This window comes from Conger conger, chromosome 11 (genome assembly GCF_963514075.1).
Source record: "Conger conger chromosome 11, fConCon1.1, whole genome shotgun sequence".
NCBI lineage: Eukaryota > Metazoa > Chordata > Actinopteri > Anguilliformes > Congridae > Conger > Conger conger.
Window position 1 is genome coordinate 32,123,250 of NC_083770.1, and position 60,948 is coordinate 32,184,197.

The 60,948-nt window shown below is 44.0% G+C and overlaps 3 protein-coding genes across 7 annotated transcripts in view; 1 reads left to right on the forward strand and 2 right to left on the reverse strand.

Annotated features, from left to right (window-relative positions):
* Positions 1-3,345, forward strand: part of LOC133139950 (stromelysin-3-like) — a 32,358-nt gene extending 29,013 nt beyond the window's left edge. The window contains exons 15-16 of the mRNA XM_061259440.1: positions 1,183-1,273; positions 1,595-3,345. Of these exons, the coding sequence (XP_061115424.1) occupies positions 1,183-1,273; positions 1,595-1,766 (263 nt within the window). The 3' untranslated portion in view covers positions 1,767-3,345. The remainder of the gene's footprint in view (positions 1-1,182; positions 1,274-1,594) is intronic.
* A 253-nt stretch (positions 3,346-3,598) lies between these two features.
* On the reverse strand, positions 3,599-9,594 carry smarcb1a (SWI/SNF related, matrix associated, actin dependent regulator of chromatin, subfamily b, member 1a). Of its 3 annotated transcripts, none has more exons than XM_061261864.1 (9): positions 9,438-9,594; positions 8,417-8,528; positions 8,089-8,197; positions 7,516-7,653; positions 6,956-7,083; positions 6,649-6,815; positions 6,137-6,327; positions 4,496-4,627; positions 3,599-4,258 (listed from the first exon to the last, which is right to left on the reverse strand). In XM_061261864.1, exons 1-9 carry the CDS (start codon positions 9,519-9,521, stop codon positions 4,219-4,221), a joined length of 1,101 nt encoding a protein of 366 aa, XP_061117848.1. In that variant the 5' UTR covers positions 9,522-9,594; the 3' UTR covers positions 3,599-4,218. The 3 variants fall into 3 exon arrangements, with proteins under 3 accessions (XP_061117848.1, XP_061117847.1, XP_061117849.1); XM_061261863.1 differs by having other exon boundaries at positions 8,089-8,218; XM_061261865.1 differs by lacking the exons at positions 3,599-4,258; positions 4,496-4,627 and adding an exon at positions 5,204-5,418 and having other exon boundaries at positions 8,089-8,218.
* A 2,402-nt stretch (positions 9,595-11,996) lies between these two features.
* LOC133140777 (ral guanine nucleotide dissociation stimulator-like) lies at positions 11,997-58,726 on the reverse strand. 3 transcript variants are annotated; one of them, XM_061260978.1, is made up of 18 exons: positions 58,079-58,726; positions 24,588-24,892; positions 24,410-24,484; positions 23,896-24,080; positions 23,394-23,515; positions 22,874-23,089; positions 22,499-22,602; positions 22,273-22,357; positions 20,554-20,631; positions 19,432-19,518; positions 19,109-19,141; positions 18,867-18,988; positions 18,397-18,492; positions 17,699-17,915; positions 16,945-17,019; positions 15,998-16,249; positions 15,564-15,678; positions 11,997-15,409 (listed from the first exon to the last, which is right to left on the reverse strand). In XM_061260978.1, the coding sequence occupies exons 1-18, from the start codon at positions 58,172-58,174 to the stop codon at positions 15,234-15,236; spliced, it is 2,439 nt and encodes an 812-aa protein (XP_061116962.1). In that variant the 5' UTR covers positions 58,175-58,726; the 3' UTR covers positions 11,997-15,233. The 3 variants fall into 3 exon arrangements, with proteins under 3 accessions (XP_061116962.1, XP_061116960.1, XP_061116961.1); XM_061260976.1 differs by lacking the exon at positions 58,079-58,726 and adding an exon at positions 40,305-40,690; XM_061260977.1 differs by lacking the exons at positions 16,945-17,019; positions 58,079-58,726 and adding an exon at positions 40,305-40,690.
* Positions 58,727-60,948: the final 2,222 nt, after the last annotated feature.

Sequence of the window (60,948 nt, forward strand, 5' to 3'; positions counted from 1 at the left end):
TTGCATTTCCTGAATAGACATGAGACTGAAAAGTGAATTGCTGCTTCTCAGTGGAAACTTCTCAAGTGTGATTCAGTACAGCTTTGTCTTTAGACAAGGAATCATATTCAAGATTCTACAATTACCCCAAGATAAATTTCACTAAGACATAACACTGTGTCAGGAATAGAAATAGAAAAAACAATACCCAGTGCACATTGCCAACATCACAATAATCAACATACAGTACTTGTCAGCCCACATCTGACATTTCCTGTTTACCTATAGACGAGTTGGATTTACAGGTCAATAAATGAGTGTTTTAATGTATTTAGCCTGCACCTGGGATACCTATGTCTGCCTGAGGGAAGAGGCTGAGAATGCAAGAGAGGACATGGGAAGGATCTGAAATATTTAATATTTTATATATATATTTAATATATTTTTGTTCGCCTGATTATCATATGTTGCCTAACCCCCGTAACCTTCATGGGCTCATAGTATAGAGGGGGTGCCAGATGTGTTGTCTGACTTGTCAAGCAGGTGGCTCTCAGCATCTGTCTGTTTTAGTGCCATCTGAGTGGAGCTCAAGTGAGTATATCATCACACACCCAGCAATCTTTGTCTTCTTCAGAACCATAAGTACCAGGTTTTCTGACAGTCAGACTGACAGTCCCCATTAGTCCTCTGCCTTCTCTGCATACCCAAAAGGCTTCCCTTTGTTGTGGCACTTGGGTAACTAGCACCCAGCATACATGTAGTACTGATAAAGAAGGAAGAGGGTGGAGATATGGGTCATAAATTCAACATGTAGGTAGACAGGGCTGTCTTTAAGTGATGTACCTGTCACTTACCTGCTTGACAAATTGTGTACTTTGGTAGCTTCAGGAAATGTTTGATGTACTGAGAAATGTTGTCTGCTAACACATTTTTGCTTTATGTCTTGAATGGTCGTAGTGACAATTTCTACCATGAATTAAATTATGTAGCTTGCCTAATGCACAAAGAATATTTTGACAGCCATCATCTACAAAAAAAAAATACCCTTAAGCATACCAAAACTACTGTTTAAAAAAATAATATAGATTTCACAAGCCAGGATATAACTACTTGTCTAAAATGCTTTCTGCCCTACCTAAAACTCATAGAGAATGCAATCATCCTGAACAGCTTACATTTTGATCATTAATTCTTCCCCAACAGGCATCGGTGTGGGGCACATGTACTTCTTTTTAGAAGATATCTTCCCAAACCAGCCAGGAGGGCGGAAGCTGCTGATGACTCCAGGTGTTTTGTAAGTACTGGGGAATTTACCTGTAATCAGGCTAAAGCTGTGATGGCCATCAGACCGCCGCTGGAAAATGACTCGCAATGGTGATAGTGGACAATGGTGGTTTTGGGATTTCTCTGTAAAGCACTACATGAATTTTCAGCAAATTATGAGATGAGATTACCTTCTCCCATCAGCCACACAGTTGATGTATTTCATCTAAATTTTAAAACTTGTAAAAACTATTTACCATTGTTTAATCATTAGTCATTAACATGTCCATTAACATGGTGTTGTTACAAGCTCCTGGACTCATGATGAGAACGGTCCCTCTCTATCTGACAGGAGAGCCCTCTTTGACACCCCGGAGGAAGACCCAGCTTACTCACCGCTCCCTGAGGATCAGGCAGGAGAGTCCTGGCAGGGGGCAAGGGATGAAGAGGAGCACCACCAGGATCAGGACGAGAGACGCGACCACCATCATGAACCCCAGGACCCGGACGCCCACCACCGATAGGATGCTGGTGGCCCAGAAGGTTCTGGGGAGTGTGGACTGTTTGCTTCATCATTGCACATTGTGAGTGGCTTTGAGTGGATGGGGCACCCACTCCACAGCCCAACCACGACTGGCCACGGTCTTGAAGAAATCCCCACAGCACTGCTGTCAAATTAGTTTTTATCGAGGCGGACATTTCCCATATATGAAATGGTATGACTAATGGTATAATACATTGTCCAGGGGACAAACATGGTTTTCCATTTCTTTGTAGGCTTATTTTTGTTGCTGTAACATGGGTGTCTTCTAAATGCTTTTATTATATCACAAATCTACATTTGATGGCTGGCCATTAACTCTTTTTTTTGTGTGTGTGCACGCACCTGTTTCCAACTGCTGCCACATCAGTAGTTCAAAACATATGCACTGTGTTTTCATTGTTTTATTTCCAGATTGGGAGATTGCCTTTCTAAATGATCACTTAATGAAATAAATTGAGCAGTTGGTAACATAGTTGAAACCCAGCATCAGAGCACTTCAATGAGTGTGCAATTGGGATGGCAAACTAGTGATATTATAGAAACCATACATGACACTGGATACTGCACATCCCCTTGGCTGACAGACTTGATCTGTTTGGTTGTAGTTTCCCAACCCTTGTGTTGAAGGCTGAGAAATCAGCTGTCAGGCTGGATTCCCTTCCAGCTGGGCTGTCAGTACAACTGTCAGTTTCATTGAGCTGTTACCTCAATCCTGGGGACTCCCTGTGTATGCTGGTTTCTGTTCCCACTGCAGTTGCAATTTCTTAATTAGGCAAAATGTTGAACAACTTAAATAGCCTATTGATTCACCTAATTTGCCATACATATCTATTTTGACATAATGACTCAAGGTTAATTCTTCAAAACATGAAAAATGCCTCTTTACAGCTTGCTGAAACCAGGATCTGGAGTTCATTATGGGCTTTTCCCCCTGCTGGTAATTTCTAATAAACACAGCAGAACAGCTAGAAAGTGTGATCTTTGAAGTTGCAGCTGAAGTATGGCAAAAATCTATCGGATTGAATACAGAGATGTACTCAGCTCAATCAATTCTAATGAAGAGATAGGATGAATATAACCAGCATGCAACAGTGTGCCCCAGTACTGGAGTGGAGGATGACTTGTATACCGTGTTGCTGCCTAGACTCATTCATAAATGTGCCGACTGCCTGAAATTCTGTTCCCAGGAGAAAATGCGGCGTCAGCACTCCACCCTTGCTGTCTTTGTAGCCAAAGCATCGTTACCAAAATAGAAAGCGCTTACCATGCCAGTGACAAAGGGGGACAAAACGACACGATGAAAGAGTAGAAGAAAGCCTGGGACACGCAGATAAAAAGTTCTGCAGCTTCAGTGTGCAAAAAAAATAAAAATTACCTGCCACCACCACAAATGAGTCAAAGTTGACACTTTGGTTTCGCTGGTTACTTTCTTGAACTAGTCAATTATACTTTGAAATCTGCTAAACAAATTTAGCAATATTAAATGTGTTGTATACTTCATTGATATTTGGCCTTATAGAAAGTTTTCTTGTTTTTGTTTTAAATACTTTTAAAATGCAGCCCCATGTCTTATGTGCTTTGTTCTGAAATCCATTTTTGGGGTAAAAAAGCTTTAACTCCAGTTGTGAGAGCAATATCTTGTACCCATTCTTAGTTCATCACAGTAGTAAACGCACTTCCATGTTGTAACCACCCGACTTTTCAAGCCAGATTTGTAGTAAATTAAAACCTTTCCTAAATGTCTGAAAGATTCAGGCTTAAGGCTTGACTGAAGGGGAACCAGGTGTTTCACATGTATGGATGAGGCAAATATTAATTGTGGACTTTATTATACATTTTAAAAAAGAACAAAGCAATTACTTTTACTAAATATGCACAGGGCACCTATACAAAAAAAACCTGACAGCACAATAGAACAGTAAGTCTTCTACACAGGACTCTTTGCATGGTTGAGTCAAAACTAGGGCACCAATCTGAATGCAGGGCAAGGGGGGGGAGCCACAGATGTTCTATACACAATCCAGATGTTTAGTTCCCCTGTGCCTTCTGATCTCTGTACATGCTCATTCTAGGGAAATTCCACTGCCTTCTGCGTTGACACGTATGAATGCTATGACTTTAATCTTGCATGTTTCAGCTATGAGCATTAAGAGTTAGCTGGTCATCTCATAAGTGCATAGAAGGTCTGTGGGGGTGATTAGCAGTACTGAGGACAGAGGTGATTGAGGTAGCAGGCCTGTTTTTGAGCCCTGCTGGGAGGGACTGCACAGGAAGGCCAGCCCCAGATGCCCAGTGGAATGCCTTGTGTCTTTTTGTTTTTCAGCCAAGTCAGTTTGCAACATTGCAGCAGATCCCAACAGACTAGTTTTATGAATGTCCAAGAACTGCCCAAAACCTGCACTTTCTGAATTTCTCTTGTTTTTTTTGTTTTTTTACCAGGCGGGAGCTGTGTTTGCAAGTCGTCGCATGCGCCTGAAACGTTAAAGCATACAAACATTAAACAACGTCACTCGGGTAACAGCAGAGGTAGACCCTGACTAAATGTATAATATGATTATGGTCATCTTCCATAGTTTCAAACTTTTGCCTGCCATAGTAAGTCTGGGTTCAAAGTTCTAAATATGCTGGTAAAATGTAATTACATTTATTTACCTTTCCAACAATAAATATTATTGGATATTACTAAAATGTTGTCCCCGAATCACCCACCTGGTGTTCCTGTCCTGGTCCCGAATCTTTTTCTCCATCTCTGCGTCTGTCAGCGTCTCCAGTAGGGGACACCACTGGTCAGCGTCGCCTGTGTTTCGAATGGCGATCTCCACAGTGGGAAGGGGGTTCTCACTAGAGACAAACCACCACAGCACACAGTCAGACCAGAACACAAGCAACCCTAATGGTCACATGACATTTTTACAGGCAACCAACCAGGAGAGGAAAAAGAGTGTTAAGTCAGCAAGCTTGTGTTAGCAAGGCAAAAAGCATCAAAACGAATGCTGTATATTCTTAACAAAATAACAAATTATTCATTCAACCAGCTTGTGTTTTCCATCGTATTAGACAATGTAAATACGTCTGTGCACTGGTTTTAACTCTCCCATTTATGTGCTCTACTCTTAAGAGAACTGTTTACATGCCACTGTCTCCAGGATTAATCTGGAAAGTGCATGCAAGGCAAAGCAGTCTCAAAAAAATGTAAAATAAAAGCAAGAACATTTTATGTGTTACAGAATGTTCCAGAAGTTGAATTCCCTTCTGCGTGAACCAGTGGGCAGATTTTAACACAGTAATCCAACTTGGGTAGAGCACAGAATTGAGACTGTCTGAGCAAAGGTTCCAGGAGAACACAGAAAAGCTGTTCATTAGACCAACATATCTCTCAATTCCTCTATAACCCCCCCCCCCCCCCCCACACCCCTGCACAGAGAAACTTTTAGAGTAGAAAATGACTCCATTCTCCTGATTCAGACAAAAACAGAAATGTACACAAACAATTTTTACATTTAGGGACTGGCCCTGCAACATCACATGGAAAAATGTAAAGTACTCAGCTTCCCAGGACATGAAGAGAGAACTCAGGAGGGGTTAAGCTTGGGGTTCAAGAAATGAACAAGTATATTGACCTGAAATCAGACCTATTGGAACAGACAGCAAGGAAAGGAACAATTAGATTCTTGAAAAGGCAAGGCACTGTATTTTTTTAATCAATGAGGAAAAAATAGCATTCATAATCTGCCTTTGCATGGAATGTGAAGAAATAATATTCTGCAAGCGTCACACTCAAATATTAAAATGAAGGGGAGGGGGTGTGGATGGAAATGGCAGAGCACAAAACTGCATAGAACATGCACTTTCCAATCGATGCAAAATGAAAACGAGGGGAAAGAAAAAAACAATATGACTGTGCACCCTTTGAAACTGCAAAGAAATAATGCTTCAATACAGTTAATACATTCTAAAACAGTAAAAAAATAAAAATAAAACAGGAAATAGGAAAATCACTACCACAAGTACGACGTCAGCTCTTGGAGAAAAAACAAGGTTAAATATTTAATTGGGTAAGGGGGTCCTTATCTGCGCATAGTGTAAACAGGATGTAGCTTTAATAAGTGTGTCGGTCGGAACAAAGCTGAAATCCCTGTGTTTGAGAGACCAAGCTGGTGAGTCATGAACGACTATGCTTACTTTGTCTGGACTGCAACCCCTGTGTTCATGGTCTCTGCGCTTTGTGTGCATGCATGCCTGTCCTTAGGGTAAGTCCTACATTTCAGGGGTCATAGTGGTCAAAGGCACTTGAATGGGTGAAAGGTAAAGTTTTTCCAGTGGTATTTTTTTCTTTTTTTTTGTAAATACCTGAAGGCGTACGTCCTCTGGTGCCAGCTGAGCTGCCCACGGATGCTGTAAGCGATTGTAGTGACAAACTCGCCCCCTAGGCCCAGCTCGGAGCACAGCTTCAGGGCAAACTTCTCTGGTGAGTTCTCCTTCTCTGACATGTCCCACTCAAACTGGTCTACCAGGGAGATGTTCCCCACATGGATGTTCAGCTGCAAGGGCAGGTAAGAAAGAGTTGAAGAAAAGTAAGAGCCCCTGCCTCCGCAACTATCATTAATAAACCAGCATTCCATTACATTTTTGCCTGGAAAAGGCTGTTTCTGAAATCAGATACTTGGACAAAATGTTTTTAATGAACTGCAGTTATTGCAAGCCTGCTAAATCAAAAGAGGAACATCGAAGAAACGAACACAGCTTCTAAGCAGAAATGGCTTTTATAATTTCATAATGAACCCAGGTATAAACCTAGGTCTGCTCACCAGTCCATCCTTACATATACATTCTAGAGACGTGGCCTTGGAAGCACAACGCACCTTGATAATGACCCTTTGGTCTGTTTGCTCGTCAAGAATGCTGTCGGTTGGGTAGGACTCAATCTGCTGCCGAATGGCAGAGGCAATGGCAGGGACAAAGGTCAGAGGATTCAGGTCCAGATCATCGCACAGGATCTCCGCAAACATCTCGGGCGTCATGAGCTTCTCTGGAGGGGTGAGAGCACAAGGTCACCGATGGCTAACGACAGACCAGACTCAAACCTGTGAGGTCCAGGCCGTATGACCTTGTGATGCTAAACTGGTGCTGGAGTGGTTCCTAACACAGCTGTGGAGAGTGCAGTGCTACCGTTCATATTCCAGGTGAAGGCGTCCCTGAGCTTTTGTCCATCGATCTCCATGTCCAGGCGGATAGGAACCAGGACCTCGGGCTGGGTGGCATTCTCATGGATCACAGCGGGATCATGGTCATCAAAGCTGCATGTTGGACAGAAATGATCAACCTCTCCACAAAAACATGCATACAAAAATGATATAAAAATAAGTGGTGACTATAACTTAAAAATAACATCTCCGCATTGGGCCAGTTTGTAAAGTGCTCATTTTGTTTTAAAAACAGTTCATTTTGTACAAAAGGGTGACCTAAATAACATGTAATATATTGTGCTGGATTGTTCTCAAGCCCCTAGGACTAATCAGAAAGGGACAGTCCACTACATAACACAGTCATACTGCTGTGTCTGTGTGTGTCCGTGCGTGTCCGTGCGTGTCCGTGCGTGTCCGTGCGTGTCCGTGCGTGTCCGTGCGTGTCCGTGCGTGTCCGTGCGTGTCCGTGTGTGTCTGTGTATACATGCGTATGTGTGCGTGATGTGCCTGTGCGAGCAGGTATGTGTGTGCAGTGCACCTCACCAGAGGGGGAAAGTCCTCTTCTTGTCACGTCCCATTCGGTTGCGGTTGATGGTAGTGGAGCAGGGCACAGCATCCAGATGATGGGAGCTGTTGGGCAGGGTGGGGACCCATTGGCTGTTTCTTTTTGCCTTCTGCTCCCTATGTACAGAACGAGAAGAACAACAACCTGCATCACATCCATATACATTTCAAATGTTTTTCAGGATAGGGCAAGTATTCACTTACTGGAAACAAGAAGTAGACATTCTATACATATATAAATTCAGCTTAATGTATATTTGAAGGTCAGTGTTAGACAACATCTGTACCAAACACAACAGTGCAAACAGCGGAAAGAGGAACTACTGTGCAATGCCCTTTGCCCCCCTAAACCAAAATTATACCACCAGATTTGTTTAAAGGAAAAGGATGGCACAGGACAGGATTAAAACAGGGTTAAATCAGACTGTCAAAACAGGCACTGGGATCTACTTTAACTAACCAGAACCATGTAAACAAGCATGAAGGATAAAAGTAATAGCCTACAATTTGGTCAAATGCAAGGTGCATGTTCAACTGTGTTTGTGGCATTACCTGAGGTAGGCCGGGGGCTCTGTACTGATGGACACGGCTTTGTACTTCTCATCATTCCCTTCAAAGATCTCCTCCACTTCTGACGCCTTCAGAAGTGTCACACTGGTGGCTAAAGTTGTGTAACCATGATCTAACACAAAGAAAACACTGAAGACACTGCTGCCCAAAAGCAGATTATTTGTGGAATATATTTGATTGGTAGCCTATATAACCACTTGAAATTTTACTGCTTACAGTAGTACTTGAAGTTTGCACTAATTGAAACCATGGGATTTTAAGAATCACTTCTGGTACAAAAACAGGTCTCTGACAAAGATTTTACACTCACCGTGAGATGATGCTACAATTTTCTTCCGCTCTTCTACAGAAGCTAATCGCCTGCAAAGTGATGGGTACCTCTTATACAAGGAGCCTCGGAACATGCGCAGGTAGTTGCCAACCTAAAAGTCATAATGGATAAACAATAAACATCAAGGACAGAAATTAGTAGATGAATAGGGACACCAGTTTACCTTTAGCAATTTCCCAAAAGCTGACAAATTTATAAGAATAGTCAAAAAGATATTCAAACATTGTCAAAGCAGAACACTGTCTGTGGCTGTGTTCATACATGGGATACATTGGTATGTTAGGGACCTTGTTTGTTCGTTTAAAAATCTAAAATACGTTAGCTAAATTATTGAGCCCATGAATTATTAATATCAATAAACAAAGTGACTACCATGTGCCCACGTCTGACGTGTATTTGGGATAAATATTTACAGGCTACTTGTCCCACAGCTTATGTTAGTATTTCTCAAACGTTAGCCAATCTTTCCTTATTCAGTCAAGTCAACTGAATAAATGTGGGTAGTAAGCCAGCAAGATAGCGGTGCTTAGGGCCCAATGTAATGACTGGACAACGCACAAAAAGGTTTCAGGGCACGTTTACGTTAACAGAATCAATGTAGTCGCGCGGTAAACTTGAGACTGCTACACCAACACAAAACATTTCATAAACAGCATTACGATTGGGGCCATTTCACATGGCTATTAGCTTTAAGATAAAATAGAATGAAGTACACCCACTACTCAGCTAGTACTGACTAATTTAACGTTATGTTTCTGTAATACCTAACGTTACTGCAATAAATCGCATATCGCACACAATTCACAAGCTAATAGTTATGATGATCACGTCGATAGACAACCGGGAAAATCTATGTGACAACACGACTAGGGTTCATTCAATCAACACGAGAGCACAATGAAGACGGCCAGGAGTAAGTTACGGTTCCTTTTAAGACATAGTTATTCAGACATAGCTAGCAAAAAAAACAGACGTTACTTTCACACAAAAAAGTACAGACCTCTGAGCCAATCATATAAAAATCTCCATCTTCCTCTAGTTGAAATTTCACTGGTTTTTGTCCAAATGTTTTGCTTAACGCCATCTTAGCTGGTATAACAAAGCGTCGTAATGCACATGCGCAACCACAGAGTGGACATGCGCTAAAGGCGAACAGAAAGAGGGCGTATACAATTTACTCCCTTCCTCTCTCAGCCATTTTGAAAAAGGAAGTGAGGCAATGCAGGTGTAAACTGGTTTCCTGCCACTGGAGATGGCAACGTTTTGAAACGGGTTTGATGTGAAACTCGGTTCTTTACCAGATGTCTCACACCAACCAGAAGTTGATCTTCCTAATACGATGGATAAAAAATAATCTATATATCGACTCAGTAAAACAAATATAAATGAATGTGTTTGAAGTCATATAGTATATTATGAAAACTATTTTTTAAATAGAAATTTTGGTCACTCAAAATCGATGACTTGTCCTTACAGCAAACCACATCCTTCACTCTTTCCCATCAATCTACACTCAATAACCCAGAATGACAAAATGAAAACATGTTTTTAGAATTTTTTGCTAATTTATTAAAAATCAAAAACTGAAATCTCTCATTTACATAAGTATTCAGACCCTTTCCTATGTCACTCCAAATTGTGTCCAGGTGCATCCTGTTTGCTTTAATTATCATTGAGATGTGCCTATATATTGGCACCCATGACGAATTGAATTGATTGGACATAGTGGACCATAGGTGATCCCTACAGTGAAGCATGGTGGTGGCAGCATCATGCTATGGGCCTGTAGTGTAGGGGTTCCCATTCGAACCTGGGTTCGATTCCTGCGTCGCGCAAGGATCCCATGATCTCAGGATGGATCCAGGTGTGCAAATTGCTAAAAAAATCTAAAAACATTCACTTTGTCATAGACAGTGTAGTACATACTGTAGATGGGCAACAATGTCAATTTTATCAATCTACAACACAACACAGTGTGCAAAAAGTGACTGGGTCTGAATACTTTCTAAAGCCACACTATGCATACTTGCACCTATAAACACCCATAACATCATTTGGTTACTAAGTCTCCAAATGGCCTTTTTGGAAACCCACCTAGACTTACAGTACATGCAGTAAGAATTCCTGATTTCCTCTATTATTGCATATTTGTCACAATGAATTGTTTCAGATCTTTAGGCAAAATGTGATATTAGACAATGGGAAACAGAGTAAACACAAAACACATTATTATTTCATTTATTTAATGAAAAAAGATATGGACAAAGTGGCTGTGATTAGCCATTGACCTTCCATGGGTTTGCAAAAAGTGTTTTGAAGCACAGGAATTGGTAGTTTTTGGTGCCACCATGTGGTAAAAAATGGAGTCAGAGACTGCGTCGTAGTGAAAAATGGGGACCCTTGTATGGTCATGGAGTCCAGGCTGTGTCTAGGTCATTCACTAAGTACATGAGAAACACTACATTGGTACCACTGTCTGACACTGAAACAGGTGACTGAAAGAGAGCCAGAGCACTGGAGAGCAACATCTCTCAAGAAGACATCATTGTAGCCAGTCAGGATTCCTAAGCATTTAAGTATATTTTCACTGAAAGTCTCTTTGACAATACTGCAAGATTTGCACAATTTATGACAATTCAAAATAGTGGAAAATCCAATGTTGCATTAGACTTTATGGGTTCTTGAGGTAAACTTGTTACACGTGAGGATTTTTGTTTTTGGATGTTTTGTTCGGAAATGTTTTATGCACTTTAGTGATTTTAAAAGGTCTGCAGCTGTTTTACTTGTGATTGTATACATGTGTAATTTGTGTTGTCCTTTTGTATTGTATTGTATTTTATGTTGTAATTTCTACTTGCTCCTCCCTTGGCCAGGGCTCCCTTGTAAAAGAGATAACCATCTCACTGGGACTCACCTGGTTAAATAAAGAAGAAATACAAAGATTTAGTTATATTTTTCATAAAGCCTACCACCTTGTGGTATTGCTCTATAATGACAGCATTTTCTGTGTATTCCTGTTTCACTCCAGAGAAAGCTGCCGGTGTCTCGCTTCACATAATCTTTCACATAAAATTATAATGACCTTGTTTGTCACAATCCTCCTGTCCTCAGAAAGAGGAGATAGGAATACCGTCTTAGAGAAAAGTTTACGAGAGAAAGGATAAGTGGATTAATGATCCAATGCTTTCAAAGTTCCTGTTGATCTGGAGGCTTGGCACACATATGTCATCATCTACCCCTGCATTTCATAAAATAAGTCTGGGGACAATAAAAATGAACTGCATTATGTATCAAATTAAATGGGCATGTCACAGAGACTACTTGTCTAATCCTCTATTGTGAAATGTGCTGGCTTTAATATTTCTTTATGCTTTGCATCTGTTTATGATCAGTGTTTTACATGCTATCCTTCTAATGCAACCTCTTGGTAAATGGTCAGTGATGCTTGACAAACTGACAAAATAAGGGTTGATTTATTATTTGATTGACTGAGCATAGTACTTGAAAAATATGCTGACATTCATTCACAGGGATGTAGAAACAAGATAAGACACATTACTTTACTACATTGTAGGATTTATTAGATGGGTTCATCTCCTGTATCATTAACAATGCTTTGAGGGAAATGATATCCAACCACTCCATAATACAAAAGACATAAAACTGGCAGGGTTAGCTCAAAGCAAGAGGGATAGAAGAGACAGGGAACCCATACTTACTGTTATAAACTTAGTGTTTATATGTACATATATATATTAATTTCTAATTACATTATGAAAGGAAAAAATGTACAATGCTACACAACAACACTATATACAAATCAATAAATAAAAGAAACCAAAAAAAAATCCAAAGGGCATTTCATCTTGTTCTTATACAAAATAGAAGAAAAAATACTGAATATAGAAAAAAGAAAAACAATTTGCAATCCATAACAATATCAATGCCATTTGCTAGAAAAGGAATTTGTTTTTAACTGTAGCAGAAGAAAGCAATGGCAACAGATGTAAGATCAGTGTTTGCAGGAAAAAAAGAAATGGCCGCATGTTCCTGGATGCACCGACTGGGTTTCCTGTGTGTGCACATGTGTGATGAAAAGGTGAAATATTTTAACTGACCATAGAAGGTGAGCCCATGCTTCCACAAAATCTTTGGTGAAGGCTGAGACACACAGAGAAAGAAAACACAATGTTGTGTGGTGTGTTAAGTCACTATTAGGTCACTTATCACTTGTGTGTGAAGGTGCTTCCATGCGCATATATTTTAACATGAAGCAGCTGAAAACTTCCAGAGGTTTTCCAGAAATCCCTAATGACAAATTCTAAATTTTTTTCAGAATGGTCATGGGTAATATGTAATATTACCACAGCTGTAATATGTATGGAGAGAGGTCATGACATCGAACCTCAGCACACTGAAAAGTTCCTTGCAAACACAGAGTTGCCAACAACTGCATGTTTCTTTCAGATGTCCTCATAAACATACACAGATGGCAGAATGAACAGGTGTGCACACCTGAAACGGCTCCAACTCTAAGACAGATCAGTCTCAGTCACTGACCGGCAGGTTTCCCGCAGAAGCAAAGCGCAATGGCAGTATTCGTTTTTTTCTTACTGACAGATGTGGAAATGCTTGGAGCCAGTTGCCCTGTCTAAAAGTGGGGCAGCTGTACAAGGACACGGTGTCTGATAGAGACACGTGCAGGTGGGAGAACAGTGTCACGGTCTGCTTGAAAGGGGAACTTAAGGACATCTTGTGAATTAAGTAAGCTTTCCTGACTCCTCATTCCCCTTTCAGTAGCATCAATCCCCTTACCCCCCTCCCCCACCCCCAGACCCTCCCTGGTCTTTGGCACACGTAGAGTAAACCTGGCAATACCCACTGTGCACCCGTCTTCCTGGAGAACAAGTGGGTTGTATGATTTAGGCACATGATGTGGGAGTTTCTCTCTCTCTCTCTCTCTCTCTCTCTCTCTCTCTCTCTCATCCTTCCCTGAACACCAGCTGACCCTAGCAAATCCAACTCTCTCACACCCCGCTTTGCAGATATCTCACACCATCATCAATACTACGCATTTCTTTCAGATATCTCTCCTTGGCGCTGGCTTTGGCAGCCTCTCAAGGGATTGGACAGTTGAAAACTGCTGAGTGTTTGTGCATGTGTCTGTGTTTGTATACACGTGTCACCCAGTTTAAATTTGGCCTTAGTCACTTGACAGAGCCAAGGAGAGTAGAGGGCAGTGTAGGCCAGCCAAGTGGTTTGGCATTCACAGTGCCAAATATACTGGGGAACAAAAGCAGAGGTGAAATGGGGAGGGGGGGTCAGCAATATTTTCCATTCATTTCTTTACTGACATTAAAAAAGACTTTAGATTTTGCATCACAACAGCACAAGCAATCGCAGGGTCCATTTCACGGCCTATACACACTGTAGCTCATTCCTTTCCTGCCTCCCTCCATGTCCCTCTTCCAACTGTCCGTACTTACAGTCACACAGATGCTTCAAGTGCATTTGGGGTCAGGCAGACCGTTTCTGTTACAGGATGAAATAGGCATGCTCTCCTCATGCAGGCAAAGTGGCTGGAAGTTGACCATTGTGGGGATCCATCAAACAGCTCCTGCTGACTGTCAATAGCCTGAAAGCCCAGTATGGGTGGCTACCGTGGAGAACACAGGCCTTGTCCAAAGGTCCCTCGTACATGAAAGGGATTTTTTTGGAGAAAGCAAGTCTCCCGAGATGCCAGCAGTAACAGTCGTCATTGAATCTCTGATTGCAACCTGCTGCTCCAGCCACACACTGCTGTCACAGGAGAGCCACTGTCTCTAGTGTGCGACCCAACATCCGGGCTGAACATGGGTCTGCCTGTTGTTTATCCAATGTCTTTTAGCACCACTTGAGTAGAAAGTAGCAAAAAACAATACCAATGTACAGTAATAGTAACAAAGAGTTAATTTTTTTTTTTAAGTTACCGAATGTTTTTTTTGTTTTTTTGGACACATTTCTGTCATTTGTTCAGTCATTTGTTCAGTCATGAGCATCATCATTCATATCCACACAAAGAAAAATAAATCCAGTCAAGGCGTATGTTTTGCCCTCCCAAGATTAACACATAGGGCCACAGGTTGTGACATCTGCTCATAGATGACTAAATACGTGTCCTTGGTGAGTTGCTCCAAACTCTCTCACTGTAGTGGTCATGAACCAGACACTGAGATGCATGACTGTGGACAGGAACAGAAGGGACGTACCCCCCTGCCCCCCTTAGGGGGTTTGAAATGGCAGTTTTCAGGCTTAGAGTTAAAAAACGTTTAGTGTTAGAAAACAGGACGGTCTCCATACCTCAACCCTACTGAAGAGTTCAAGGCAAAGCTTCATAGGAGACAGGCCCTGCTGATGCCCCAGGGGCACCCCACCTTTGAATTTAATGCCCTTTTTTAAGGCTCCGACTCCTTCTGTCACTTTAGACAGTGCCCTAGGAGAAGCAGGACAGTTTGTCACTGAGCCACACCAATGGGACCAGGCTGTGGTGCCTTTCCCTCAGGAAGGTGAGGTGATTCCTCACCCCAGTCTATGCCGACAGGTTCCAAATTCTAGGCTCCTGGCACCTTTGCTCTGTGCGGTCACAAGTGAGGCCAGTCTGTGCAGCCAAACACAAGGCCATGCTGCATTCCGGGAGTTTCTTTGCAGCAACCTAGAGGACCTCCTTTGCAGAAAAGGAGGGTTTCAAAGTAGTCGGGGGACTGGGCGGGTTTCGTTGGGGTGTGTTGGTTTGATAATGGTGATGCGGGGGTATTTTTCAGAAGATGCCTTTGGCTATTTTGAGGCCCTTCTGCTTCATACGAGGCAGAGTGGAGCTGGCCACGTGCTTGGTGCGCCCTGCTTTGGGGAAGCCCCGCTTCTTCAGCACAAAGTCATAGTTGGCAGAAGAATTCATGGCATAGAACACATTGGCATTGTCTGGAATCTTCAGTTCTGCAGGGGGCACAGAAAAATGCACCACTTAGTAACTGAACAGTGAAACAGTAATGCTTGATTCAATGTACAGCTTGAAGTATGTATGCTATAATAATACAATAGTGCATATTATTACACTGTGCATAGTATATTTAAAAACACTGTGACTGACCTTTTTCTTCTGAGATCTTCTGCAGGAGCTCGTAATCCTCTGGTCGTTCCCTGTCAAGGTTATGTTTGACCATGGCTTTCCTGATGACTGCTGGGGTCTTATCCTGACTGGTCACCTGCATGAAACCATTAAACAACAACTAAAAAATGTATCATACTCATACAGCTGATCTCCCATCCATTTATTCCAAATCTCAGAAACTTTTCACGAAAACAAATCCAGTCAGCAGCAGTTCTGTGGGCAGCTGAAGACTTAAAGAGTCTAAAAAATAAGTGTAATAAACACCTAATAAAGTATACGGTGTATATGGGACCACAGGAAATTCAGATGAAAATAAATCACAAAATCATTTATAATTTTATCAGAAATATCAGATTATATTATGGCTATTATCAGATTATATCACGGCTGGGCTAGGAGAATGTCCCACTCACCAGGATACTCTTGTACATGTTTCCGTTTTCCACATCCAGGCTGACCCGAATGATGCAGCAGTCATCCACCTGCTGGTTGTAGAGGGGCAGGGAGAGGGAGGAGTAACTGGAGACCCCTGAGACAGAGCGCTTGTGGGAGCGGGAGGCCGTGACGGGGGTGGAGGACATGGAGGAGGAGGAGGCGCTGCTGGAGCCCGAGCCAGAGCCCATCCCTGAGGTGTCCAGAGACGACAGCGAGGTGGACTCCCAGAACTGACCACAACCAAAGGGAAAGAGAACAGGGAAAAATATGTTATCAAACCCAAGTCCAGAAAACAGCAGTGTAGTTTCTGGAATTGTTCCTTTGTGGTCAGGGTTCTGTGTGCCCTGAGATGAGTTGGCTATAAAAAAGGTATTGCAGATATGAACCATCAGGAAATTTCTGTTCCGCAGGATAGCATCAGCCTGCAATACAGAACTTTTGAACATATTCGGAGCTTTATGTCATAGTTCTAAAATTCAGCCCACTACCAACGCCCAGCAAGTAGGCAAACTGATTAAAATGGAAAACTTAGTTGAACTATGGAAATATACTTGATGGGCCTGAGCTTGTGTTGGGATCAGAAGATTACATTCAACAGTGAAGTCAAGAATGAGCTTATGTGCAAGACAGGCAAATACTAAACTCACAACAAAATATATTAATTCTATATATAATTACAAGGGTCAAGAAAACCCAACAGGCAAATGAAGTTGATGAGGTAACCACACTTCACAGAAACCCTCAACCTTACTGTGCACATTTCCTCTCCAATATCACTGATGGCTACCTTGCATCGGCACTACTCTGCTGACCGTTTCGTAATGAACACTGACGCTCAGGATGAGATCACACAGAGTGCAAGGGGATGATGGTGGAGGATGGAGGGAGTGAAAGAGTTGATAAAAGTTGAAAAAAGCGTAAGTACCGTGGGAGTGGGTTCAGGCATCAGACCTCCCTTCCCTAAGGTAGAATTGGAATGTTTTACTGTAGGCGTGGAGGTCTACAAAAGGGAATTAAAGCTACAGTCATAAGGTAGTCACAGTCAGAACAAACAGCCGTTTGCCCCTGTTCAGCCCTACCTATTCTGCATGGCCACTGACAGCACCGCTTCTTACCGCCTCTAACACACTTAATTACCACCCCCGTGAGCAATAATTCTAATAATGCATTGGAGATATAAATATCTACAAAGGCAACCACACAGAACATTTGGAAACACTTGTAAAGTGACAACATAAATTACTGATTTGTTGGGACTTTGAGATTTAATTAACTGTAAAAAAACTAAAAACTAGCAGTGTCAATTTCAGTGCAAATGGTGTGATGTTGGCTAAAGACCCAGTCATCATTTATCATTTAAAAGCATTCCTCATGGGCTAGAAGCACTGGGAGCTGCTCTAGTAAAACATACCTGCAAAGATCATAAATACTGAAGTATAATGAGTGGTCCAATGCTTTTGTTACACTTCTGAATACCTTATGAAACAGGGTTTGTGAGCAATGCCTGAGATCAGTGACTACACTCCACTGTTCTGACAGTGTAGTCTCAACCTGTATCTCCAGGAAGCCCCACTGTACACCTGTGCTGCCTGTCTGACAGTCTGGTTAAACCCCATGCTCTCTCATTCTCTAATAACCTGGTAAGGACCTCCCCTGCTCCTCCTCTGATCCCTTCTCACCTTCTTCTCGTGGGCATCCGGCGAGTCGGAGATGAAGCTGATGCTGACCTCCTCTACGTCAGAGCTGCTGGAGCCAGCGGAGGTGACGCTGAGGGAGTCTCCCCCGTCCCCTCCTGCAGAGCTCCCGAGGACAGACCCGTAGCGCAGCTGGTCGAAGGACTTTGAATGGGAGCTTCCTGCACTGCTACAGCTAGCCTCGGCGTTCGCTGGCTGCCGACTGGGGGAGAGAGGGCGAGAACCACATCAAGGCCATATCAAGATACAGCATTTAAATAGAAATACAAGCACACATGAATACACATTTACACATGCTTACCGCCCTAACAACATGTGCGCTTGCATACTGTACATAAGCACAAGCACACAGTATTCAAGTACTCACTGCACAGGCATGTGTATCAATGGCCAAAACCCCATGTTCTTTAATATAAGCTATTTTATTCTAAAATAGTTTGCAAATGCTACACTGCCACAGCAATGTTTTGCAACTATATACAAATGTATTTTGTATCAATCAATCTTATCGGTATGGTAAATGCAACAGCAAATACACAAATGACACACATTTGTGTATACAGTAGGTGATAAAGAAACAGCTGCCTCAGCATTTCTGAATTTCTGGTGACCACTCTGACCGAGGCATACTGCTGAAAACGAGAACACAGAAGAAGGGTAAAGAAAAAAGGCTTGAGACTCACTCGCTCCAGCGCTTGATAATTCCAGAGTTCTTCTTTGCCTTTAGAGTGTTGCTGGCAGATTCTGACAAAGGCTCAATTTCACACGACTGGCTGTAGCTGTGAGTACAACAAGTGTTATGTCAGCATGAGGCCGCGTCTGTGCTGTTGCTCTTTCAGCTCATTCGTCTAATGTGCACCCCTCATCTTACATCTTACTATTATACCCCAGCTTGATTAAACATTCAATTCTTATTGGTTGATTATTTTCAAATACCCTGTACAGAGATAAAGAAGTATGACACAGCTATGAAGTACTTCTAGTGGAAGTGACCACCAAATAATCTATTTGCACAGCTTTGGTATACTGTATGTGGAATAAACCAGGATTTATTCCTTACATATTCCACTAGCTTAGTGGCATATATGTATATTTTCATTTAAAAATTAAAACATAGGTAATGTATCTTCTTGTCACAAACCGTCTCCCTCACCTTTCTGCCTCAGTGAGCTTCTCCACCCCAGAGAACCACTCTCTGAAGTGGCTGTCGCATGTGAAATTGTAGTTGTTACAGGCCAGCTGCAGAAGCTTGATCTGAGCGATCACCTCAAATTCCTGTGCGCAGTTGAAGAGAGAGAGAGAGAGAATAAGTTAATTACTTGAACTTATACCTGTCCCACAGCACTGCTGAATGTCTACCGGTGTAATACTGAATTGCAGAAAATTAACCCTCACCTTTCTTCTCTTCTCAAAATTGATCAGTCCGCCCTGCATTAGAAAGGCAGATGAATAGGACGCAGCATGGGTTAATTCAGCATGACATGAGCTACACATTTTATACTTCTGCCTTTTGAGCAGGAGAGAACATTTTTCTGATGACTACCAAAATAGTGAATGTGGTACATTGTGCTTTCTCTCATATATCTCAGCACACCAACAAAAAAGATGCATAACGGTGTGACAATGTAAACACGTCTGAAGCACAGGTAGATAAGCAGCTCAGAGCAGGTTTCTCAGAGCTAGCAGGGCCCTGAATGCAGTATGCGGGTGAGACTTACATCCATGAAGTCCTTCATGGCGGTATCCATCATGACCAGGTCAGTCAGGAAAGTGCCCAGGTACGGAATGGTCCCCTGCATTACACCCTGCGGACACAGGAGAGGAGGCTTAGCTATGCCTTGTGCGCAAAGGTCTGAGTCGTACATCTACTGTATTATATTACAGACTCATATTCAAGCTCAGGTTCTGGTTATAAAACAAGAGAAAACAAATAATTTAATTAAGAATTAGTTCTTCCAGTGAAATAACAAAGTGAGGAATGGAGAAAATGGCAGTGTTGGTGCATGATTGCCATTATCAGCAGGCACTAATGGTAGACACACAAAAAATTTTATGTACCGTCATTTGTGTGCAGCATTCAGCTGGATAATTGCTATCATTATTATGTACTGATAAGTTCTTTATTGTGTTTTTTATAAGATGCCATTTTTGAACATTGGCGTTAGAGGGCACTAGATGACTTCACAAAGCTGCAAAGCATCATTAACTCCACATAATGTCCACTAGTAGGAGCTGTGCAAGATGAGCAATGAGCAGGAAAACACTTATGAAAAGGCTTTCATTCAGGTTATTTGCTATGCTAATATGTTCCCCCAGTTACTTTCATAAAGAAGAAATGTTATATTTCGACATGGTTTAAGGAGCTGAGTGTATACAGAATGAGTAATCACTGACACCACATCCAAAAGGGAGACTGAGGTAATAAACTACTAATATTTGGGATACCTCAAGAAAATGTCCAAAAAGGAACTAAACTGTTGTGATGATTAAGCGTATAAACAGAGACAGCAATCATTCTTGTGCAGCAGAAGCAGGTATAACTGACATACCTGACATGATATATTCAAACCAAAACTTGACACATCAGTTATACCTGGTACCTTTGCTACCAAAGAGCCAAATATTTTGCTGCACAACGCTGTGCTGTAAAAAGTTCAATTTCCTGCCAAAAAGATGATTCTTTCTGTAATGCTTCTTGTGGTAAGCACATCGTATGGCCGCCTATACTCACTGGAACACTTCCGTACAATACTCTGACCAGACACACCCTGCCTGTGACTTCTCCCTCCCTCACTGCTTCCCCACTACCCCCACTCTCTTTCGCATTTTACTGTGCTTACCAGATCTCTCTGCTGCTGGTGCCTCTTCTGTGCTCGTTTTGGGTTGATCTCCAGGGTGGCAAATTTGGAGGTTCCCTCCTAAGCAGGGTGGAGAGCACAGATAAACCTGGGTCAGAAGGGCTGCTCATACAGTGCAACTAGGCCATAGTATGAGCCTGTTACAAAGGAAACGCTATCATGTACAGGTTATTCCATTGTCTACTTCTCCTGTGGGTGGAAACCTTATATTCACATTAGGATGATATCATCATATGTTTTAAAAGACGGTGTACTTTTTTTTATTTTTATACTTGAAACGAATGGAGACAAATGTTTTATCGTCACCACACCTGGGGCTTAGTTATTATATTAGAACTTATAATAATCTTCAGAGGCACGTCCTCTGAAGAAGTGGGTTGGAAGGTAAACACAAGTCGAGAAAAGTAAGCGTGTTCTGTGTCTGATGCAACAGGGGTGATCCCTCTTTCCGCATAGAGGAACTGATGCAAGCCACGCTGCTTGGCTTTGACTGGCCCACAGAGATAGCGCAAGAGAGGGAGGGTGTGACCCCAGGGAGATCCCATGCTGGCACAAACATCATCAAAGGCAGTGAAGGGGGGTTCTTATCTCTCCCACCACCCACCTCTGATGTCAGCAGGGATTCCCTCCTCAAACCCTCCCCCACCTCACCCAGCCCACTGCCTTTACTGAACCCTGGAAAGAATCTGAAGAATGTGTCAGTGGGGTTCTGAGGAAATGCGTTGGAAGGGGAGCGGGCTCCACTACGTCACGCTTGTTCAAAGGCACGTCCGCTGTATGCTTCACAGCTTAGGAATGCACAGCAAACCAGAGGAGCACTGAGAGCTGGCTGCAATGTAAGCCAGCCAAAGCTCCTGTCCACTCCACAGCCATGTCAATGGGACTACAGTGGATTCACACAACTGGGCTACAGATATCTTCAGAGATTCTGAGAGTCAGAGGTCCTCTGCAGGAGAACTTAATTAAGAAATGCTGCTGAAGGCGGTGAATGCCATGTCATCGAAGTGAATGGCAGGCAGATACCAGAGCTGGTAACTGGCCCGCCTTACTGACTACGTTCTGACAAAGGGTTGAGTGTCAATCCTATGTTAGAGTGAAACATAATGACAGCAGTGCAAGTGAATATCTACTGAACAGTGAAGTTTAAACCAGCAGGCGAGAAACGCAACACCATGCCACGCCGTAAAAACCACGAACTGACTAATCGCCCCCCCCCCCCCCCCCCCAATCAATATAATGAGCCAGGCTCAAATGTTATGTTTGTTTGTGGTTGCTGTGGAAGCACAGTAACAGAGACGAGAGGCAAGCTGCAGCCCAGGTACACTTCCTGTGTGCCGCTCAGCCCCTGCAACACGGGGGCCGTAGGTGGGTGTCCACTTCCTGTGTTGCAGCGCTGCCATTTCTCAGAAACAAACACGTGCCAGGTGGGTTTTGACTCAGCACTCTTGGTTTAGACCCTTGCAGCAGAGAGTGACCTGGATCCAATCTATATTTGCCCTAAGCTATGATCTAAATAATAAATGCAAATGCTTTTTTTTCCACCAGCACTGTTTCATGAATTGATATCATTAAGCATTGATCAGTAAAGCATAAAAATAATGTTGACTGAATCCAGGTCACAATCTCTAAGACAATCCGTGCAGGTAAAGACAGAGCTCTTCAGCTGCAATCTGACTGAACGCTACCTGAAGCCCAGCTCACCTTGATGAGGAGCTCCCGGCTGAGCGAGTGGTTGTTCTCATCAGAGAAGATCTCGGACAGCTCCTGGAAGATTCGGAAGTTCTCTCTGCAAGAGACCAACCAGGAGAGAGAGAGCAAAAGAGACATAAAGAAAGAGAGCGGTCAGTGCCATAGCTGTGAAAAAAAGCATTCTGACTCACACCCCTTAAAAATAACACTCCCACAGGCCATGCCCTCTGTGCCCCACCTGGACACCTCATCCCACGTCCTCTTGAGCCGGTGGACAGAGTTACACTGCAGGGCAGAGAGAATGGCACGCAGGGAGGAGAAGTTCTTCAGAATCCGGCACTCCTGTTCACACAAATAAAAACACTTTACATTTTTGGTAATTCACTTTGGATTGTTTATTTAAGAGTGTAACATTAAACAAAACAGAGACATACATAAATAAAACATAAATAATAATAATAATAATAATAAAACAGAAGGGGGGAGAGAGGGAGAAGGGAACAGAGAAAGAGAGAAAGGTATTATAGCACACCGCTGAATGACTACTTTAAATGGACAGGAAAACCCCCTCTCTGCATTATTGAAAAGGAGAGGTCACATTACAGGGCCTCACCCTGGCCACTTCGATCCAGCGCTCCACCAGCTTGGCTCTCTGCGTGGGCTTGAGCGTACGCTCGCTCAGGCAGGTGGCAATGACGCAGTTGGTGACGCAGTTGAACTGGGCCACAGTGGCCCGGATGGTGGGTGCCAAGTGCTCCTTCCCTTTCTTGTCTCTCTGAGACCAGATGCTCCCCAAACAGTGGTATGGGACCACCTTCTTGAACAGCTCCTACAGGTTCAGTTTGGAGTCAAGGAAAGGAGGGAGGGATGGAAAGACAAGAGAGGGGGGGGGTAAATAAATGAGGTGAAGGCCTTTAGATAATGCAGCTGGGCAATACATCTTCAACAGTAGACAAGCGAAGGGAGGACATGCCTCCAGTTGACATTCATGAATGACTGTATTGTGTGGTGTGTCCTTACTATCCCTCCATGGCGTGGGGTATAATAACGGGCCTCGGCACCACAGCAGGAAACAGCCAGGAGTTTGTGGGGGAGTATGGGCTGTGTGAGTGCACGCTGCCGCAGTCGCTCACCGCATCCATGAGCGTGAACTGCTCGGCCACCACAGCCGGGTCGAAGGACAGGAAGTCTGGCCGCTCGTCTTCATAGCCGTTCTCCTCCAGCATGGCGAAGGTGCAGGTGCTGTGGTCCAAGCCTGGGAGCGGTCAGGGGACAATGGAAATCACAGTGAAGATGATATCCCAAAGGACATGAAGATGACTCTTGCTTTTGACACATGGTACACCCATCTCTCTTGTCAGTGTCCCAGGCAATTTGAAAAGGGTGTTGTCATTACCTGGTGTGCAGACAATACAGTTCTCAGTCATTGTGCTGAAGAGCCTGACCTCATATCCGCTGACTCACTGTGCCAGCATTGATTTGGCAGTCATTCAGACAGTTATAACGGCAATAACCGATCCCGTCCCCGAACCCTACCCCCACCAGCCTTGAATCAAAGGCACTCCCCCTCATAAAACACCACCTCCTTGATGAAGACGGTAAGCTGAAACCCCCCCCCCCCCCCCAATGACTCACCATCCTGCTCTGGGTGCCGACGGTGGAACTGGGCCAGCAGGTTGCAGGCCCGGCGCTCCAGGTCCGATCCCGGGAAGTTGAGGTGCAGGTAGGAGATGAGACGTCGAAGGCAGCTGTACTCTGGAGGCTTCCAGAAGTCCTCAGAGTACTGATCCAGCCAGGCTCCCAGTATGGATGAGATAGTGCTGTGGAGAGAGGAAATAATGAGGGGAGAAAGGTTAGTCTATTGTGTTTTAGTCTTGTTTTAGTCTTCTAAAATGGTATTTCCCCTTTCAAGTAGAAAATAACTTTGTTTAAGTGCACATGACACTAATGCACATGTTGTAGCAGTGGGCTCCCCCAACATCCAGGCCCAAGTCTCTAACCCTGTTTTCTCGACCTGGCCGGCTAATCATCCCTCAGATTAGTTATTTAGTTTCATTTTTTATCATGCAAGGTACTAAATGCTATCCATTCTTCTTCTTCTCATTATTATTCTACTTTGCTCCCATTCTGCCCTCCATCAAAAACTCACTTCTTCAGCTCTGTGCGGTCATCGTGGGTCATTCTGGGCCCCTCTGCACTGGAATGCTGCTGCAGCTTAGCAAACCTGCAAAACACAAGAGGAGAACCTGAGAATGCCACCTGGCCACCCATGTACAATACCGCACACCAGGGCCACAGTCCCACGCAGAGTCCCCCCTGCTCTCTACCTGTTCAGCAGCAGGTCCAGCACCTGCTTGGTGGTGGTGAAGGAGCGGTAGGTGCAGAGGAAGATGGTGACGTAGGTAGAGTCGTTGCCTCGGAAGGCAGTCACCATGTACTCCACCAGCTTTTCCAGCGTCCCCGCCTTGATGGTGCGCACCTTGCATGTCTCATACAGGCTGAGGGCGGAGTCCGTCTCCACCCCGAGCCACCGCTGCCCCTTGCTGGCTGTTTGGTGGACCTGCACCTTCCGCAAGGTGATGGTGTAGATGGCCCCTTCCTCCACTTCCTCCCCAATCTCCTGGGTCGAGTTCTGTGAGAGGGGGACAGCAATTTGAATGGCAGGTACCATCCCACTAACAGACCTGGGCCAAATACATAATTCTTTTGGATTCAAATACCTTTGTACACTTGTCTGGTGTTTTGGAATCTACAAAACTCTCTCAAATAGTGCAAACCCCATCATCTGGTCCTCTTTGTTGGCTCAATTACACCAAGCAAGATCCATCAAGCACAAAAAAGTGACCCGTGTTTGACCACTAATAGAGCACTCCCATGACCTCTCTTACTTTTTCGGTCCTGAACACACCCATGACTCTCTGATGTTGTGACCGATAGTGCATTTTGATGTGGTTTCAGGATAATGCAGGCACAGTGCATGGAGAGTGCTGCAGACCAGAAGCACTGTCATATTTGATTTGCTGAAAGCCTTGCAGCTACCTGCGTCAGAGCCCCGGTTAGGAAAGCCTGCTCCTCCTCCAAAAGCATAAAAGCGCACTCTGTCTAAAGATGACTAATGCAATCAACTCTAAATACTACAACATAAATTCATTTTTGATTGGTGGCTATGTCAATACCTCAAAATAAAGTTGTTTTTGATTTGTAGGTGGGGTGGACAGAACCCATGGTTACAGCTTTGTGACGCAGGTTGGCTAAACTATATATACACAGAAGACTGTGTGCATCCATACCTCTGTGTGTGTGTGTGTATGCGTGTGTGTGTGTGTGTTTGTGGAAAGCCATGGGTCCTGTTGTGACCACCTATTACAAACAAAGCCCTGCAAGATAGGAGACTATTCCAACCCCCAGGCAAAACAGAGCCGCAGTTGCAAACCTGAGCTCAAGTTTCAAACAGACAAGCAAGAGCCACAAGGGCCATTTCACACAAAAGACAGCTCTGTGCAGCTGAGATCCAAGTCAGTGTTTTCTCCGAATGCATTCCCTATCTCTCCCAGAATGGATAAACAAGGCAGGATAAGGCTGTCATATGACCTGCCAAAAAGGGCCTTGTGCTTTGAATGCAAGCCCTTTCCTCTCCATGAGGACAAATACTGAGTTCCTGTGCTTCAGAGTGTCCTCAGTGTCACAGTCACATTTCAAAACACGCGTCTGTCAGAAGACAGGATGTGCTCCAATTAATTTATGAAGGAGGGATCTGCAATTAAAAGCCAAAGGGGCTTAGTTAACTGTTTGTGAGGACTGCATTGCCTTGAGATGAAGACAAAGACAAAGAAAAAATAGACGAGGAAAAAGATACAAAAGAAGAAGATGAGGACAAAGAAGAAGAAGAAGAAGAAGAGGAAGAAAGACACAAGTGGTTCTTTAAACCAGGGACAGATGCTGAATTGTTCTGCTTTGCTTCCATACTGGCCTTTCTCTGGCAGGACTGGCTTCCTAGCCAGCACCCATCAGATAACACTGGCACCCACCCAGAGGCAACGTTAGTCAAGGGGCCAGTATGGGAGGCCTCAGCCAACCCCCAACGAGGCTGGGGTAAGGGAGTTCCAGAACCCTAGCCCAAAGAGAGGGATTGCGGGTGATTAAACCTGGCAGGCCTTCCAGTGTGCTGTGGGGTCTTTGCAGAAAGATGAGTACTAAGCACACTAATCTCCTATACTGAGAGTGAGAGTAGAAAAGGGAAAAGGATGTCAACAATTGCAGAAATAAACACATTTCTATTTCAGTTTTCTGGTTAGGCGAAAGCAAGGCTTAGGGAAACCCCTTCATCGGGAATGTCCAGAGTCTGACACACACTTCCTCTCTCTTGCTGAAACAGAAACTAAGACATGGTCTCAGCCTCTCCTGAGGTTAATTCAGGTCGCACAATCCCACTAAATCCCATTCTTTACTCTCTTTCACTACGCCATATCCCATCCCACATTCAAACACTCGCTGTGCACACGTCCATCGTGTTGAGCCCAACAGCCCAACAGCAGGTCAAAGTTCCCTCTCAGCGGTCTGCTCTGATCCTTTGGTCTTGAGCGCACACCTCAGAAACACAACCAGCAGCCTCGTGCAATGCCTGGAATGCAAATGCGACCAATTTTCAATGCTCTTTCTTATCAGTGGTTTCTGTGCCGAGAAAGAGAGGCACTTAGCCTCTTTGTTACTCAGCAATTCTGGAACATTTCTATGGTTGCGCCATTGCCCTCATCCCACTGATGATGAATTACAGGGAATAAACTTCACTTTAGACATGCAGCTTCATTCCCTGCTCTGCTGCCAGGAGAAGACATGTAGAAGTGTTAGTCTGTAAGACGTGTGTGCGCTCAAGAACCCTCACGTCCGTCTTCCAAACCTCACCTTTTTGGTCAACAGTTCCTTTGTTCCACAGCATGCGTTTAGCTATGAGCACTGTACACATTACTATGAGCGGTTCAGTGCACTTTATTGGTGCCTTCTGTAAATTTGTCATCGCTTTTGCTCATTTATCTCATCTCAGCCATTTTGCATGCTTGTTTTAATGTTAATAATACAGAAATCACAGTCAGCACAAGAGTTTAGAGGCACTTCTAATTCTAACAGCATAGCATTGCTATGGGCTGCTCCCCACTGTGTCTGCCTTAACTATGCCAAAGTGGTGCAGTCCAAGGCATGGACCGCCTTAACAAAAGAACAAGCTACACTAACCTCTGAGGAGCTCCAGAGGGACATGACCCCAGAGTGAGTCATTACCCTTATGGTCCCGATCCCCTGTGGACTGCAGTGAAGGTACACTCCCCATCAGCTCCTGCTAGTCACATTTCTCCCTAGTCACATCTCCATCTGTCAACCCCTTACAAGTGGCTTCAGTGCAGTTTCCATGGAGAAGGGGCCTGTTGTGCCAGTGGCTGGGGCAGGCCAGTCAGGCGACACCCTCCCAATTCCCCCTGTTCCTCAGCAGAGGCACACACCCAGTGTGTACCTTTCCCCTGTGATTAGACATCAAACCTAAATCCAGTTATATCACTATAAAAATGTAAAAACACACCACACTGAAACTGGGGTCGCAGTTACTTCGGTGCGATTATACATAGCCAAGCATTTCCGCTTCCCAGGATCCGTATTTCCATGAATGCTATGAATGTGAGGATCAGCGAATTTGATTAAAATGAAAATAAGCATGTAATAAGCAGGCGCTTATGAAAATCCCAGCTTTGTCTAAAAAATATTCAATTCATTTTCCTCTCACCCATATCCTTTTCTGTTTAGTGAAAGCAAACTGGTGCTTTGAGTGCCAAATGATTTGTAATCCTTGAAAGGATTGGTTCCAGAAGATTATCTGTAGGACCTGTGGGACAGACAGATTGATACATTTGCTTTTCGTGTTGCTTTTTGTTTTTTTCTCCCCCTTTGTCCATTTTTCTCTGTCCCTCTGCAGCCTGGTTGCAGAAGCCGGCGCTTAAAGGCCAGACCTTGACTGTGAGGACAGGCACCGGAGCACTAATCAGCTTAGCCGCACAGTCTCCGCTGCGCTATCGTTCCCAGCCCTGTGGGCGGCCAGCGCAGGGGAAACTGGGCCCCACTCCAAAAACTGGGGTTACACTGCACTCTGTTACCCCGCCTCCTCAGCCAAAATTACAGGGAAAAAATATTGCAGGGGAGGGGCAGATCACAGAAAGCTATTCTTTTGATGCTTCACCAAAAAAAAGTTTTCTTTTTGTTACTCTTTTTGCCGGTTGAAGCTAAAAATGGACAGGGTGACGTGGAAAGGAGGAAGAAGCAAGAAACAAAAACTTACTGTAAACTACAGTTTACTGTAAAATGAATAAATCCATAAATAAACAAACAAATACAGAATCAAAAACCCAAAGGCTAAGAAAATCACATAGCAACAGGCGGCTACTGCTTTCCAAAGCAGAAATATACCTGTGGCTGACCACTGACTGGCTGAACATCAGCAGTGGGACTATTGGGTACGTCTCCATGGCAACTAGAGGGAACTCCCAGAGCGGGAGAGGAAATGAAGAGAGACTGAGTGTGCAAGGGAGCATGCCAGTGTCATTCACTCAGCCTCTGTCTGAGTCAGCAGTCAGACATCAAACTGGATTCTTCAAATAGAGACTGGGTTGCTCCGGATGCCCAGGACAACTGGTTTCATGGTTACAGTAATACAGAAACAAACAGCCGCTAGCAGCAGATACGTTTCAGTCTGCCCGTTTTCTCTGAAGTTCTGAGGAATCAACTTTGATGCAAGACACTGGGAACCTCAGGTCTCTCATTGCAGGAGATATAATCACACACATGTAAACACATAGGCCTACATACTGAAGTACAAACACACGCGTGCACACACACAGTAAACATAAAAAGTGACGTGCACATGCAAACGCACGGACAGACACAGACACACACAGACATAAAGAAGCTCACATTCCTGCCCAGTTGTTATCAGACAGCGGATTAGACGAAGCACGCCGATGGCAGAAGGAGCGTAGAGGAGCAGTTTCCAGGGTCAGTGAGGAGGAAGGCCGAGGCAGAAGCCAAAACAAACAGGGCAGCTTCCTCAGGGCACGGGGGCGGCCAGCTGGCCCACAACCTCCCATTGTCTCCCCCTTTCTGCGCCCTGTTTACACTGGACCGCTCTCGCAGAGTGCCTCCCTCCAGCAGAGCCAGCGCTGCCCTCCATTGTGGAAAACAGGCCTCCTTTTTCTGACTTTTTCTTTTTAATTATTACCTTTTTTTTTCTTTTTCACACCAACTGCCTCTCATGCCATTATGGGTAATATTCTTACATATCCATCAATGCCACACCACCTGCACACCAGCAGTCCTGTGGCTGGAGCATGTACATTGTAGCATTAATCACAGTGCTACAGGAGGGAGCACACACACACAAACACATACACATGTGGGCCGTCCATTCTCCACTGTATCTGTCCAAAAGCTGCTTCCGTAGACCACAGATCCACTATCGTCTGTCACATGACAGTAAAATAATCCAAACCTACAGAATGGCTCTGTTTGTGTGTGCTTTTGTTGCTCGCTATCAGGTCTTGATGGCTTATTAAAGCACAGATGTGTCTCGGCAAACCAAGCCATGGATAAAAAAAATAAAGAAATAAGAAAAATGGTCTTTTTGTTTTCACACATGCTGTGAAAACAAATGCAGGCATGTGTGACAACAAAAAGACCGTTTTTCTTATTTCTTTATTTTTTATACAAGGATCTAGCATGGATTAAAAAGACATTAATTAATCAACGTAGAGCGTGTTTGAATTTTTAATTGCTTTTGTTGCTTTACACTTCAGTGCCTTTATCTCCATAGCGTGAGGGTGTTTGCCCCCTGTACTCACAACTTGCAGCTCAATCTCCTCCTCTGGCTCACGCGAATTCACCCCCGGGGCAAGCATCCCGGCTAATTGGACAGGAATTCCAGAGTGTGGGGTCTGGCCCAGGGCAGCGAGTCCCTGGGAGGGTGAGTTTAGTTTTGCTTTTGTGTGGATTATTATCATCAGTCATCAATAGACATTCCACAGGCACTCCGGCGGCTTTGAGTGGCAAAGAGGAGGCATTCGGGTGGATTTACCTATTTATCGTTCCAGCACACAGACACACACACACACACACACACACACTCTCACACACACACACACACACACACACACTCTCTCTCACACACACACACACATACTCACACACACGCACACACACACACACTCTCAAACACACACACACATACTCACACAAACACACATACTCACGAAAATACACACACTCTCTCACACACACACACACACACACACACACACACACACACACGCATATAAAGAGGTGTTCAGTTGTGTAAGAAGATGGGAAGTGGAGACAGTCCTCCCCCGCACCGCTACCGCACCCACAGGGCACAGACACAGTATGAACACGCTGACCAACACCTGCTCATCACTGCACTGTGGGTTTACAGTAAGGCACGTGACCAACGCCAGGACAGGCGGGGGAGACTACAGTGTTGCTAAAGAAGGGAAACACGCAGCGCGTGTAGGAAAGGAGAAGAACAGGGCAGCGGAACTGCGGCCTGCAGCAGCGCTGATCCAGAGCTGATAGAGGAGTGCAGCCTGACCCCGCCCCCCACCCACAAACGAGCGAAACGAGAAAAGACGCCAGAAATAGAAAGAGAAGGAGAAACGGGGGGTGGAAAAACCCTAATTAAAATCACTGGAAATCCCCCTTTCACTTGACTTTTTTGCAAATTACCCTCGTATGGACCAGCCAGGGGCCCATGACCTCAGCCACCCCAAGACAGCATCAAATTGGTAAAGATAAAAGGCATATGAGCTGAACATCACACATGAAAAAGCATTCCTGTCTGGAAAGTGTGTTAGAATGACTGCCACAGTGCCAATTGACGAAGAGGCCAATTGAATACGTGTTGGAAAATTGACTGCAGGGAACACTGGAAGGAAACCAGGAACACAGAGTAAACTGTCTCTTCACAAGGCTGATTTACAAATAGAACCCATATCCAATGATATAATTTCCCTATGGCTTGTTTCCGCCTAGCGCCATCCAAGGATTGCTTCCACATATTTTCTGTAAATGAACAGTGAGGTTTTTGTTTCTGCCTTTCCCCCAAACCCCCCGTCGAGCCTATCCAAGCCGTTTGCCTAAAACAGACATTTCCCATGCATTGTTTCATTTTATTCCCCTTGTTGTTCATTTTCATTGAAGACTGTTTAAATACCCCCTTCAGTGTTTTGATTGTCAAATTCCCCTCAGAACTCCCGCCTGTTCCCGATGTCGTCATTCCTCACTCAGTGTCAATAACACACCGCCACCTTTCCAGGAATCATACGAGTTAACAATCCCAAATAATTACAGGAAACTTCAAAGCCTGGCAAGACAGAACTATTATGTTACTCTCAACATTTTTCTGGCGCTTGTGGTTATCCTGGTTTGTTTTTGGTTGGGATGATGGACTTAGAAGCCGCTTTGAACAAATACATTAGCTAAAGCATTAAATGTAAATGTGTATTAAAATGTACTCTCATTTCAGAACCAATGGAAGGTAGCAGGATACATTGAGCAATGTTGAACTACTACAGTGTGGAAAAGCTTGCGACACAGCTACACAAATGTTGAAGCTGAAAATCAACCAATAAACAATACAGATAAAAATGTATAAAATAAATAGAATAATATTTGTTCAACAAGTCAAGTGGAAAACGTGGCTACAGTTATGTTTATGTTTTTCTGAGCAGAGATATCCTGTCCACTTAGTAGCCTTCTAACAGTGCGTAAACATCGACAAGAACTGACATTCACAAATTCTTGCTTTCAAACAAAACGTACCAGCAATATGTGACACAGGCTGTCCCCATAAGATCCAAAATGTTCAGTAACCAATGGACAGGACCATCTAGTTCCCCGAAAAGCAAACACAAACCGTGCCAATAACACAGTGGGCCTAGAACACAGCCCATTACAGGAGAGTTGCATCCTCAGAAACAATGGCTTTGGGAATCCTGTGAGAGAATGTTGCCATTTTGGGCCCAAGCTAATCATTTTAATGTGGTCCCTTCCTCCACAGCTGCATCCTCCTCCTGCTCTCAGGAAGTCACCTGAGCTGCTGAGCTCTGTCCAAAGTCCAGGCCTGGAGGGACCAAGCTCCTCGTGATCCTGGGGGCCATCACTGTCCCTCTTTATCTCTCTCACTCCAACTCCCGGAAAACATTTATCCCACAGACATTCAAGCACCACAGCACAACATGTTTACAGTGCTTTAGTGTTGCAAATATTCTACGGTTCCAAGGTCGACTATTCAGACAAACAAACCCTGCTTTCCATCAACAAAGCCCAGGACTTTCTCTTTTGCACAATACCGGCTCATTGACTCAACACAGGGTATAATCACATTTGCAGGTACAAAGACTAAGAAAATCAATGAATTTCAATCCTTGATTCTTCTTCACAAAGACAAAACTCTGGTGTATTGTCATTTTGTAAATTACTAAGCATTCAAATCCTAATTTAAGTGACAGACCAATATTCTCTGTCAATTTCCTTTTGAAGAAACAAATATTTGGGTTTCACCCCTTATTTCAGTGCCCCCAATTCTGTCATACACTAAAGCAGCCTCTCTAGAGGGGCTCACCTTAGGTTTTTAATTAAATGTATTAAAGGATTTTAATTAAATGTATAATAATCTGGGGCCTTTAGCCATTCCCACCAAGGCAAACTAGGGAATCTGGGAGATCACTGGAAGACTGGGGAGAAGTCGCACCGTGTCCTTGGGAAAGACCAGGAAGGCCCATCTAAAAGAACAGAGGAAACCAAACATGCCCAAACAGAGTCTCATCAGTTTGTATTTAGTCTGCTACAGATTTTTTTTATTTTATGTTCTTATTTCACTGAAATACGATTTCTAAGAAATCTAAACGAATACTCAAGATAAGTCCTGTTCCTAAAGAGCCCTTCTGTTCAGACAGTAAGCCCTTTTGCTTTGCTGCAGAAGGCATAATCTTTATACCAGAAGGTTGTATATTATGTCTAGCATGGCAGCCAGGTCACCATGTGCAGGACTTATATTCATCTTGCTGGATTCCTGTCTCTTTAAGCCTTATTCCAACTCAGCAAAGATGCCAGCATGTGCAGACTTGAATTCTAATAGCTGGTGAGCATATGTTGGCATTGACCTGCTGATTTTAACAACAGCAAGTTACAGTACATTAACCTTGAGCTCCCAGCTGTGGCATGGCTAGCCTCTGTACAGACATGTACCTTTATCAGAGAAAGGAGAACAAGCCGCTAAATATTTTGCAACGAAGCGCAGAAAACGCTGAGAGATTTATTTTTTATTTTTTCCTTTTTCCCCCCACATGTGGTAAAGCAAATTCTGAATGTTGTCCACCAATGGCCAGCCAAACTCCCAGCACTGAATGGGAATCTCCCCGGTCCTGCTACAGAAGCTCTGAGCAGCTAGGTGTTTTCTGACAGGCAAATGGAAAAAAGGCATGTGGAGTTTAATAGAAACATAACTGCAGGCTGAGTCAGCCTTTACTCTATCCAAGGCATTCTGTAAGTACGCCAAAGAAGAAAGAGATTCATGTGGGCTTTGCCGCCAGACGACTGAGAAAGAATTAATCGAAGACAGAGGACACAGCCACAAAACACATACACATATACACTCAGTGAGCACTTTACTAGGTATTAACAACGCGTTCCTGCCTGCAGAGCTGCTGCTCACTGGATGTTTTTTGTTTTATATTTACATTAACAAGCTGATGGACAGGTCTACCGAATAAAGTGATCACTGAGTGTATACACCTACAGGAGACAAAAATACAGGACTGACTGTGTGTTTTTAATGTGTTATGGAGCAGTTCATTTTCTGAGGACAAGTGGGTGGCATTTAACAGAGATGCAGTTTTGTGAGGGGGAGAAAGAGAGAGAGAGAGAGAGAGAGAGAGAGATAGGATTACAGGCTGGCCTTCAGCTCAAACCACTGGGCCTCTTGTTACTCTCTGCAGCCCAGCAGAAGAGAGGTCTGGGACCATCATGCGCTGCTTTGGGACACACACTGGAAAAAAAGTGGGCCTGAATTTTCCAGCCCTGGGCCCTCAACATTCCATTACACAAATCTGTTTCTCTCATTCTGTTTCCTGAGGACAGCACCAAATGAATAATATGCCAATCTGTACTCAGTACCAACCATAACACTAAAGGGCCACAGGGAGTGGGGGAGGGGTTCATATTTGCAGAGCTCTCCTCTTTCATTAATTGAGTGCTTCTTGTTCCTAGACCTTCAGAGGCTGAAGAGAGCGTTACAAACGGCTGTTAGGGTGAAAACCAGCAGGTGTAAATTCCAATCCTGCTACTATAAATTCAAACCTCTCTGTGAGATCCTGTCTTCACAGCTAAGAACGCCAACACAGAAAAAGGATTACAAACAGGGATATCAAAATTATGAGCAACAACCAAAAACCTGGGTGCAGCCTGACCATATCATCAAAACACAGGCATGTTCCTTGCCATCTCTGTACCTCTTTTGCAGCTAAATGCATCCTGTAATGAGTTCAGAGCAGGCAGATTCAGAGGCACAGTTGTGGAAACAACTTTTTTTGTCTCCATCTCTAAAGCTCAAATCTGGATTCTCATTACAACATTGAACCTGGCTTCTGGCCAAAAAAAGCTAAATATAACCAGAGCAAAAGGGTGTGAATAGAATCCTCAAGGGCAAAACATCTCTTCATATTCCTATGTGAGTCAATTTAACATGATCCTTTGCCCCACTGGTCAACCTATTGTTCTGCAAAGGAAAACCCCTGTTGTTGTTTATTTTTAGTTTTTTAGCAAAAGATAATTAAAAGCTTCCTCAAAGCCCAAAGCCTTTGACCCAAATTTGCTTTTCAAGGTCTGGTATCAACAGTACACACATTCAACATGAACCCTCAACCGTATAGACAAGCCCTCGGTTCAGAAGCTGCCCTTCAAAACCCTGTAAAGAGGCAAGGCTGAAGTAAGAGGTTACCCATGAGCCTCTGCCCAAACTAGCAGGCGCAATTTTATGAGACCCATTTTGTTTGCTTCTTATAAAGTGTGTGTGCATTAATTAGACTTTTTAAGAGCCTGCATTAACAATCTGAAACCATTAACACACCTCCATACAACAGCACTTAGCATCACAGCGCATTACCTAGCTGTTCAGCCCATGGTAATGGGACTTTAAGAGGCACTGTCTACAACATGACATCATCGAGAAAACAGAATCAATCGGTCTTCCCTTCTTCCGAATCCATCCACAAGGCACCTAATTGAATCTTATGGAAGGCAGAAAGAGACAGAGCACTGCAGTGTAGTACTGGTGCCAGCAGTGACCGCTGCAGAAAAGCACAGTGACACAATGTGTCCTGCACATCCGAACACCCGCCTTCTTCCACTACCCCCCTCTGACATGCAAATGGCCCATCTCAACACAGAGGAACACATGCTCAGCAAATCAGTTCTGGGTTGTCACTGGCAGAACTGTAATAACAGCTATTGACGAGTGAACATGGAATCCACATGCACAAGGATCACCTATCATTCTGCTCCTCAGCAACCCAGAATCAAGTGTGATTCATCTCATCCAACCATCCTTTCAGTCACTACTTCACAGTAAGCTACGTTTGAATCCAACAGCTACAGTATAAGGAGTCAATTAAATCACCATGTGCAAACATACACACATACACAAACACGCTTACTCCAAGACTATGGGAAATATAACCAGCACCAGATGCAAACTCAACACAGAGCTGCAGTCAAGCCCTGTACCACAACTGTGCTGTCCAATAGTGAATCAAGCCCTTCCTCTGACCCATGACAAGAGATTTCTACTTCAACCTTCCCTCAGAAACACCAGTGAAAAGCACTTTTCTTATGTAAATATATTTATTTTCTTTTTTAAATTTATTTCCCATTTACGGTGGGGGACACAGGCCTTGAATTGTCATTTGTGCGTCTGTACTCCATGTATACTGTAATTCAAAAGTAGGCTCTGTACACGCAACAAAGTGTTCCTCCAGAGCGAGGGGGTTGGTGAGTTAAAAAAAAAACTGGCTAGACAAAGTGAAAATTAGGGTTTTGTTCACATTTCCAGGTTTATCCAGTCCTAACTTGCAGAGTTTGTCACCTTCATTTCTGAAAAATATATAAGTGTTGAATGCACCACAATTAATCTAAGAACAGAACTAAATCTAAATCATCAACATGTCCAAAGAAACTAGGGCACTGGCACTGAATTGCTCATAGCTAAAAAATGTTAATAAGATGTGGGGCACTAGGTGAATAGGATGTTTTCAACATGGCCCACTATGCTTAAGTACACTGTGGAATGGATCACTCCTCTGGATTTTCCTGTCCCAGGACAGGATATCTCACAGTGGAAGGCCGCTTTCTGCAAGCAGCGCCACAGTAAGGAGAGAAGGGAGCGCCTTGAAGTGAGATGGCAGATTACCCGTAAATTGTTAATTGGATTATGGGAGAGAGGATTAGATTTTCTTGAAGACGGGGCTAGCAGGGGGAGAGAATGCACTGAGCCCTGCTAGCACAGTCTGAGACATCATCTGAAATTCCTTTCCTTTTTACACGACTATGCAGAACAGCCAGCTTGTTCAGTTGGGAGGAGGGGTCACTCTATAGAGGACCAGACGAATAGCCAATCATAATAGGCAGTTGATTTCTTTTTTAACATGTGTTTTCTTAAGGGGCGTAGACAGTCCACCCACCCTGTGTATTTATTCACTCCATTCAGACAGGGTGAAAGCAGAGAGGGCCGTGGATAGAGACAGGATCACAGCACAGAAGGCGCCATTGGCTGGAAATGTAACCAATAGCATGGGGATTAATCTGAGGGCCATGGATCACACCACAGCCACACAGTTTTTCAAAAATCTAAAGGAATTTATAAAAATGCTGTCGCTGATTACAAAGAACACAGACTGACTTTGCGCTTTCGCAAGGCTTAGTGGTATTCTTACATAATAAATCTACTCACACACAATCAGGCACGCAGATACACAAAACCACACACACACAAGCTAAAAGGAAACTGACATCTGCACCAACAACAGTTAGGTAGCATAAACAAATGACTGTCATCATGTAGTAGTACTCAAAGTGAGAAGCTACCACTGGAGTATCAATCACACTCTTATCCTCATCTGAGCTTCTAGGGTCTTATGTAAGCGACACACAGATTTCATTATGCTCCTCTATTACTTTGCTGCTCAATACTGATCACTGTGGAAGCCCATCTGAATAGCTGGAGTCAGAGAGACAGTATATGCATCCTCTACTGTGGAGTTGCATGGTTCAGGCACAGCGGTCAGCTGCGGCCAAGAAGCTGCGACACTGAGATTGTACGGGTATCGGAGGTCCAGGGCTTTGTTTTTCTGTTTCTGCATTTTGACATCAGTGCTACTGACTCAAGAGATATCAAAATTGATCTTTTGTGTCCCATAGATGGTGCAGAAATGTCCCTCTACTCAGATTACTTGGGTTGTGCTTAATGATGCAACGATTAAAAAAAGCCTCCTCATTTCAACACACCATAAAATGAATGGATCGGTTCTGAATTCAATAATTGGTCAAGTAAAGACCAGGGGTATCAGCAGAGATTCTCCCCCCAAAAAAGATTACATTTATATTCAGTTTTTCATGGGTGATTTGCCCCAGACAGTCGACAATAGTCTATAAGATTCAAACCTGGCCTGAAAATAAGTGGAGAGCCACAATAGACTAATTCTGTAGTTTCCACAAGCAACTGAAACTGCACACAGCAACACAAGCTGCCATTTTGAATTCCGCTTTAATTGAGTCACAAATTAATGAGCTTAAAAATTAATGAGTGTACTGGTGGATATGACATGCACACCACTGCCAGTACATCCCACATATAAACACAGGATGGTAGGCTGTTCCAAGCAAGGCTTGACACCAAAGCAAATACTACAGAGGCCAGGGGACACAACCTCATCACATCACACCACAGCATCTGTTGGTTTTTGTTGTTGCACAACAGTTAAGCAGTCAATTAAAACAGTTACTTCAACACATAACTCAGCACATCTTGTTTACTGGTTCTAGACTAGTTGCTTATTTGAAGGTGAAAACAAAACCCAGCACATCCCATGACTGTCCAGGATGAGAGATGAGATAGGACCCCTGCTCTAGACCCCTGCTCTAGACCTATGATGGTCTAAATGGCTCAATTTCATAATCTATCATTCTTATGTCAGGTCCTTATGTACACACAAATGTTTGTTAACATGGGGATTCAAAATACTGGATGACAAAAAATGCACAGAAACTCTCTGAGTTTGAAGAGGGAAAAGCTCAAGAGGTAATCAGCAGATGTTACGTTAAACAGATATGAAAAAGGAGTGATGACGTCAATAATTAAAGTAATCTGGAAAAGATGGCCAATGTGTACTATAAACATCTGCCAAGACCCTATGACTCAAGACGAGGCTCTTTTAGGAATACATCCATTAATTGCATATTCACAGCACAAACTAAACATTTTGGGAACTTTGCATTCATTGCTTATGTAAAACACAATTTTGGTAGTTTTGTTTTTTTGTAGCCGCCTGAATGCTGTCCTCTTGAGCAGCTCTCTCTAAAGAAGAGGTCTTTGTAGAATCAATGAGTATCTGCCTTGTTTAATAAAAGCTACATTTAAAAAATGATATGGCCCTGTAATTCATCACAGATATATGAATCCATGTAGTCTCATAATAAATAAACCCAAAATATTTAGATTATGAAATGTTCCTCAGTATAGCCTGTGAGTTTAACAACATATTTTTCATTGATCACTCATATCGCAGTCATGGGGAGAGTTCCAGTGTTCTGGTCTTTTTCATACACTGGGCACCAGGGACCTTGTCATTAGCACATGTGAATAATTAATCACATCCAGATCTTATTGCACAAATGCGGTGGAAGGCCCTAGAAAGACACCATTTGGCACTTTGGCATCTGCAGATCTAATCTTCCACCTACAAACACAGAGAAATACTCACACTGCTTATGGTAACCCACACCAGCAACTTAAATTAAGGAACATTGAAATTGTGTTAAAAAAACACCCACCTACATGGGCAAACACATCTCATGGGCTTATCTACAGATAAGGTTGCATAAGCCATCAGAGATAATGACCAAACAACAAAATAGGTGGTTAAATTAATAACAAAGCCATACAAAAAACATCTAGCAAAAGCAAAGAGTGTGATCCCTGCAGCCACTGGCATGGTCATGCAACGAACTGTCCAAAATACATGACACATTATTGGTTGAATCATTTTCCAAAGAAAGGAAGAATGAGCAATAAAGTTTAGCCTGCCTCCAGCATCACACACATTTAGAGGCACTATGACAAACAACCCCCAGCAGAGAGGCTACAACCAAAATCCCTTAAACCTGCCATAAGCCCTATTTTAATGAACACAAATCAAGGGAAATGTACAGGAAAGCGTAATCATACTACAAATCAAATGTTTCAACTGCTTTACACATTACTGAGTAAATAAAAAAACTGGACACATTAACATTTTCTCTTTAATGTTTTATCGATTTAGACAGGACGTCTACACTATGCCATTCTTCGGGGGGGAAATGGAGAATTACTTGAAATGTAATTATGCTACAGAAGTGTAGTTCTTGACCGTATGTACACGCATACGAGTAGGTAACGGGTTTTTAAAAACGTCCAGTGAAAAATAAAATCTCTATAAACCACTCTTGTCGACATTTTAAAACAAAACGCAGAAGTTGTCTGAAAACGGGGAAACATTTTTTTTAAACGACCAGTCAAGTAAGCCACAATACGTTACGATTTTTAAAAGTTGGGAATTCGCTATAATGAAACAGAGCTTAATCATACACAATCTAAATGTTCGCGAGTAGCTAACCGCAGAGCACTGAGCTGATCCACTAGGTCAGCACGCTAAAGCGAATACCTCAAAGCTCCCAAGTAAACTTACCTCCAGCAGAGGTAGGTCCGGGTCCAGCTGTGTGAAGCTGTGGAGGACGACCGGGCTCGCGTCCCCGGCCACCTCCAACCTCACCCCATCCCAGATGCTGCGGACCCTCCACGTGCTGGCATCAAACATCACATCGAAAGACCCAGATCTGACTGTCTGCGTCTCGGACTGCATTCCCATTAGGTAAACCATTAGTCCCTTGACACCACTACGGGAGCAAAATAAGAGAAAACCGAAGCCGGTGGATTCTATCCATGTCTTATTTTGTCTTGGATTAAGCCGTTGAATCTGGTTTGAAGCTTGTGTTCTGTAAAATAACGCCGTTTAGAAGGACATAAACATTATGGGGTGTTAACTGCTTTCTCGGTTTTCTGCTAGCAGCGACTCTCACTGTGTACAGTGTGGGTATACCGTTCTTTGTAGCGGAAAACCCGAGCTTCCTCAGCTCCTCCCCGTGACTGACAGAACGCCCGCCCCCTTTTACAACCATGATGTAATTTTCACAACGAGAGGAAAATAAAAGTTCCGATCAAACAAAAGGCACAATAACTGTTCAAATAATGTTCAGATTGTTTTTGGCGGAACAGTCCAGTTCCTTTTCATGTCAATGATGTCATTCTAGAATCCATCCCTTTGTTCTGATCTGAAAGCACATTAGACTCAGTCACCGCTGATTGTACAGATGGGACTGGACAATTGCATGGCCACTTGCATGGCCACACAAAATATACTTGAGCTTTAAATAATAATAATAGAAAATATTTTTTGTCTAGATAAAAAGCTCAACATTTTTTAACAGCTTTCATTTTGTTGTTCCTCTCTCTCTCTCTCTCTCTCTCTCTCTCTCTCTCTCTCTCTCTCTCTCTCTCTCTCTCTCTCTCTTTCCCTCTTTTCCTCTCGCTCTCATATTGTTGTCCCACTTTCCACATATGTTTCGTATTAAGCATGGGCTGAGTTGTTCCACTCACTGCCAGTAAGTGCTGGCTGAAAACACTGCCAGGAAAACTGAGGAATGTGTGTGAGGGTCCCAACAAGGAGAGCAGGCTGAAAACAAGAGGGTCTTACACCTGAGTTTGAGCTTAGAGTAGCGTTTTCTCAATTTCATACTCATTTGAATCTCTTCTACCTAATGAGACCTTCCCAAGACACCGACAGACAGAAAACAGTACTGTACATTTCCACTGCAATGTGACCATGTGTTTGCTGTTTGTGAAGAAAGCAAGAAAACATTTTTCTTGCTTTCTAACATCAACAAAATTAGTCTGGTTTTGTGAAAGCAAACAATCCCTGCATTTTGTGGTTGCTAATTTGCATTGTCTGTAAACATTTTCAAGTGTAGCAATCATAATATGATTATGATAAGCAAAGTGTGCATATATGTATTAAGGATACATCAGTGTTATGACCACAAAGACATTGGTTTTCATATGTGCTGTTAATATCACTGATAATTCGTAATAGTCTATGGCACACACTAATAAAGGAGCTAATAAAGGTACTTAAAAATAAATTGTTACTGTTCAGTTAAGCCTAAATCAATACACCAAACCAGACACTATTTATTCTTAAGAATCCCCAAATGCGTATATTTGTGCATATATCAATATACACTCAGTGAGCACTATTAGAAACACCTGTACACCTACTTATTCATGCAATTATCAAATCAGCCAATTATGTGGCAGCAGTGCAATGTAAAGAAACATGCAGATATGGATCAGGAGCTTCAGTTAAGGTTCACATGAACCATCAGAATATGGAAAAAATGTATTTGTCAAAGTGACTTTGACCATCAAATGATTGTTGGTGCCAGAGAGGGTGGTTTGAGTATCTCAGATCCCCTGGGGTTTTCACACACAACACACAACAGAGAGAATGGTGTGAAAAACAAAAAACATCCAGTGAGCAGCAGTTCTGCAGGTAAAAACGCCTTGTTAATAAGAGAGGTCTGAGGAGAAGGGCCAGACTGGTCAAAGCTGACAGGAAGGTGACAGTAACGCAAATAACCACGCATTACAACAGGGGTGTGCAGAAGAGCACTCTGAACACACAACGTGACACGTCAAACCTTAAGCGGATAGGCTACAGCAGCAGAAGACCAATAAGTCTAAAAGATAAGTCTAATAAGTACCTAATAAAGTGCTCACTGAGTGTATAAAACAATAAAACAGTTATCCAACGAAACAGACAAGTAGCCCTGTTTTTTAAACGACAGCAGGATAGCTAATAAAGTACCATAGCAGTGATTGGACCCCGACCAATGCAAGGAGAATATAGCTGTCTTACAAACTGCAACACACTCTCCGCAAGCCTCCCTATTTGAAAACCACTACCTTATAACACAGCTGACAACATTTATACCGGGTTACCGGTTACATTTATATGACTGTCCTTGAAACAAGTCACGTGACTGCCCTTGACTAGAAACTATACAAAAGAAGCATGGAGATCTGTGTAAATATTGGAATCCAGTTACAAGTGTCTCACAGGACCAGGGTGACACGCAGACCGCAGCACCTAAGTGGGAACACCATTCCTCCCCCAAAATCAATGAGGACTTTCAGATGTCAGTGATGTCATTCAGGAACATATCGGTTTTCCACCAAGAGTACAGAATCAGTAAGTTCCCACTGTCTTCCAAAGCTAACACTGGATAATTATCATCACCCCCAATTCACCAAAATAAATCAAGGTTCTGTCAGTCCACCTTCTCTTCAAAATGAAAGAGACACCTTAATCAGCACCTGTATTCACAAAGCACTTCAGAGTAAGAGATCTGCTCCAGGATAAGTGTAGCCTTTTTGCTCACAGTGGATAAGGTTAAGACATTGACAAGAGAAACCTGACCCTGACTGGCACTAATACACACGCTTTATGTATATGTGCCCAGATTTCTGGATCTAAATGTAGACTTTGTTCTAACACTCGACTGGTAACAGATCAAACATTTGCTTGGTTGCAATATAAATTAAAAAAAATATAAAGAAAGAAAATACTGTACAGCTGCAAAGATGGTTAAACAAGCATGAAATCCCACACAGACGGACAAAAACAAAATGAACTTCAGGCCTTGGGGGGAAAAGGAAAACATGGGGGACAGGAAAGAAAAACAGACCTTAGAGAAACAATTTGGGAACAGGGTGTCTAATGGCCAATGAGGCTGACTGGTGGGTCTCCACTTGGAAATAATATACCTGTTTGTAAGTAATGCATTGTGAGAAACATGATTAAAGTGGTCATTAGCTAACCCTCTCCCTCCAGAAGCACACTAGTTGTGTAACCCAAATGAAGGCATTCAGTGACTCATTCCATTGAGTATCTCAAGGCTGGGAGCTGGAATTAAGACTGAGCTCCTAATCCGCATATCAGGGGGTTACCTGGAAATGAGACAGTGTTATTAAAAATATCTGAGCTCCACATTCATAACCATCAGCTGCTTTTTCTCACACAATGATTACATGATTACAAACTAGACCCAGGGATAGTTTACCATCCAATGGGTATTATTAGACTGGCACACTCATGAAGGGGGGTATCTGCATGCCTATCTCCCAGCTCATCTTTCAAAGGCTCGTGGCTGTCATGTCCTGTCATGAACACACCAGCCTCTCCACCAGTGTTATTTAGTCAGAAGTCTGCGTGGGAGAGAAACAATGTAGGGGTTTCCAGCACATCCAATGATTCACCTCACAACTTCAATTTGAGGATTACTGTTCAACAACAACAACTGCATACTATTCACTAAAGCACAATACCATTAAAGCACTATGCACTTGTGCCCTGTTGTTTCCAATTTCCTTTCCACACCAAAAAGATTTTTGCAGGCTTACATTTTTGAATGACAATTAACACTGATCATCTAACTTACCCCTCTGTATGCCTCCCACTGCCCTCCTGCTATATGCTCAAACTTGTTGACACAACTTCTGTTGTTACTTCGTGCCTTTTACCCTACATTTGCATGGGAAATATGTTCAATATGTACAGACCACCCTACTAAACTAACCCAGTGGGTTGAGGTAGAGTCAGTGTAAGGTAGAGGTAGAGGTAGAGTCAATGTAATCACTTTGATGAGTGTATTGACACCAGAGAAACTGGTTTGCATGGAGTGTTTGGCCCGCTAACTGAAAGAGGGATCCACTGGTATAGTACAGCAGAACGGCGCTGGACATGTTAATAATGAAAACAGTGTTTACTGAGGGTCAGTTAGCGATGGCATTCAGCAATGGGGCTCAATCAATTTGGCACTTTGAGCACCGAGCAGTCTGAATCCCAGGCGAGTTCTTCAGATTGAAGTCTGGATTAGAATACCAGAAATTGTAAACCATGTTCCTCTAACTTCTGATGGTCTGCACCGTGTAATGGACCAAGAGCATCTCAGTACAGTACACAATACAGGAGAAGAGCAACAGCAGCTGTGGCTGTGAACAGGGCTCCTTTGCACCTGGTATAATTTAGGAGTTGTTTTCCCAATATTATTCTTTACTCTTTAGCTTCCCAACCCCTCTGCTTCTCCCCATCAATTTCAGAGGAAGGAGATTAGCATTACTCCTGTGCCCCGCTTTCACAGAGCCAGTGCTGCAGCTGTGGAGAGGAGATGTAGCTCCACAAAGCTCTGACTCTAATGACTGTCAGAGCCCTAGGAGACTGCTGTTATAACCCGTATTTGTCATAAATCTCTGAAGGTAGCTGTTTATAGAGTATCCATATACTGTAGTCGCATTCCCTCTCTCTCGTATTCTCTCAAGACACATTGCATATATAACAATACTGCCAACACAAATATCAATTAAGCAAGGTATGATTAAGAAAAACATAATGCTGATAGTAGCAATAAAAGAAGAATGAAACCCTGATAATAAGTGAATGTGCAAACACAACACATTCAATTCTTTCCTCCAGCATCTAGGAGAATATTTCTGTCATTTTGGAACTCATGTTAGATGCAATCTTCTGTCTTTGTATTACAATATACACTCAGTGAGAAGTTTATTAGGTATTTATTCAACTCCTGCTGTAGCCTATCCACTTACAGGTTTGACACGTTGTGTGTTCAGAGATGCTCTTCTGCATACCACTGTTATAACGTGTGGTTATTTGCCTTCCTGTCAGCTTTGAGCAGTCTGGCCACTCTCATCTGATGTCTCTCATTAACAAGGCATTTCTGTCTGCAGAACTGCTACTCACTGGATGTTTTTAGGGTTTTGCACCAATGTCTGCAAACTCTAGAGGCTGTTGTGTGTGAGAATCCCAGATGATCAGCCGTTTCTGAGATTCTCAATCCACCCTGTCTGGCACCAACAATCATTCTACGGTCAAAGTCACTTTTCTTCACCATTCTGACATTTCGTCTGAAAAACAACTGAACCTGTTGATCACACCAGCATGGTTGTATGCATTTAGTTGCTGCCACATGATTGGCTGATACATTTGCATTGACAAGATGGAGTGTATATATATATGAAACAAATAATGTTCAAAACAGTTCAGGTTTAACATTGTCACATTTGGATTGTTCATTTGAAACCTGACATCCCCTCCTTCACACTCACCCTGTTGTTGTTTGTTTACCATGTCATGTTTTACTGCTGGGGTCTGAGAGCACTGGAAGTGCCTGAAGCTGTCGCCAGCGCCTGTGTGCTAGCGCACCATCAGCAGGGGCCTTTGCTCCCCGAGCCTGCAGGCCCTTTTTCCTCTGCGGCTCAGAAACGAGCCTCTCCGTCAAATCATGTCCTGGTAATGGCCACAGTGCTTGCCCAATGACAAAATACCACAGGAAAACCTGGTCCATCAATCAAATGGTAATGCAGTAGCCCCGCCTCCCCACCTCCAGTGTCAATGTGGGGCTGGCTGACAGGCCGTCACTGACACACGCCAGGCAACCCACCGCCAGGTGCTGCCTGTTTGTGCTGCAGCAATCCTACAGGGAACATTATGTCTCTGGCCTACCCCAGCGCTGCTCCCTCCCCACATCTATGGCATAATAGAGTCCACCTCACACAGAGCACTCCTTCATTACCTCTGCCCTCAACCAATCTCTCATTCTCAAGCCCCAAAAACTGACCTGCTTCCTCTGCCCTTGATTGGTCCCATACCCCAGGGGCACCACATCCTGCCAAAACATGCCCCACCCCCCTGCCCTGGTTCACCCACATGGGCCGGAAGCTCAGGCCAGCACGTGTGCCAGTGGAAACCAGCACTAATGAGAAAAGGAAGGTTCTGAGCTGGTCTGAACGGCGTGTGTAATCGACATCCTCATGTAACCTAGCTTTTATCTGTCTGGTTGTATGCCTGTCACCAGGTCCTGGCCACATCAGCATTGTAAAAAAAACCCTGAAACAGAGCTGAAGGCAGCCACACTTTTAATACCTCCCCTTTCCCCACCGTGGCAAATTCCGCACGGCTCCCTGGGTATTTAGGCAAGTTAATGCAAATAAAATAAATTCAGGAACAACACCTCTCCACCAGAAGAAACAATATTTTAACAGCAAGTTTAACAGCGATCGTATTCCCAAAAATAATAATGATACCATAATAACGGTAATATACTGTAATAACAATGGTCTCACACTATTTGGCAGAAATGAAGGAACACACACGGCGGCCCCCTGCCCACCCGCACACAGGGTTCAGAATAAGGTGCTTTCGAACCCCACTCTTACCCGCTCCTATACGGCCAGTTCTGAAGCTGGGGATGGCTGTGACATTACTGCAGTGCACTCTATCCCATACGGCCAGTTCTGAAGCTGGGGATGGCTGTGACATTACTGCAGTGCACTCTATCCCATACGGCCAGTTCTGAAGCTGGGGACAGCTGTGACATTACTGCAGTGCACTCTATCCCATACGGGCAGTTCTGAAGCTGGGGACGGCTGTGACATTACTGCAGTGCACTCTATCCCATACGGGCAGTTCTGAAGCTGGGGACGGCTATGATATTACTGCAGTGCACTCTATCCCATACGGGCAGTTCTGAAGCTGGGGACGGCTGTGACATTACTGCAGTGCACTCTATCCCATATGGCCAGTTCTGAGGCTGGGGACGGCTGTGACATTACTGCAGTGCATGCTCTCTCCCATACGGCCAGTTCTGAGGCTGGGGAAGCCGGGCAGTGAAGCTACTGCTGTGCCCAGGAATAATTTAATTGGGCGGCCACTTCAATTTGCCAAACGGCACCAGCGGGATCAATAAATAAGCGGCGGGACGCTCCCACCGTGACACAGCCCCACGCCCGACCTCCAGCACCATTTACTGCTCTCCGAGGAGGCTGACATCATCTGCAGGCCCCCTCCCCCAAACACCCCACCCCACCCCCCGCTTCAGACTGCGACCAGCTGGAGACTGGAGTGCAGGGGGACTCAAAGTCGATATAAACGTCAATACCGGCAACGCTGAGATTTACCGGCTACTTTCTCATTCCGAGCGGCTGTCCCCATGTTTCAACTGTGAAGACGTGTGAATGAATCTTCATTAGGAAGTGAGACCTGGGTGAGGGTGGCCGTGGGGGGAACACGGATCTGATTGCTTACGGCTCTCTGCCACTCTCTAATCTCAAAACTTTTTTGAGCACCGGGGAGTCGTGAATGAAGAATGCCACTGCAGATAGGGATAAGAATGGCAATACCTCCCAACAGACACACAAACCTCCAGCATTCTTTGTGTTCTTTGAAAAATCTGCATATCTAAGACAATGCAAAGTAGATTCCATTCACTGGGAGGAGATGACTATCGTGTACTGTAAATTCTTTGCTGGCAGTCCCACAGGATATTGTCACAAATTGCATCGATTCCAGTCGGCACTGGCTGATTAAGCCTGGGTTATACTTTCTGCATGGATGGACACATCAAATTGCAATGAATATGCGTTTGGAGCATTTATACTCTTTGCAGTTGTATCTCCACAGCATTCATTTCATTTCCCTTTATTTAAACTCAGATGAGACACATTGAGAGTGCTGAATGTACACACGTACACAGCAAACTGCTATTATCCCAGACTGTCATTGTACAGCCGTTATTTTCACGTGGGCGCGTTAGTGTAGTTAGGAAATGTTTGGGTTTGTGTGGAACGGCAACAGTGACCTGACTTTCCTTCCTTTAGATATATGGTACGTTCCTTACTGCAGATATATGGTAGTATGACTAACAAATGCAAAATTGGCAAGAAAGTGAGAGACTATCCTTTCCCTGATCCTTTTTCCCAGTATTGACTTTAATTTTCTCAGCATTCTGGTGCTCTGTTCCAGCAGCAAATCTCCCCCGTTTCCATGGCAGGTAATTGGCCAGGATCCATGATGTCATAACTAGTCAGAACATACAACAGCCACAGACACAGGACCCTGCCTCCCTCTGGGAGAAGCTGCACTGCACTGTGGGTAAGCCATCCCTATGGCTCCTCTCTGACTCACTCTTGAGTGGATGCCAGAGATTCTCTGATGTTTTTAAACAGCCCACTTGCTCACTGTTGCCTAACAGAAAATACGATTTTTTAAATCCTAATGAATCCCTTAAATTCCCCTTTGTTCTCATCTAATAGTTATCCGTGTAACAGAGGATTAGCTGTCCTGGTGTAATTCTGGGTAATTCCCGCTTCCTTTTTGCAATGCCTGATGGGACGAAAACAGCTTCTCACTTCCCATGTTGAAAAGCCCCTCAGGCTCCCAATTATTAGCGGCAGATACATTCTGCTCTCCAGGGGCTCCCCCATTCTCACCTCCATGTGAACGAACAAAACCAGGGGAATACCCCAAGAAATTACCTTCTATCACAGCCAGTAGGGCCTTCAAGGCACCCCAGATCACGTTTACATGAAATATTAATTTACTGCTGTTGTAAAAACACAACAAGCAAAATGCGTTATGTTGCTATTGTGTGTGATCTTCTGGCCATATCAAAAGGTTTGGGAATCATAATGTATAATAATTATCTGTAATAAAGTTTCAACCAAGCCCTTTCTCCCTAAACTACACTGCCTCGACAGCTCACCAATAGTACTTGGAGTTGAAAAACTGCTCTGCTAATTTAACTTATATCGATTGCATCGATTTACACTTGGTCTTTTACTGTTTTCCAAATGTCAGATGGTGCCGCTGTAGTTGGTACTTGGTGTATCAAGGCTCTTTACATGGTTCTTGTGGATTTTGTGTGAGTGTGTGTGTGTGCATGTTTGTATATGTGTGAGTGTGTGTACATGTGCTGGCATGAGTGTCTGTGCACATGCAGGTGCATGCATGTGTGGGCACACGTGTGTGCGTGTGTAGGGGTTTGTGCATGTTTGTCTTTGAGCTGGACAAGCCTGTGATTAGCATAATACCCTGTATCAATCGCAGACTTAGGAGAAGCAGCATGCTCACATGTTAAAAGAGGCCAATTCTAAAGTAGAGCAGCCTACTGCTGACTCACTGGGACCACGTGACACATAGGTCAGCGTACAGGGGTGAGGGGGTGAGTCACAATGCTGACCCAAGGCCTTTGCTCATCGCTGAAGCCAGAGATGTCACAAACCGGCCTCTTCTCCAGAGGCTTAGGGAGTAGCACAAGTATGGCTTCTCCATCCACGGAGAAGCCATACTTGTGTGAACATGTTAATGTTGACTACGCAAGGCTAACCTCTATTACAACTTATTTCATAAATGTAATCCACTTGCCCCAGCATTGTAAGGACTGAGGCAAGCCTTTTCATGTATAAGCAGATATACATGTGATAGGAGAGCTTGGAACTCGAAGGGAGGGTGGATAATTGCTTGCTTCAGAGAATCGACACCTCTTTATGGACAGAACTATGTTACATTACCGATATTGGCCACTAGAGGGGGTATTTCAGGTCAGCAGGTCCCAGAGATACGGAGCCAAGAGGATTCATTTCACTGTTACTGGCTGAATGTGCTTACACTTAGTAATCGGAGACCTTATTAACAACTGCGCAAAAGCCTCCAAATGAGTAAATCCACACTGCTGACGTGAAAATAAATTTAGCATGCGATCACCACATTTCTTTATACTTGTTTAGTGAGCCACATTTTTTCTGCACTCAAGTGGAAACATGATTTAAGATACAGAAACAAAAAAAGACACAAAATAAATACAGAGCAAAGCTACATGTGAAGGTTCTGAGCTTGTGCCATACGAGTGAAGCAGTGACACCACTTCAAAAGCACTTCACATCCACTCCCACACAGTAACAGAATTACGCAGGGGCAGAAAACATACCACTGCTATAAGGTTGAGAAGGCTCTTAAGCTGACATGGTCTCCGAAAGGAATGTAATATAATTTAGTGACATTCGTATCCTTCTAAAACCCACTCACTTATATGTTAACCACAGGCCAGAGTAGCTTTCAGATGAGGGTGCCAGGGTGTTTTTTTGGGTCCCTCTCGTTAGAGGGATCGTAGAGAGATGAGGAGGGGAGCTGCGCTCATACAGAACATGTGGCACCTGAGCGTCACCAACACCCACATATCCCTGCAAATATACAGCTGAACAAAATGTCGGCTATGTAAGCCACCCTGAACAAGAGTGTAGAAAAAATTGATTCTTTAATGAAAACAGAGAATGGGAGCGAACCTGAGCTCCAGCAAAGCTCCATGCTGGGGGAAAAATCTTAAAAGTGCAGAATATTTGTGCAAAAGTGATGGCAAAGCCAATTAAAGCTCCTTTGTGTACATGGCAGCTTTCCCAGCCTGAGAGCGGGACACGGGCGGAACGGTGCTGCATTAACAGTGACATACGCAGAGAGCTCAGGGCCGAGGTGACATCAGTGTCACTGTGCCACAGTCCAGGCCCAGGTCAGGGCTGCGCTACTCACAGGCATTTCTCTCCGGACACTTTAACTTCACGGTCTGGGCAGCTAGCCCTTCATGTCCCCGCTCTGAGATATGGCTCACACGGAGCGGAAGTGAGCCTAGGGTGGCTTCAGCCCGGTCAATGCCGGCCTTGTTGCTGCTGATGGCTTTGCCAGAACAGCTCAGACAGCAAAGGCCACTTGGAATTCTTAGTGCATTGGAGGAGACCCTGAGAGTAGTTGTTCCTTGCCAGCCGGTATGTGTGTGTGTGTGTGTGTATATATACAGTATGTGGTGTGTCTGTATACATGCAAGTGTAAGTACATGTGCATATGTGTGTGTCCGTGTGTGTGTGCGTATGCGTGCATGCGTTTGTGTTTGTGTGAATGCCCCCTCTTGCTTCCTCAACTGCGGGAAACCCCTGAGAGAGGGCTTCTGGATCACATCTATTTGCCGTTATTTACAGCTCCTGCAGCAAGAGAACAAAGACACAGTGGTCCTGCTGTGCATTTGGACCTGCAGTCCCTTTCCTCTGCTACAATAGCACTGTGATTGCTTTTAAATTCAGACACACAGGCAGGTTTAGACACAAGAAAAATTAGCAGACTGATTTGTTTCTGAATGACCTTTTCCCCTAATGCAAAGAGCCGAGAGGAAACGGATGTCTTTCAACAGCCACTCTAGACTTCCACCAAAAAAATGAAAAACACTCAAGACTCCTTCCAAGCAGAAATACGCTGCTTCTCTCATTACCAGAAAGCAATATTTACTTCTTGTTGTTTTAGTCATGAATATTCAGGAACGCTGCCACCACTCGGAATAAGCCACTGATTAGAGGCGGAATACGTTCTTTTGATTAGAAAGAGCAGCATTAATCCACTCTTTGTGGGACGTGCAGCAGACTGGCTTCAGCGATGGAGCAGCTCCCTGCTCCTCCGCCCTCATTAGCAGCCCGGTCTGGGAGCCTTCAGACCTGCCTCTCCCGCCCAGAGACTCACAGCCACTGTAATTGTCACTGGGCCTGCAGGGGAAAGCAGGCCATGACAACATACAGCTACCGTACATTTCGTTAACCCCTCAGACACCCAATTATAAGCCTGCAGGTCCATTTCTAGAGTTTCAGGCCTACCTGCATGCGCACGGGGAGGCCAGATGGGAACCAGGGGCCAATTTGGCCCAGAGATATCATACCTGCAGTCTTCTGCACCGTTGCAACTAAGCAGAGAAAAATCTTTTTTTTAATTGTATTTACATTTACTAGACTAACAGAGGAATGATGCAGATATTCAACAGGTCTCAGCCAGGTGCCCCTGCACCTCATGGACCAAATGGCAAGAGCTAAGAGTCATGCATGAATGTTTCTATCCCTGTAGAAGCTGTCACTACACAGCACACACACTCCTGCACAGCCTTGCAGCAGTGGAAGATCCTGAAAATATACTGAAATAAAATGAGTGTCGCACATGGAGAGTAAGTTTGATCAGAGAACTCTACTGTAGCCAACCAATGGTGAGCCTCACCAGTCACAGCCACCCCCGTTTCCATCATCAACCAATCACATACACACAACTTATGTTCTCACTTGTCTAATGACATGTACACATCACTCTGTAGCACTTTTCCTCAACCAACAGGGCAGAACCCCCCTGTGTTGGCCATTGCCTGCACTGCTTCTGCATGCTTTGCTTGCTACTGCACAAATTATGCTCACCCTCAATCTCCCCAGCTACCACCTGTTGTCTGGATCTGCTTCTAGATACTGGGGGGTTTCTGATAAATTATTAGGTTCTGTTCTTCCTGTTCTTCAGACCAAATGTCAGAATGGGGAAGAAATGTAATCTTGTGACTTTGACCATGGAATGATTGTTGGTGTCAGACAGGATGGTTTGAGTATCTCAGAAACTGCTGATCTGGGTCAGATGAGAAGGGCTGGTCAAAGCTGACAGGAAGGTAATGCAAATAGCCACACATTACAATAGTGGTATGCAGAAGGGCATCCCTGAACACACAATGCATCACACTTCTAAGGCTACAGCAGCAGTAGAACTATAAGTTTTAAAAAAAAGTAAGTTAAATACCTAATAAGTGAGTGTATTTGCAATATATTGTTGTATATTACATTTCTATGAGGACAGACACACACACACACACACACACGCACACGCACAAACACACACATACACATGCACACAAATGTCTACATTAGAAAGCATAGTTGAATAAGAGGGACAAAAATAAACGTGGCAAGCTTTGAAGTTGCACTTGCATGCAGACTACTGGATGACTTCCCTTAAGGAAGACGTCATCATGCTTCTGGCCAGTTCCACATACTTTAGCCAAGAATGGAAAGTCATTTCCTGTCATGGAAGTCATGGAAAGGCAATCCTCCTTTCCCCAGCCTTGGACAGGATATCGGACTGCAACTTTCCATAGCAGCACAACACAAAGGACTCTCAAACAATAATGCATCTATTAGGTGGGACACCCCATATATCTGGGGCCAAGTTCAAAGGCAGTAGCAACAATAGAGGAAGCCCTGCCCCAACTTCCATAGTCATCACAGCCATGCAGTGCTGTCTTGTGAAACCCTTCACCATGCCCCCACCCCACCCCATAACTCTGAGAACCTGGGTGAGGTGAGTCTGGGCCAGAGTGAACATGCCAAAGGGGCACATTATTATTATTATTATTATTATTATTATTATTATTATTATTATTATTACATATGCAATCAATTTACAATCCCTGCCCAGAGGCCAAAGCCAATCAAACCAACTGGGCTCAATGTCTGCAGCATCATGTGCTGCCAGGACACACCAAACAAACAAACAGACAGGGACACACAGTCTGACACAACTGAGGCCACAAAACTCATCATTCATTTCAGGGAAAATGTTACAGGCAAAAACCTCACTCCCTCCATCTGAATCAGCACTGTACACATACAGCACACCATCTACAGATAATAATACACAGGAAATTATTATTCACTCGATTCATTATTCACAAGTCACACATTAAATCCTAATATATTCCTGCTTGTGAGCGCGTATCTCTCTGTGTGTCCCTGGGAAGTATGGGAACCGATGCTTTGCTCAGGGAAATGGCAGGGGTTTGCTTTAAAAGAACAAAAGCAGCAAATGAGCAAAAATAAATCACAAGCAAAAGTCAAAGGGCAAATCGACTGAGGGGACAGAGTGAAAGAGTTTTTATTAGACCTGGGTGATACACCCACGCCATTCCTTCTCTTTGCCCTGGCCCAGTGACTCCTACCTGGCGGGTTGCAGCTCTATGTCTCCATTTAAGAAAAGCGGTCCTGCGCATTGTTTCATTCCGACGGCGACCTCCCCTCCATATCAGACCATTAGTCCCAAACGTGCACAGCATGGCCGCCCCCAGCTCACCGGGAGTGAGGAGTCCTGCTGATAATATAGATCAGGAGCTGCAGACACCGAGGCACAGACCTTCCTCCTCCACGTCTTCCCTATCAATGACATCAATTACCACGGCCGACCTCTCCCAGCAGCCATCCAGACCCACTCCCACAGGTATACACATTAACAGCAGTGTCAACAGCGCCCAGGGACAAACACAATAAAACATTAACCTCCACAGACGTTTTTATGTGCCCCTGTTCTAAAGGAGACCGCGTTGCCCACCGTGGCTATGGGGGAAGCTGGCCATACCTTAAACTCCTCTGAAGAGAATGGCGAGACCGGTAGCACATCTTGACGCTCCCATTATTAAAGGCTCTGTTGCCAGAGCAACCGAATCGAAAATGAAAGCTCGACTGTGGGCTTCTCAGGGATTTCCTATTCTAGGTGAACTAATCAGACGAGAGATCCGAAAACAATTATTGCAAAACCTAGATTCTCAAATGATGCTGTTATTTGGGAAGACTTTGCTCTTCCCAGAAGAGATTTCACAGCATCAATGGTGAATTACAAGTCTTACTCAGATGGATTATTTTTCAGTGCCTGAGAAAATTACTTATACTCTCATGAAGTAAACTAATTAGTTATTTGGCACATTGTTAATCTCAACAGAGAAACTGCAGCACTGTAATTATAGGTATAGTTGCAACTGACTTTTATAAGCCTATGTTGGTCTTGATATTTTAAATATAAAGTGTCCTTTTGTTTTTTCCCTTTTTCTCTCCATTTGCAAACACAAGTCAGACTGAAAACCTCCCACCCCTAGGTGAAAATAGAGCCAACAGAGCCTTGCCGATCCAAGCCCTCATAATTTAACTCATACTCTAATGCTTTAGCGTCTGTGACAATCATGTCAAGTGTGACTATGTTTTCCTTTATTTGGTCTATAATTGTGGTCATGTGTTTGGCCTTTATTTCAGTAAAACTTGGGTTTTATTGGTATATCATACCTCTCTGTCGATCTCAGAGCTGTGATAACTACAGTGTGAGTCACCAGCCTGAGGGAATACTTTATTTAAAGTGTTTGTGAAAATAGGGCAAAAATGGGAAAAATGCAAAATGGAGAGAAAATGGGGAAAGCATTTTTTGGTAAACATAAAAACACTTCAACAGGCTTGTGTCCCTGTACAGCTTTTCCAGTATTCATACAGGCACAATGCATATTATATCATGATTTTATTTTAATTTAAGTTCAAATGTAAGAAAGAGATAGATAGTTAAATTAGAATACTTACCAAAATGAATGTAATGACATATGATTGCAAACAGGTCAACATTGATACCAGACTTACTCTTATAAAATCGTTGCTAAAAGTTCATGGTTTTGTTTTGTAAAGATTCACTACATGAAAAGTGATACCAAAAGGCTGGGCTTGGAGGTCACAGCCAACCAGTCAGCTCACTGTGAAGAAAATGGGCTCAATAGGCCGACAGATTTACAGCACTCCTTTATTTCAAGAAGCCGTATAGTGATGCTTGCAGTGAGTTCTTGGCCTTGGCTCAGAGCTTGTTGGCATTTTAAAGCACTTTCTCCTGGAACAACTCGGAGAGAGAGAGAAAAATCATTTTGAAAAGCCAGACCCATCAAAGTCAAGTTAGCAATCAGTTTAGTGGGAAATCTCGTACAGCATCTGTAGAGAGAAGCATGCGATCTCTGCTGTAAGTTAGGATTCGGGGTGAATTACACTCAGGAATCCAAGCCATGGAGGATATTGTTCCAACTGTCCCTAAGCTTTAGCACAGCCTCTATCAGACCTGGCCCAGATTTCAGTGTAGTGGAACAGTGAATATAAATTATCATTTAATAATTTAAAGTCAAATAGAAGAATGACACATCTGCCCCTCTTCCACTCTACCAATGAAAGCTAGCTTACGATGGAATGACCAGCAGACTGCTCTTCATTTTGAATGGTTTCACCTTTGGTTTTGTTTCATTAAAATAAATATTCTTTAAAAGCCTTGGTGTGACTCATATCTCATAAGGGATCTGACCAAGACCCTTATGAATTGAAGTGTGGCCTTTTTTATTGTGCAAATAATTGTAATGTTTTTACGGACCATTAGTACAATATGCAGACTGCTTCAAGAGCCTGCTTTTAAATAACCAAATGTAGTTTGCTGTTGTATCACTGCTGTGCCCCCCACACCCAAAATGGGAGCCCTGAGTGCATGCAGGCCTCACTCATGAACCAGTGACTTCTGCACTACCATACATGCCGCACGGTGTACTACAGGAGAGCTAGCCAATCACCTATTAGAACAGAAGCTGCAGCTGTTTCCCAAGGAACTCAAACAAATACCCGATGAGAGAAAGACCAAAACAGACTGCATTTATATCGCACTTTTATCCAAACGCTTTACAATTAATGCCTCTCATTCACCCATTGAACCACAGCAGACGCTCCGTCATGGTCGGCAGATTACACAGCCCAGCCTCCAGCTGATTTCTGGGGTATATGGGGCTCAGTCAGTGCTTGGAGTGAGTGTGTGTTAATAGGCCAGGGCACATGGGAGCAGGATCTCTGCTGCACAGCAGTAGGACATGCATACACCTTTCTCTTTCTGCGGCAGTCCAGTGTGAGCCCACAGTGGACCCTGTGAGAAATGAGCTACACACTGCTAATGGCAGCATGGGCCTGCTTTCGCAAATGGCAAAGAAACAGAGCAGACGTTTATGGTGTAACCATGGGGATGCAGACCACTGTGCACATGAAGACACTGTATTTTAACAGAGTGGGCTAAATGGGAGGTGGGGGGGAACCAGCCACTGGATAGAGCAGTGCTTCTCAAACAGGTGCCAGAGAGAATATTTTGTCTATATTCCAAATTTTGTAAATTGCATATTTTGAACATGCTGTTAAATTAAATATATTCTATATATTCTATATATAAATATATTATATCCTTGGTAATACTATAACACTGTGATCATTGTAATGATTGCATATTTAAGTTGAGCTAAATACATGTTTTAGAGATCCATGACATACTACAATGACATGATTTAGACATGCTTCTGTGTAGCAGTTGCTTAAATACCACTTTATTGCCAACTGCAGTGGCTTTGGGAAATCATTTTAGAGGAGTGCGGATCTGCAGCCACAGGCTGGTCATTTTACGGGTCCTTGGAATAAAAAAAAAGTTTGAATGCTCCTCCTCTAGGGCATCCAGAGACCTGCTGCAGCCAATAAACAGAAAGAGATACTCCGCAATGATATCAACATGTCTGCCCAGCACAGCCCTCTTCACTGTAAAGTAGCTTTTTTTCCCATCTTGGCAGAGCATAAATGACAGAGCGGAGACTGTCTGACACACACCTGTTTCAAATATAACGTTACAGTAGTTTAAAAACACTTATGTTGCACTGCGCATGTAAACACACGCGCACACACGCTACCAAAGCCATGACACACCGTGTTGTGTTAGATACAAGATACTGAAACGAGCAGAACAGCAACAGCAGACAAACACGCACACGCACACCGTTAATTCCCCGATCTATGGGATCCGCATCAACCAAGAAAAACGCTCATACATGTGTAGGTTTGCTTCCTTACCAGGTCTTCCAGTATGGACACCGGGAAGTCGAACATGCACATCTTCACCGGTTGAGCCAGGGCTTTGTGAAGGCTGAAGACAGACTTTGCTTCCATGGCTCTTGGTGGTAGCGGCAGGAGCGGAACACGGGCTATTCTGGCTGCCAGTCCTCCAGCTGAGGGTCAGTGGCACTGCGCATTGGCTTTACATAGAAAATCCCATCAAAATGAAAGAAGAAAAAACCAAACAAAAATAACTGCTGCTACGGGTTCTCCCTCCGCTGCTGCTGCTGGAGACGCGGGAAGTGTGAGGCTGAGAGCGCAATCCCCTCCTTCCCCAGCTCCTTCCACTCTCTCTCTCTCTCACTCGCTGTCTCTCACTTTCTCTATCCAACTCTCTCTCACTGTCTCTCACTCTGTCTCTCTACCACTCTCTCACTCACTCCCTCTTTCCTCTCTCTATCCTCAATCACTCTCCTTCTCTCTCACACTCTCTCTCTCTCTCTCACGGGGGGCAGTCGGTGGCCTCAGCAGCTGTCTCCTCTCCTCCGTCTTCGGCTGCGTCTGGGAGGCGCGGATCCTGAAGCAGGCAGCAGCATGTTGCTGCATATCAGACTGCGGTGGAGCGCAGACGTCAGGGCCACTCGCAACAACAAGCACCGTCTACAGGGAGCGCATGCCGCACACGCTCTGTCCCCTCTCCTCCCCTCTCCTCTCCTCTCCTCTCCTCCCTCTCTCCCCTCCTCTAAGCGCACGGCAGCCCCTGACGTTCACGGTCCTCGGAGAGAGAAACCCGGCACGGCACGCGATGGGGCAGCGGGCGAAGCAACATGTAAAAACAGGTACTGCAGGAGGGCAGACGCTTATCAGGCAAATGCATTTGTGTTTCTTGTTGCGCTCTCACTCTCTGGCAACGTTTCCTGTTTCTCTACTCTGTTCACCATGTCCCTGGTGATGCTCTGTTTGTGTGGCTACTACGTTTCTGTGGCGCTCTCTCTCTCTGTCCGGCCACTTAGTCACGTACTGCTACTTAAAAAAAGAAAAAGAATAGGCTGGAATGAATGAACAATACATTGAGTCGCCCCACCACTCCCTTCCCATTGTCAGCTGACTGGGGGGAAACTGGGTCTTCTTTGGTCCAACAAATTGAGTACCACCCCCACCAGCCAACCCAAACTCAGTGGACCGTCCAATCGCATCCACTGCCCCCTCTCCTGCATTTACCCTGCACTACAGTGTGGCTCGGAGGGAGAGGGGGTGTTTGGCAGGTCTATTAACATTGCTGAAGGCCATGGCTGATCACAGAATGTGCTGTTCAATGGAGACACGAGGACGGAATGTAGGTCACACAGCTTTTTACTCAAAATGCCTTTGAGCTAAAAAGTGCCATCAAACAGAATGGAAAAAAACTCTCTTCACTGAAGAGGGAATAATGAATAAATAACCACAATCAGAGCAAGACCAGCATCATCAGTTAGCAAACTGGACTATACAGACTTGCCAACACCTCTTAGGTTTTCAGACTTGTTTTATTTCAAGAGCTGCTGCATGATTTCTACCATGAAATGCAGTACTATAATTACACGCCTGCCACGGGCATGGTGGACAGTAATGAAGGGAATATGGCTGGGGAAGAGGAATTTAAAAAGAAAAGAGGGATCAGGGTTGAAGAATAACAGGTGGAAGTCAAAACATCAAACTGGGTGAAGTGAGAAGCACTGGCAGGAAAGCGCTACCCTCCCAGTGAGGTCTCACACAAAGAAACTAGGGGTGTCCATATTGCACACTGGCCTACCAGAGTATTCTCTGCATGTATATTCCTCTGAGTCCTAATGAATCTGACTCAGCCACAGGTTTCCTGCACACATGCCACTTTCCTGACCCTATCATTTTAAGAAGCACTTACATTTATATGGAACACATTTCAATAGATTAAAAAAAGAATATAGAAAATAAAAAAGCTATTCCGTTTTTGCTTTTTCTCCTAGTTTGAACAGCTCAGATGTATTTATCCATCTGTCCCATCACTGCACCATCAGCAGTTTTGCAGCATGTTTCATAATTTACTGCCAGTCTCTCGCAGTAAAGAATATTAATGTCAGAGCCGCCTTTTGTTTGGCTGAACATGTTTGAGCTGCATCACAAAGACCTGACGCACCTTTCCATCACCCAGAAGAGAAGACAACACTCAAAGAGTCCTAAAGGCCATCTTCCATCAGTCTTTCTGCTGCATGATTTTTATCGCTCAAGCTGAAGAACGACATATTTCACACAAGATACCTCACTTTTCAGCCCGTTCAGCTGCTCCAGAGGCTCTGGACAGAGACACAGCGGATGAAATTACCAAAAATTGGTACAGAAAGAGAGATAGAGAAAGCAATAGAGAGAGAGAGGGGTGCAGGTGGAGGGGGCACTGCAGTGTAAGGCACAGATGCAGAGATCAGACGTGTATTAGGATGCAGAGGCAGTCCCCGCACCATTCCTGTGAACATTGTGCAACCCTTGGTCGCCATGGAAACTGAAGAGCAGTCCCTCCATTGGGCGCCGGCCCTCGGCTGCCCCAGCACACCGTGCGGAAACAGGCTCAAAAGCCCTGCGCAGATGGGAAACGGGGAAATAAGAACTGGCACTCAGCTGCCTGAGGATTACCTGCTATATCGCTACAGGTGAGTCGGCTTATCAGGGGATCACCCTCTGCTGAACAGAACATGCACACTGGGACACTGAGTCCTCCAGCCTTCCTCCTTACAACCGGGGACTGAAGTTTACTTTCCTGTGGGTGTACTGTATTTGGCAGGCATATTTGCAGCATAGAGAAAAAAGAAGACAAAAAGCCCCTAATATAAAATCGTTATTCGAGAAAGGCTTTCAAATTGTGATGTTTGCCAACA

What these genes read in the sequence shown, in the direction of transcription:
- smarcb1a (XM_061261863.1), bottom strand. Translation starts at nt 9,521, where the DNA reads ATGGCGTTAAGCAAAACATTTGGACAAAAACCAGTGAAATTTCAACTA. An exon ending in AATTGTAGCATCATCTCACG is followed by an intron (nt 8,219 to 8,416) that starts GTGAGTGTAAAA and finishes TCTTTGTGTTAG; the next exon opens with ATCATGGTTACACAACTTTA. An exon ending in GAGCCCCCGGCCTACCTCAG is followed by an intron (nt 7,654 to 8,088) that starts GTAATGCCACAA and finishes TTCTGTACATAG; the next exon opens with GGAGCAGAAGGCAAAAAGAA.
- LOC133140777 (XM_061260976.1), bottom strand. Translation starts at nt 40,496, where the DNA reads ATGGTTTACCTAATGGGAATGCAGTCCGAGACGCAGACAGTCAGATCT. An exon ending in GACCGCACAGAGCTGAAGAA is followed by an intron (nt 24,081 to 24,409) that starts GTGAGTTTTTGA and finishes CTCTCTCCACAG; the next exon opens with CACTATCTCATCCATACTGG. An exon ending in ATTATCAAGCGCTGGAGCGA is followed by an intron (nt 17,916 to 18,396) that starts GTGAGTCTCAAG and finishes TCTCTCCCCCAG; the next exon opens with TCGGCAGCCAGCGAACGCCG.